The 56736-nt window shown below is 28.8% G+C and overlaps 3 protein-coding genes across 3 annotated transcripts; 1 reads left to right on the top strand and 2 right to left on the bottom strand.

Moving 5' to 3' along the window:
• Nucleotides 1-15955: 15955 nt before the first annotated feature.
• On the bottom strand, nucleotides 15956-16381 carry LOC135931106 (U11/U12 small nuclear ribonucleoprotein 25 kDa protein-like). The gene has a single exon (XM_065467991.1). It carries the CDS (start codon nucleotides 16379-16381, stop codon nucleotides 15956-15958), a length of 426 nt encoding a protein of 141 aa, XP_065324063.1.
• A 655-nt stretch (nucleotides 16382-17036) lies between these two features.
• On the top strand, nucleotides 17037-30057 carry LOC135922893 (nuclear pore complex protein Nup98-Nup96-like). Its single transcript, XM_065457403.1, has 21 exons — nucleotides 17037-17161; nucleotides 17207-17245; nucleotides 17285-17389; nucleotides 17466-17594; nucleotides 17709-17842; nucleotides 18030-18144; nucleotides 18784-18866; nucleotides 19022-19060; nucleotides 19413-19445; nucleotides 20000-20038; nucleotides 20491-20635; nucleotides 21214-21497; nucleotides 24840-25275; nucleotides 25406-25641; nucleotides 25955-26170; nucleotides 26477-26913; nucleotides 27047-27184; nucleotides 27540-27727; nucleotides 27993-28132; nucleotides 28928-29041; nucleotides 29808-30057. Exons 1-21 carry the CDS (start codon nucleotides 17113-17115, stop codon nucleotides 29820-29822), a joined length of 3114 nt encoding a protein of 1037 aa, XP_065313475.1. The 5' UTR covers nucleotides 17037-17112; the 3' UTR covers nucleotides 29823-30057.
• Nucleotides 30058-45526: 15469 nt separating this feature from the next.
• LOC135932014 (uncharacterized) lies at nucleotides 45527-55364 on the bottom strand. The gene is made up of 4 exons (XM_065469350.1): nucleotides 55293-55364; nucleotides 49774-50050; nucleotides 46138-46646; nucleotides 45527-46026 (listed from the first exon to the last, which is right to left on the bottom strand). The coding sequence occupies exons 2-4, from the start codon at nucleotides 49989-49991 to the stop codon at nucleotides 45770-45772; spliced, it is 984 nt and encodes a 327-aa protein (XP_065325422.1). The 5' UTR covers nucleotides 49992-50050; nucleotides 55293-55364; the 3' UTR covers nucleotides 45527-45769.
• Nucleotides 55365-56736: the final 1372 nt, after the last annotated feature.

The raw sequence follows: 56736 nt of genomic DNA, 5'->3' as shown, positions 1-56736 counted from the left end.
GATATGGCGGGCATTGAGCAGATGTTATTGTGGGATACGATATCTAAATACTAAGAATAAAAAAATTATAGGAATTTTTCCACAATCATCAACTAAGGCCTGATTTAATATTTGAGAATCTTAAAAAATTCGAAATAATGATTAATCTCGTGAAAAAAATATGTTTTTTAAAAAATATATATTGTATATATATAATATAGCTAAATATAAATTTAATACGTGAATGTGATGAAGCACAACAAGATAAATCTTCGCCATTAAGCAGCACAGTTTTTACCCAGTTAGAAGAGTATTATAAATGCGCTTCCTGAAATAGCATAATAGCCTAGAAGAAAGATTTCGAAATCTAAAATTGTTTAATAAAGTATTTTATGCGATCGATCATCTATATCTCAACACCCCCCCCCCCTCTTCAGCAAATTCCTTGCATTGCGCCTGAATAAAAACTGTTTAAATTGATCATGAGTCTGAGAATTTTAATCAATTTTCGAATCATGTTTAGAAAAAGGTGTGAGCCTATTGGAAAATAAAAAGATAAAATATGCATATACTAAAAATTATCATTTATTAGAAAAAGATACAAAAAAAATAAATTTACGAACTGAAAAACAGGAAAACACGAGAAAATTTTCATTATTATTGATTAATTTTTTTTTAAATATATATAATAGCAAGAAATTATTTTTTTAAAAATTTTAGAAGAATTAATTTGATATAGGCAAAAAATAGAAAATCTCGGAAAATGCAGATTATTGCCCGATATCTCCACTCTACTTGGGCAAGGTGCAGGGGTTAACAAAAAATTGAAGACTTTTTTCTTTCGCACAAAATTTTAATCCTTGACGATTTTTGATTTTGAACAGTTTGTGAAACACTGGCAAAGTACATATCTGAAAATTGTAAGATATTTTATTATGAATAAAGATGATATTATAAATAAGTTGCTCACGTGATTAATAAAAACGATACATTATAAAATTTAGAAAAACATTAAATACACCATCTAGCGGATATTTATAAGAGTATTGATGATAAAAATTCTTTAAATTTAAAGATTTATCTAAATCGGCACGTTAACCAGTTGTCTTATCTATCATTATAGTATTGTTTAATAAATTATGATAAAATAGTAATTATTTTTAGAGGGATTTTTTTAGTTCTATTAGACCAGAATTAAATATATTTGGTAGGGATTTTAACTCAGATATAAGGAATTTAGCTCTGGTGGTAATAAAACAATCGATTTATCTCAGAATCAGAAGTATCTTTATTAAATCAAACAAAGGTAAAGTTTCCATAATATAATTTGAAAGTAAAAAAAATATATATCTAATTTTTTTATGAATAATTTTTTTGATCTTTATAAAAGAATAGATATTCTATTAGGCGATATATAAAGGTATATTTGTTTTCTTGTTAATATGTGTTTAATGAAAATAAATTATATAATTAACATAAACTATTACTATTATAAAATAAACCATAATACTACAATTTTTTTTAAAACGTCTACCATTTATATGTTTCTACATAATTATCTTAACTCCAAATTACTCGGTATATTTATGATATAATTTACTGGTGAAAATCACTAGTTTAATTTTTCAATAACTATTTATTTCTAATTTTATAATCGAACATAAATAGCATTACTTTTTTTGATTAATTTGAAGTGGACGCTTTCCTTTTTTGACGAACGCGTTCATTAGACGAAACCGTATAATGTTTCCGGAGTAATAAATAGGTGGCAATGAGCCTCCAATAAATTTTCTCGCATGTAGACTCTGCCTACATAATATTTTATTATTGTCAACATATTCCTACTGGTTTATTATTTAACATATCCTTCAATCAATAAAAAAAAATTAATTAATGATTAATTGGTAAAAGGACACTGAAGAACCTGATGGGAAAAAAAATATCCCAATTTATTATTTCTTTCATTGTAAATTACAATATTCTACCTCTTTTTTATTTAAACATTTAAAATATTTTGTTAAAATTAAACTAATACTTGCCTGCTTGTGTTGTTAAGTCGGCTTAATCCTAACGGTTGAAAAAATTCATTAAACCTTGAGGCAAGAGTATATTTTTATATCAAGATTGACCTATCCTTTAAGTTTGAACCCTAAGATGATAGTTTTTGCTTAAATATTTGGTTTAACCTTTTTAGATTTGGCTCAAAACATGCTAAATGGAGGGAGCCATTTATCACCACAACTTGCTTTTAGTGAACCTCACTCTATACTTTAAATAAAGTGGAAGCCTAGGGGATTTATATATTTTTTCATGTAGGTTATAATTTTGGGGATCAATAAGATCTATTTTATAGAATATTACAATGGGTTAAAAGTCTGACCACCACCGTGTAGTCTATAATATGATTGATATCTTCAAATTATATTAATTTTTTTATCTTTTATTATTCTGAATTTTTTTTTAATATACATAAAAATTCAATAAAATGAAAGAAATCAAAACTTATATTTAATTGGTAATGAAATATAAAAATTGGAAAAATCAGAGACCTACAAGCCCGGCCTAAAACCCGATCGGGATACCCGGGCCGAGCCGTATTTAATTTTTTAAAATTTACTCGGTCATATATTTTAAAACCAAATATTTGAAATAGCCATTTTTAGTTGTAAAATAATTTGTAAAAAATCCGGGCCGGGCCATACAAATGGTACCTCTGCAGGTCTCTGATGTAAATTATGGGGGAAAAAGGGTTTGACAAAACTGCAAATGCCTAGATAAACTGCAAATGCTTAGGTATGAGGTTTTTTATGTACTATAAAATTTCGTAATCATCCATCCATTTATCTCATTTTATTTCAGATTATCGCGTATTTATCCAATTTTTTTTTAAATATTAAACTTGCCACAATTTTCCATTCCTTCCCGAAATATATAATCTACAGAACATTACCCCTCTTCAAAGTTTCCTTTCAAGGTTCATATAATTTCTCAATACATTAAATTAGATGTTATTTCGTTTATCCATAATAGTTCAATAATTATCGCTCGTTACTATTAAATTTATATATTTTCTTAAACTTGACAATATCGAGTTAACTATTAACTACACATTAAACAAGCTGTTATTCCGTTTACATATCAGAATTCCTATCTAGCTATTTAATTTTCTCATATTCCTTCTAATCAATTTTAAAAAAACATACCTGGAAAGAATTAAATATCCCGACCCATGCAATAGAATATATAAATGCAAAGGAGGTCTTAGCGGTAGGAGTTGGTGCAATAATGGCAATCCACAAGGATAACCAAGCACCGATAATTTTCACCGATTCCACGGTGGCCTATTACACATGTAAGAAGGGAGGATCTAGGTCCTCAGTAATCGAAACAGTCATCACTCAAGTACTGCACAAGCTGGGACTAGCCAACTTTACGGCCATATCCCAGATGTGGATTCCAACGGACGAAAATCCCGCGGACGAACCATCAAGAGTATGGATGGCAGCAAGGGAACACCGAGACTTGTTTACCGGTAAAACGTTGCAAGGGCCGCTATTAATACAAGAACAAGAGACCTCTCTATTCGACGAGGAAACAGTGCCTTCGCTACGCCAAATACAATCATCACAAGGTCCCCTTCGCTAATCTCAAGTTTATCACTACTACAATCAAGCCACGAAAGCAACAACAACATCGATAAATAGTTCAACAATAATACACAATATGGAGGACATTTCGATCGACTCCGAGGACTTACAAGGCTAAAAGAAACAAAATCGATCAATAACACAGCAAAACAATTGATAAGAACGATTCATCACATAATATTTATTTGTATAAATACTCGCATATAACCAATTGTAAATTGTTATTGTCTTTTTCGAGCAAACTTGCTGTATTTATTTTTATATCACCATATACTATTGAATTCGATTTTGTAGTTAAAATAGAAATGTCAAAGCCATAAAGGCCGAGACATTCAGCTATATCCACATCCTCGTAAGGAGAATGTTTCGCAATTATATCCTTGTTAACAAAAAGAGACTAGACGACAGAAAGAAAGAGAATGTCAAAATAAAGAGATGTTTGGTATAATTAAAGTGCAAGAGGGAGTGCCAAAATTGATGAATAATTATAAGGAGATATTTGATAAAAATTTTGGGTGACTCAAAGATTACGAAGTAGATATCAAATTGAAGGAGGGACATGTGCCAAAATTTTGTGCGTTGCGACAAATACCGTTTGAATAGCGAAATGAAGTGGATAGGAAATTATATCAATGGGTGTAGAAGGGCATTGTGTGTCCCGTAGAATATAGTGAGTTAGCGCCAGACACCGTTAGTACCGGTAAAGAAGACCAATGGAAAGCTCCGTTTATGAGCAGATTTCCTGGTCAAGCTAAACCCGTGGGTAGTGGATGTCAAATATCCATTGCCGCGAATTGAAGAAATATTAGCTAATTTGAAGGGTAATGTATATTTTCGAAGGTAGATTTTTCAAATGCCTATTTGCAATTACGAGTGAAGACTGAGGTACGAAAGCGATTAACTATCACTACTCCGAAGGTATACGCATTTTGTAGATTACCGTTGACAGTGTGTCGGCTCCAATTTTTCAATGGATGATGACAGCTGTTTTTCAGGGTCTGGAAGGAGTGTTTTATTACATGGATGAAGTCCTAGTGATGGGCGAAACTCCTGAGCAACATGAGCGAATATTAGAGGGGGTATTTAAAAAAATCAGAAATAAAGGGTTACGGGCAAGCGCTGAGAAAGTGTGTTAGGAATGTTGGAAGTTGTATATTTGGGTCATAATATCACTGGAAAGTAGGTGAGGCCGGTGGACAAAAACATGATTGGGATTACGAATATGCTGAGACCGAATAATTAAGGGAAGGTGTAGGGCTTTCTTGGAATGGTAAACTATTATCACCGATTTATGTAGGGTTTTGCGCAGATAGCATCGCCATTATATAAATTATTAAAGAAAGGAGAAAAATTCATGTCGCAAGATGAACAGGAGTATGCCTTTGAAGAGCTGAAATGTTGAATCTGAAGAGAAGCAGTTTTAGTGTGTTTTAATAACGATTTGGAAGTGATATTGGCTCTGGATTCTTCGAATAGGGGTGTGGGATTGCATAGAGGAGGAAAGGCCCATTTTGTTTTTTCAAAATTTTTAGAGCAGCGAAGACAAGATATTCAGTGATCGAACAAGAAGCATTGGCAGTTATTTTTGGATTTAGTAAGTGCCTAGAGTACTTAATTTGACGTAGATTTATAATCTATACAGATCACAAACCCTTAGTCCATCTTTTCATGAAAGATAATAAAGAATTATATTATCTCCTCGGTTATAAAGGTGGTTGTTACTGGTTGACAGTTTTGATGTGGTGAAATATAGGCGAGGAAGAGAAAACTATATAACTGATATTCTATCCCGATGTAGAGCCGGAGAAGATGGGGAAGAGATAGGATCTGTAGAGTGAAGAAGAGGTTGGAAAAAGGAATAATTCGAACGTTAGCAGATATCTAGAGGTGGGTCAGTGACATGGAGGTACTAAAGAAGGCCAATTTAAAAGATCGCCAACTGACGTGGATTAAAAGGAGTGTGATAGGCCGAAGACCCTGGAGAGAGAGGGGATTAATATTTTAAGTGTATAGAGAAATAGCTAGTTATAGTGGACGAATGCTTGGGGCGAGGAAATCGAGGAATACCGATGAGATTGAGAGGCGCAGTGTTATCTATGATCCATGCGGGGCATCAGGGTGTTGAAAAAATTAAACAATGGGGGTGTGAATATATATGGTGGCATGGGATGAATAAAGAGGTTGAAGATAGGAGTCGGAGTTGTTTGATGTGTAATTCATGGGCAAATATGCCGCCTAAGGACAAGAAAGGTGTATGGCCTTAGGCTACACGGCCTAGGGAGCGCATACACCTAGATTTCTTTGATTTTGAAAACAAAATATATACTAGTGGTAGACGCCTATTACAAATGTTAGAGTACGAAGAAGTGAGAGGATTGACAACTCAGGTTGTAGTAAAGATGTTAAAAACTCTTTGGTCTCGGTTCGAAGTAGCTAAAATAATAGTATCGGATGGAGTCCAGTCTTCATAAGTGAACAGTTTAAGTTATTTTGTGCTAAAACCGGGGCGAGACAAATTTTGGCGCCTCTGTACCACTCGAGCTTGAACGGTCAGGCGGAAAGAATGGTGGTGGTTGTGTTGGTTGAGAAAGTCAAAATATGGTGGTGGAGAGATTTGGATAGCGGTTGAATACTATAATAATAGCCGAAAGGGAGAAGAATTTTCCCAGCTGAAAAGTATTTGGGCCGTAGAACTCGTATTTAATTAAATTTGTTAAGACAAGAGCCAGTTCAAGGGGTTGATTCGTTGGATAATCAGTGCGAATATGAAGTTAGCCAGACCGTCTGGGCAAGAATTTTTGTGGGTACCCGAAAGGGGGAATCTGGAGTGTTAATTGAAAACATTGGACACAAATTGGTGCGAGTAAAATTTGTCGAAGAAATAGAAGGAGTTAGACACCTGAAGAAAATACGAAAAGAGGTAAAGTCCGGGAGATTACGATCGGGAGTATGAATAGGCAGATATAATTGATAGAAAATTTATGGTGGAAAGATATTTATTTTAATATTACGCTCAATATATACAAGGAAATGTGCCAATGACAAATTGAGCCAAGTCGAACCAACAACCAAGGCGTGATTACTACAAGGGATTAACAATACCAAGGATACTCAAGGAGCTAACTATCTTACAAATTTGGAAACACCATTGAATGGCAATAATTATGCCGGGGGTGAGGTTGGCGTGCGACGTTTGGTTTTCGATTAGTGGGGGGCGTGTTATATTATATAATTTTTTTGTTATTTGGTAGAGTCATTTTTATCCAAATTAATATTGTTATTTTAGTGATTCAGTATTATAGTAAAAAAAATATATATTTATTTTTTGGAGAAGATTATTATTGACAAGCGGGGAAACTCATGTATTAAGAATGGAATTGCTAGTAGTGGGGAAACTCTTGTCCTAAGAATGGACTCGTTAGTAGTCTGTCTTGTCGTCGGTAGTATGATAATAATATTTTAGAAAGTGAATAAAATATTTTATTAAAGAACAAATTTTTATTATGTAAAATTAACTGATTAATTTTTATAACATAAGATCTCTTTTATATCCAAAGTAAATCAATTATGTAAATATATGTCATATAAAATAATGTTTTCTATATCCAATTACATAATTAAAAGTTTAATATAATATATCACACGATCGCCTTAAACCTTCATTATATAAAATGAAAAAGTATATTGACACAATAAACAATAAATCGTTACGAATATGTAACAATTATTAACAAATTTATATTTATTTTCAAAAAGTGCATAATATAAAAACCTTAAAAAAGGTAAAATGATAATTATTATGATTTTTTTAATATTAATAATCATTTTTACTTTTAAAAATTCAATTTTATTAAATTTAAAATAGGATATATATAAACTCAATAAATTAAAAAATAATATTAAAAAACAAAGAAAATTATGTATGGTAAAGAAAAAATTAGCAATTTCCTGTAACAGTAAGAAGAAAATTTTATTAAAATAAATTATACTAATTTATATATTTTCTTTTTGATCATTTACTAGAATTTACCTTGATTGAATATATATACGTAAATTGTATTTTTTTTACCCCAGTCTGATTTCTAGAGAAAGGGAAGCGTGTTATATCTGTTGATATGCAATTGACATATATAGACGTTTTTAAAATGATTTCGAATAAGTGATAGATAAAAAATTTTAATCTTTGTTCTTTTAGAAATAATCATATGAATTTTTATATAGTCATGTTGGGAAACAAAAGAATTTGGGAAATTAACATTACATTTAGAAAAGTATTAGCAATATAGAATCATATGTTTATTTTTATGTTGATACTTTTTATTTATTTAAAAAAATGATAAAACATTAAAATATTAAAACAAGTATAAAAATATGTAAAATTACTAAATAAAAAAAATATATTATAAATATCGAAGGCTCTAAAGAGCTTAGTTTAATAATGAATATGTACCTAAAAAACAAGTATAATTGTGTTTAATTTCTAGTTGAAATTTTTGTTTAAGGAATAAAGATTCGCGATTTTTGTTTGTTATGTTAAAAATTTTTCGTGATAATGTTTTTTTAAAAAAATATGTAGACTGTGAAAAATTGCCGTTAGTTGATATGAATTGGCTAAAATATAAAGTTATTTAATTTTAAATATTTATTAATTTTTTTATTTTCCCCACAAGTAAGGGTTTGAATTAATTGATGAAGGAAAGGAGGAGACGCAGGTTGCGTCCCAAATAAGGGACTTCCCATTGGACCAAGGGGTGCAGGTTAAATCGTCGGGTCTGAGGCCGTCCTGTAATGAGAGGTTGATAGGTTCGAGGACGTTGGGTATTTTAGCCTTATTAAAAGCGTTATGGATGATTTTATTAATTGTTTTATGCCGGAGATGGCGACCTTGGCTGCGGGTGCACTTTAGGCCATGTCTGGCGTTAGGCAGAACGGGTAAGCTGCATTGGTGGCAAGTGTGTGACTGTGTAAGCGAACATCCAGGTCTAAATCCTATAGTAACTCTCAGTTGGTCATTGATTAAGAGATTATCAGTAGTCGATGAGTCAAGAAAAATGTCTTGTTCTGACGTACATGGATTAATGCCTTCAAAAATATTTTAAATAAATTTATAGCAAATATTGAAACCAATTACGAAGATAAAATTAAAAAATTGATCAAAGAGTGCGAATCTAAATTGACTAACGGACCAATTAACAAAGCAAGTGTCAAATTATATTTAGGAAGTGATGCCCAACCTAAAATTATACCACCTAGACGTATACCTTATTCAAAGATTGATCTTGTGGGCAAAGAACTTGATGAATGGATTGATGATAAAATTATTGAGCCGGTGAATGATGTTCGATGGGCAAGTCCTATTACAGCCGTATACAAAGATGATGGGAGCATTAGGCTTTGCGCTGATTTTAAGGACACTGTAAACCCAGCTCTAGAAGATTCCAGATATCCACTTCCATGAATAAATGATCTAATAGCTAAATTTTCAGAAGGAAAGAAATTTACTAAGATTGATTTTAAAAATATTTTCTTACAGGTCCTGATTGATAAAAGTTGCAGAAATATTTTGACTATATATACGCATAAGAGATATTACCGATTTACTAGACTTCCTTTTGGGCTAAAGACTTCATGTGCAATCTTCCAACAGATCATGGACCAGATCTTCGGTGACATGAAAGGTGTCATATTTTACATTGATCATTTACTTATAACCGGAAAAAACGATAAAGCTTAACTAAACAACATAAAAAAAGTGTTTGAAAGAATATCATCGTTTGGGTTAATACTTAACTTCATCAAAAGTGTGTTCTTTAAAAATAAAGTGGGGTTCCTGGGTTATGATATTGACGCCAAAGGGATTCATGCTAATCACAACAAAATTGAAACAATAGTGAATATGCCAGAACCAAAATCAGCTGCTGAATTATCAACATTTCTGGGAATGGCTGGCTACTACAGAAAATTTTGAACAATTTCTTGAAATAGCCGATCCTCTGTATAAAATCGTCAACAAAGAAAAATGAGGTTAGAACTTAGAACACTGAAGTTTTAGTGTTTTAAAGAGGTTGATTAGTCTTCCTCCTGTCTTGAATTATTTTAATCCTGAATTACCTATAGGAATTGCTACTGATGCATCTAAATGTGGTTTAGAAGCTGTTTAATTTCATACTGAAAAAGACGGCAAAGAAAAACCAATAGCTTTTGCGTCAAGAACTTTATTAAAATCCAAAATGAACTATACCAATATTGAGCGTGAGGCTCTCGCTATTATGTTCCCTATAAAGAGGTTTCAGGAATACTTAATCGGCACCAAATTTACAAATATTACTGATCATAAACCTCTAGTCCACATCTCCATCAAGGGTCTTAAGGACAATAGTACCATGTCCTTAAGATTGCAGAAGTGGAATATAACATTAGCAGGTTATGATTTCAATATAAAGTATAAAGCCGGTAAATATAATGTTGTTTCTGATTGTCTTTCGAGATTACCAGAAGAATGTCACGATGAAGTTGTTGAAAATATCACAATTATAAATGACTTTGGGGATTTATCTATCAATTTTAATAAAATACGTGATGAAACTTTCAAAGATATTGAATTAAAACAAGTCATCAATGATATAAGGACAACGTGCCTATAAAGAACAATATCTATAACATTGAATTGGAATTGAATGTAATTAAGGATTGTCTTTACAAAAGCAACAAAATAATTATTCAGTCTTCTATAAGAAAAATTGTACTACAGTCATTACATGAAGGTTATTGGGAGCAGGAAAAATCAAATCCTTAGCCAAAGATTATATGTGGGGTCTAGTATAAATAATGACATAGACATGGGAGTGAAAAGTCGTGACGATTGTAACATATATCATGACAATCCTAAAAAGATACAAAAACTATGGGTTTCGACATCCAAACCATATGAAAGGATACACATAGATTATGCGGGTTCGTTTTTCACAAAAAATTGGTCAATAATAGTCGATGCTTATAGCAAATTTCCAATTATTGTTCCTGTTAAAAATATTACGACTGATATCACTTTAAAAGAAATTTTCAAAACTATTTCGCTATATGGAATACCTGAAACTATAGTTAGTGATAATGGCACTAACTTCAAGAATAATGATTTTAAAAAAATTTTGCAATGATTATGGTATTAAACATGTACTCACGTCCGCGTATCAGCAGCAATCTAATGGCCAGGTAGAACGCATGGTGAGAACATCACATATGAAAAGGAATAGCAAAATTGACTTAGATACTGCCAGGGTCTACATGACAGGATTTTCACTGTATGCAAACCCCCTTTAAAAACCTTTGCCTACCCCCCTAAAAAATTATTTTCACTGTATGCAAACCCCCTTTAAAAGCCTTTGCCTACCCCCCTAAAAAATTACCACCACCTGGCGGCGGTGTCTCTTTATTATTATTTTTACCTATTTAATTTATTGATACTCTTTTCAAAGAATTTATAAAGGATAACTTAAATTAATCTATCTCTTCTACCAACTATCGATATTTTGTGAATATAAAGAATTTATTTTTTAGATAATAAATTCAATTAAAATCACCATTATTTACAATGAATTAATTATTATGGCATTATGAGCTTGCTGAAATATCTAAACCTTAAATTACATTTAAAAGGATAGTTTATTTGGAAAACAATGTGTATGATTGTTTGCAATATATAGATTTGGTCGATGAATTGTATTATAATAATTCCATAATAAAAGTATTAATTTTTACAGCAATAAATTTTGTCCTATTTCATTTCAAGATTTAATAGATAACCCCCAAAAAAATTTCTCCTACCCCCATTAAAGCAGCCTACCTCCTCAAAAAATAGGATGCAAACTATTCCTACCCCTCCCGCTCATGTAGACGCTGAATAACTTGATCAATTTTTATTCAATTATAGAAACATGCGTAATGATATTACAGGGGTCACACCCTCCAAGAGAAGGTTCAATCGCGATTTTAGGGTTAAATGGGGCTTATTAAAACCATTGGTAGAAAAGGAGAATAAAATCAACGTTATAGAACCTTTAATGTAGGAGATTTTGTTTGGTACAAAGTACAAGGTGATGACAAATGGTGGAAAGGTATTGTCACACACAAAGAAAGTGACATGATGTTCCAAATTAAGATAGATAAAGATATTTTGAGGAGACACTTAGATCAATTAAGAATAAGAAATTGTTTTAACACACTTATTAATCATGATTCTTATTCTATGGATTCTTTTAGGGAGGGAAGTGTGGATAAAAATATTGTAACACCGATTTCTTGACCAATGCGAATTAAACAAAAACCTGCTTATTTAAAAGAATATAGGACATAAAATATAAAAATAAATTAAACACTAAAACGCAAAAAAATGAAAGCGCTAAAGATATTATATAACAAACTTTCTGATTTATCATTCTTCACTTATTCTTACATCCAACTTGATCAATTTTCTAATTATTCATGAATGGCTGATGATAATAACAATTTTGAAAATTGATAATAATAACGAATGAGTACTACAAGCAAGCTACGAAGACAACTTACGATAAGGATCAAGCTTACGATTTAAACAAACCAACGAGCAAACTCGATTTAAACAATCGGACGATTGGGACAAGCCAACGATCACAATGATTTATGCAACCAACCTAACAACTATAACGATAAACCATTTTAACAACAAACTTTCTATGACAGCTTAGAAGATTTTATGGGAAGGCTTTTTAGAAGGAGAATGTTATATAATAAATATTCAAATTTGTACTTTTATTTTATTTTTGTCTTTCGACTTACAATTCAACCTTTTACAATAATACTTTTTCTAACTTTTGTTTTTCGTTTTGATTTTATGTATTCTGATTTAAATTTTTTAGATAATATATATAGTGTGTAGAACACATCTACATGGTGCCCCGGTCTTTAAATATGTTACGGTAAAAAAAACTCACCGTATTTTTTTTATATTTTTGAATACCTAAATTTAACATATAAAAAAATTAAATAAAAAAATTTTTTCTTGGTAATATTCCTATATAAAGGTAAAAATGTTTTACATGTCATTACAAAAAATAAATTTATTTGAAAACATGTACATATTCAAAATAGTAAACTTTCTCTGTCTTTCCTATATGCTGGTATTTAATTTAATGTTGCAATTATATATATATATGTGTATCTAGATATATTCAATAATAAAGTAATATAAATTTTTAATTATTTCTTTTAATCTTTTAATCCATGTATAAGAAATAAAATTAAAATATAAATTTAAATAATCTAGATCAAATAAAAATAAAGTAATATCTGCACATAAAAAAGGAAAGGAAATAAAGTAAATTCGGAATTTACAAAATACAGTATAACATTTAATTACGATTTATATTATAATTTCATCCTGATATATCTAAAAGTATTATCATAAATTCTTTATACAAATTCATAAAATATGGAATTCTTTAGAATCATATTTATATAAATAGTTCGAAAACAGTTCATTTATCTTACCTTTTTTTAACGTTAAACGTTGTTAATTTATTTATCTGTAAATTTTAGTAATGATTAGCAAAATATACTAAAATTATATAATATCAATTTGTTTTAGTTTAGGCCTTAGTATTTTAAATATATTTAAGCATTAAAAATTATAAGATTTACAATTTATTAAATCTAGCACGTTTCAATATATTTTTTAGATGGATAATAAATGGATTAAAGTTTATTTTTAACTAATTTTAATATGATTTGTAAAAATATATAAACAATTTTAAATTATTTTAAATAATATGCCAGCTTGCGGATTGATTATTAGAGTCTTTTAACATATTAATTATTTTAAATATAATAATATCAAAAGATTTAAACATTGTGTAGGAATTTAACTCGTAGAACCAGAATATTCGATAGAGATACTATTTTAAGATAGTACAAAGAATATAATGATGTCGCAAATAAGATTATAATAAGGATACAATTCCAATTTTCAAGTAAATAACATTTCTTAAAATATAAAAGTGTTATATATTGTTGCGTTATAATCTAATTTTTTATCTTACTTTTTGTTTTAAAAAGTTATATTTTTAATCTAATTTTTGTAACCTTACCTATTATTAATTTTTGTTTTTCGTTTTGATTATATGTATTCTAATTTATATTTTTAGATAATATATATATATATAGTGTTTGTACGAAGATAAAAAAGAATAATAATAAAATATATTTTTACTTACTCTCACCATACTCCTTATTCTTTTCAAAAAGTAAAAGTTAACGTAAAAGTAATGTGTATATAAATAACATAAAACATCTTTTGTTAAATAAAAATTTATTTTTACAATTTACAATGTTTACAAAATACTTTCACATTGACTTATTGAATTTCATATTTTTGAGAAATGTTATTTAACTCTAAAATTGGAATTTTATCGTTATTATAATCATATTTGCGACATCATTATATTCTTTGTACTATATTAAAATAAAATCACTATCGAATATTCTGGTTCTACAAGCTAATTAGTAGTGGAGGATAAAGTGCTCTTAAAAACTTTGGAGGTTATGTTAGCTGAAAATATTGTGGATTAGGCCACCAAAAAATATAAACTTTTCGAAACGATTGATAGATTTGGCGGTGAGTATTATGGATATTCTATCTTATCAGCAAATGAAAGATTTATTTCAAAAAAAAACAATTGGTTTGTCTCATGATAAAAAAAATAGGAGGCTGACAGACATATTTGATATAAGTAGACAATTTTCTCCTTTAACCATACCAAATAAAACAAAACTAGATTTAAAGACAACAAAATTTTAATATTATTTTAACTATTTCTTTGTAAAAATGGGTTAGAAATGCTATTTATATTAAATTTTTTCCTCACCCTCATATTTATTTTTAATAATAACTTTCTTATTTTAATATTTACAAACAGCTTCTAACTTTGTCTTTTTTATAGCATGGCTTGCATACATATACATAAATAATTATTATTAATATAAAATAATAATAAAAAATTAGGCGACAAAAAAAACAAATTCAAAATAAAAAATATTACGAAAGAATGATGAAAAATGAATCAGATTTTAAAAAAGAATTTAATCGTATATTGTAAAAAAATATTCTACAAATAAAAACGCCTTGTTTCTTGCAAGAATTTTAGAATATATCAGTTTAATGATATTACATTTAAACATTTATGCATAGCCCAAATAAAAAAATATTAGGCTTAACCCAGCCCAAACGGAAATGACTTTTATACAAGGGTTTCAACATCTCTTAGTAATCTTGTGGTTTAGGTAATATTTTCTGGCTAAAATATTAAGTTAGCACTTTTTAAAATTGAGCCATTTAACACCAGGTAGAGTAAAGTTTTTAAATATATTTACTTGAGTTATCAATAAACATGTGAGCCTCAAAGTTCTGAAACAACTTCTGCTAGCTCATTCATGTTGCCCATCGAGCTAGCTTTTCTAAATCCATTTTTTCACTAAAAACTTGGTAGTAGAACACTAATTCTACATAATGTCTCAATCACATATAAATAAATTTTGGCTCAAAATTAAACTTAAGCTAACTCCTGAGCCAGCTTGAGCAAACTCCTCAGGGTATAAGATAAATAGTTAAGATTTTAATTTTTATATAATTTAAAAAAAATTATAGACATGAAAAAATCCTTGAAGATGACATGAAAGATGAATTGCATTATCATTTAATGAGGTATATGAAAATGAAAACAGAGATCCACAATCTTAATTAAAGGCAAGGATTGATGCAAATTTAATTATTATAATAATTAAAAAAATTAGGATCACCAGAAATTGGCCACTTTGATCCTTTAGTGTGCATCACAAATAATAGGTAAACTTAAATAATCAAACATTGTTGATAATTTTCAAATTTTTTTTTATTTGTTCACTCTCAGGCAACTTAAATTTTGTGAGGGTAATAATTTATAACCCATAAATAGATTAAAGAACTTAGATTGATGTATAATACTCCATAGTTTGGCGGCTCTCAAATTAAACAATTATTTGCAATGCATTTATTAAGGGCTTAAAAGATTTGTTAATAAACACTATACAATCCATAACATTCCCATTTTTATTAACTAAACTTAAAATGCACTGATGTTAATTCCAAATCCCTGAAAAATTTCAAAATTTTAAACCAGAATTAAATATATAATATAATAAAATATTTTATTGATAACTTATGAGACATTTATAATTCAGCCAATTTGATCAATAAACAAATTTATTATCATATCATGTTTATAAAAATATTTATATGCTGATATTAAATTTTAATAAAATCATTTTTTACGTAGTCTTTTGATAAAAGTTATTTTGCTATTTTCATGTATACCGTATACCTCAATTTCATTCTTTTCATCACTTAATTTTTGTCCTTTATAATATAACCAATAAGTTTTCCAAATATATTTCCAACAAATATTTTGTCTATTACTATCCACCATTAATTTTCTATTAATACGTTTTTTAATAAGATTTTTTAAGGAATTGACAGTGCAATGATGAGGCACATGTATAGATATCTCTTCGTCATCCATCTTCTTGAGAATGATATTGTAGAATTCTCCTTTTTCTTTTGCTATTAAAGCGTTAAGTTCATCTATTGAAATTTTTGGATAAATATCTTTTAATAATAGATCCTTTTTGGATAATTTGGAAATTTTACTGTTTATTTTCTTGATATATAGCTTGTGTTCATCTGACATAATAAATATCAGCTGTTTTTATGAGTGAATTATGTTAGTGGTGAATGACACCAATGAAATTAGGTATATATCATATAAGTTTTTATTAATAACCAATCAAATATGATAGTTCATGTGATTATAAATAAATCAGTTGTTTTAACGGCAATTACATGAATTTGGACCATAATCCTATAGTTAGGACATTATTCATTTATTACAGAAAAAATAAGAAATACAATATAATGTAAAAATTAAGATATACACGTAGAGAGGAATAATAATAATAATAAAAATATATTTATATATATAAAAGGAAAAATACCATGTATGTTGAACTAAGAGGGAAAAGGGAATATTTTGAAGAAATACTTGTAATTCCCTTTTAAGATTTTAAATTGAATTTTTTGTTTGAGAATTTAAAAAAGATCATATAAATATCTAAATAAATTATTATTTTTGTATTATCATTTTTTTAAGGATAATATATTCGTATTGGCATAAAATTTTTGTAATATCAATATTATATATTTATAATTGAATCTGAAATGCTACCATCAATAATATGCTCAAAATCTAAAGAGACAAAAGGATAGAAAATTTTAAATATCTTTTAGTTGAACACTCATATTTTTCGGCATATATCACTCTACTTTGTATTCTAATAAAGCCAATTACCGACCGTATAAAATAGATTTTTAACAAATTTGCATACATTCATTTGTAAATTCCTTCATTTTACGGTTTTGTTAATGTTCGGCCAGAAACCACTTTTCGGTTCTAATTCTTTATTCGGACAAAGTAATAGCCTTTTTATGGTAAAAAATAATATATTCATTAATTTAGCTCAGCAAACGGGAACAGCTAATATATTTGGAGCTCCAGGTAATATTAAACTTTTTTTTGACATTATTTTTAAATCAGCTACAACCCCTCAACAAAATGTATCTGCATTTGGCCAAGGAAATCAATTTTTTGGTGCTAATCGTCCACAATCAAATTTGTTTGCAACTCCTTCATCTAGTTTTGGTAATTGTACTTATATTTTTTAAAATAAATTTGGGATAATTATTTATAAAATATACTAATGTTATGAAATGATAAGGATTTGGAAATCAGCTGAGTAACAATGCTAATCTCACTAGCAATGCAACTAGTAACCCTACTAATGTTTTTGGCTTTGGTGCGTCAAATCCACAATCCTCAAATTTATTTGCCAATCCAGCATCCACAAGTTATCTTTTATATTTAACTCTATATATTACATGAGTCCATATATAAGTAAATAAACCTAGTTTTTATGCTAATATTTAATTAAAACTAAATATTTTTTTAAATCAATTATAAGTTGTTGGAACTCAAGTCAAATTTAAGGTGCCCACCACTCAAGACACAATGAATAAAAATGGTGCAATGCATAATATTACAGCTGCCATTGAATGCATATCAGCTATGAAAGAATATGAAAATAAAAGTCTTGAAGTATATATCTTTTTTCCCATAAAATTAAATATCATTTAGTATAAGGTCAGAATTAAATAAGGAATTTATAATTTTTCTTATCATGTTATCAAAATTTTAATTGTTCATAATAACTTTTATCCAAGTCACCAAGGGGTTAAACCAACAGAATTTGAAATTTTGATTTATTTATGATACTCAACTTTAGGAACTCAGGGCAGAAGATTATAGTAGCAACAGAAAATTTCCCCAAATTGCCCCAACTGCACAAACCCCTAGCTTATTCAACGCCTTTCAACCTCAACAACCAGCCAGTAACATCCGTAAAGATCAATTTATTTTTATACAAAGTTTTAATTAGAGGCGGTTGTACCACACCAATACTGCTTTTTAGGGGCTGATATTATTTGGCCAATCACTAATATAAGCATATATTATTTTAAATAATAAATATATGGGAAAAATGCCTATAGAGAATTGAATAAATGAAATATATACCAATAAATTTAATATACTTATAAAGCAAAGGGGCTAAAAAAATTTATAACCAAGCTTTGGGCCAAAATAATTTAAAACATAAAACTGTGATAGGTTTTATCAAACAATGTTGCATTCAAAAGGTCAATATTGATGTCAATATGTCGATCCTGTACCCCTCTTATCTCATTTTTACAAAAATCTCCTATGCCCTCTACACAGGGGTTATGCAATTACTTAAATTATAGCTGATGCTATCTTAGCCAACATATATAGTATCCATTTTATATTGGATTTTTTTTCTATTTTACACATGATGTCCCAGCATCATTGACTTGTGGGGATGGGGGAATTGTGAGCTCCCTTTACCCTTATTTTGAAATGATGTATTGTTATATATATAATTAATAAGTGAAAACCTGTTTAATCTAGGATTATAGTATATAAAAAGTTAATTTTTTTCTCACTTCTGTTATCCCTAAAAGCTGGAACCTCGGGACTTTTTGGTCAAACATTTTTTGGAGCTACCACAACCGTTTCTACTGGAATGTTTGGACAACCTGCAGCTGTAATTAGTTTTTTACTATTTTTTTAAAAAAAGAGGATAGTTGAAAGAAATAAATAAATCTAAGAAAAAGGAATATTTATTTAGAATTATAAATAAATTGAATGGAAAGATGAATTTAATTTGTTTTAAATATATAAAATATAATATTATAAAAGGTTGCAACTACCCCATCGTTGTTTGGCATGCAACCTCAAGTAAGATATTAAAAATATATATATTCTCATTTTAGCATTTCTTAAAGTATTTACTTAAGATATTGGTGGCTATATTTTTTGCTCGCATTTAGCAGGATGATTAGATAACATGATCCTTAATAAAATAAATGCTCGCCCTGTATTTGTTATATTTTGTTTCAATGAAAATATTAAGGCATTAGAAATAAATTTTATTTCCTTTTTTTAAACGTTCTTTCCTTTTTTTAACTTTCTTTTATTTATTTTCTTTTGCCTAATGCCAATCTATAATAATTGTCACTTAGATTTTTATTTTGCGCTTTAAATTCTTTACTAGATAACATATAAATCGAAAATATATATTTTTTAAAAGGCCTCCAATCTCTCGATATTTGGACAACCACAAGTATATTACTTTTATTTATACATATAATTTTAGTAATACTTTGTAATATTTATTATTAGCAGTATGGAAAGACGAAAGTGTGCTTAATGCATTTAAATTTGATTTAAACACACCCAATCTTTTTCTACTCTAGCACCTAAATTGACTCAAATCTCTGATCGAGCTTATATAATTTTGCAGTGTACGAACACAAATTTTTTCTTTATTATATCGATTTTACCCCTAAACACGTTAAGTCTTAATTCATGGTAAAATCTCCATTTAGCCAAATGTTAATTTCGTACAAAATTAATATAGTTATAAGATTGTATAAACTGGATCATTTGTTAAATTGCTTCATCTTGCTTTGATAATAGCTAAGCATAGTTATAAAATTATATAAACTGGATCATCTATTAAATTACTTTGCCTGGCTTTAATAATAGCTAAGCCACCTCCATATGCTTTAAAAAAATTTCCCTAAATTAACAACGTAAATCAATCTGCAAAAATGAATGAATGATTATAATATTTATAATGTTTTTTCAATAAAATCTATTTTACATAATTGAAAGGCCACCACAAGTGTATCCCTATTTGGACAGCCAGCTCAAGTAACTTTTTTTTCTTACGAAATTATATAGTATAATTTTAAAAATAAATTTGATTTGATATATAATCACGTGAGTATTATGGATTTTTTTCTAAGGTTACGTCCAATTAAATTTGCGTAATTCATTTTCTTTGCGAGCGAAAATGGGTTTATCACGAAATAAATAGCATAATTATTTATTTACTAGCTTACTACAATGTTATATGTTTTTTTTCTAAATTTTCCCTAATCAAATCGCATAATACTAATTTCTTGATAAACGTAGGCTAAAAATTTGGTCTATTTAGCTAGAGTCAAAAAGGTTCCCCTCCTTTTCTTGCATTAGCCCTTCCCCAAAATCAGTTTTAAATCGTGATGACACAATAGCATGATAAATTGATCGTAAATTAAATGCAGCAAAGAAAGGGTAATAAATATTGTTTCACGTTAAATTATTATTTTTTGGCAATGCAGGTGACTTCCGCTAATACTGGTTCTCTATTTGGCACGGGTATTGGTGGTGCCAGCGGCATGTTTGGTAACGCTAATAAGTTTGCCCTAGGCTCGGCTTCCAATATAGTGGCACCGTCCACTGGTTCGGCATTTTCGTTCAATTTCGGTTAGTTTTTAAAATAAAAAATTAAATAATTGTTTATGTTTTAATAAATGAATTGCATATTTTTTTCAGTGGCCTATATGAAAGATGAGCCATAGTATCTTAATTATAATTTTAACTGGTTGCCCACCTCTTCCAAAATGTTTATAAATTATAACCCTGTAAGTTGGTCAGAAGCTATATCAGAACTGGATATGGCCTGGCTTGGGCCTAAAAATTTGTATAAGGAATCCGACTGTTTTGTGCTAGATATAAATTTTCTAGCCAAGCTGTTTCCTAAAAAAATTTGGAAAAGACCAACTTCTTGGACTCTAATTACAGCACCTTTAAGCTAGTTTTTTTCTGTGCTGAGATGGATGAGACCCGAAATAATGGCTTTTAGATGACAGTAAACCCCATTTTTAATTTACAGTTACAATATTCACCCGAGAAACAATTTCTATTGATTATCATATTAAATTAAGTATTCACTCTATTGGTAATTTTGATATATAGCTCCACTAGGAAATAAGAAGTATAAATTTCATAGCACCTTAATATTATTTTTCTAATTTGTTTTTTTAAAAAAAAATATATAAAAGGTCAACCATCGACAACCACTGCTCCATCTTTATTCGGTCAAACTCCACAAACAGCCTCTGGGTTAACTGGCTTCAGCCTTTTTTCTTCACCCGCAGTAGCAAAACCTTCATTCCCAGTATTTGGTGCCATAACTACGTCTGCACCAGCGCCCTCATTTTTTGGGGCAGCTGGATCATCTGCTTTTCCACCCTTCCCGGGCCTTGCCCAACAGTCGTCTGCCCCTTCAAATTCCTTGTTCTCCTTTACAAGCCCCCTCAATGCTGCATCATCTGCACCAACTGCAGTATAATTTATTTCAATATTTTTGGGAAAGATAGACTAAATCTATTTGTGTATTTTAGAGACATAAAAAAAATATTTTATTATTTAGAATTATTTTGTTAGGAAATAAAATCTGATCTCCAAGACATATCGAACTTAATTTTTAATCTCAAAATATCTCGCTGGGTGGCATGCATAATATTCCCGTTAACATTAATATTCAAAAGGGGGTGTTCACAATATCAAAAAATAATTTATTTTTCAAAATTTTGAAACTGTCGAAAAAGAAGAATAAGCCTGTTTTTATAATGTAAAAATTAAAACATGGGCAAAATTAAATTTTAAAATTTAACATACGGTTTCATTAAAATCTTAAAACCTCAGAAAGATTTTAACATTGATTTAAAAAAGATTTTATGTATATTTTGCATTAATTTCTCAATCTTAAATTTTTTTTACTGTTTTGAGTAAAATAAAAATAATTGAAAAGATTTATGAATTGCGCTTTTTTTAAAAAAATTGAAATTAAAATTTCAGAATCTAAAAATCTATTAAAGATTTATCAAATATCAATGCTAGATGAAAAAAATGTAAGTTGATTTAATTTCAAAAATTCCTAAATGTGTTCTGGCGATTTTACATTGTTTATTTATATTAGTTTACAACTAAGTAATTTTAAAATTTTGGTAATTTATTGAATTTAGAGAAAATTATTTTTATTTATATTTTTTTTAAATATTTTTTTTTTAAACAAATATGCCATCGGCAATTGGTGTATTTTATTAGGCCATTATTTGTTTGGGATTTTATAATTAATAAATATTAATTTAAGGTATAGTATTTTTTCCCCCTTTTTATGGATTATATATATTTTACCGAGATCGTAATTTCATATACAATAACTATGGCATTTTAAACATCATGACTTTCTTATTAATCACACATGTTGCCATAATAGCATGTAATTGGAGAAAAATGCAGCATCTTTATAGAGTAACATGTTCATCATGTTTATTGAAGGTTTATTATATTAATTTTTAAATTAGACACTATATTTGAAAATATAAATCTTCCTGTCAAGAAATTTATCCTTCTATTATATCATTTTGTGTCTAGGACTTCAATAAGTAATAGTCTTAGTTTAATAGGGTTCGCACAAGGTGCTATTGGAAAATAGTAAAATATATCTATAAAATATGTCATAAGTTTTTTAGGTGTGCATTTGCTGCCATACATAGGCCATCTCTTTTTAAAAAATAGGGGACACTGGACATGTGATCGAAATAAATATCCCATATTTTTTTAAAAGGAAAAATAACACAGGGAGGATTTTAAAATCGAATTCCATTTGGGTTGTAGGTGTGATTCAAGGAGTGATGGAAATTTTTTTATTGCTGAAACTGAGGGATACAGCCTTCTGGATATAATCAGTAATCACGCCCATATGGAAGGGGTAAATTAAATATTGATAAATCTTAAAATTTAGTATTTTATCAAGTTATAACAATCTTAATGAAAATGGATATGACTCCGTTAATCACAGTAAAAACTTTACTCAAATGATATCTTGACCCATACTCAAAGTATTGAGCCTTTATGGAAGGTTCATAACGCGAGTATTACTTGAACAGGAAGGAAATCTTATTGTCACATATATACATATATATGTGAATATTCTTATTTTTGTAATATTAAACATAGTGATTGACCGAGTAATGATCATATCCATTTTAGATTGTTATAACTTAAAAAAATATTAAATCTTAAGATTTATAAATATTTAATTAACCCCTTTCTTGTCCATCATTATAGTTGAATCAATATGGACGTGATTACTGATTATATCCAGAAGGGTATCTTTATCTCTTTTTTTCAGTTTCAATAATAAAAAATTTTTCAACATCCCTTGATATCCCACTTACAACCCAAATGACATTTGATTTTAAAATCCGCCCTGTGTTATATTTCCTTTTAAAAATATGGGATTCATCTATTTAGATCACATGTCCAGGGTTCCCCTATTTTTAAAATTGAGATGGCCTATGTATGGCAGCAACTCTTTTTAAATATTGCAGACCTAGAATAAGAGGTATAGATATATTTTATCATTTTTCAATAGTACTTTGTGCCAACCCTATTAAACTAAGACTGTCATTTATATAAGTTCTGGACGCAAAAAGATTAGAAAAATAAATTTGTTCACAGGAAGATCTATATTTTCAAATATGGTGCCTAATTTATTAATTTAATATTAAACCCTCCATATAGAATAGCTCCATAAACAGTTGAGCATCTTACTCTATAAGATGCTACATTTTTCTCCAATTTAATGCTGCTATTAGGGCAACATGTAAGGTTTCTCCGAGATTCGACAACCAAAATTTTATTTAACATCATCTACTTTTGGGAGTAAAATAAATTTGGTATAACTATTTAAATAATTTTTTTGCAAATTTTTCGATATCGAAAGGGAAAGAAATGAATGGGTTATTTCTCTGTTTATCTCAATAATATTTATTATGAAAAATTCATAAAATTATAATCATTATACCTAGATGGCTTAGCCAAACTTTTAGCCTAAAAAATTGACTTAAACACCTTTTTATATTCCTTTTATCAAACAAAGTCATAATGTGTTTTTTTAAATTTCTATCTAATCACTTAATCCTTTCAAACAATTGGAAACACCATTAGATTTTATTCCTTTATAATTTATATATTAGTACGCTGTAAGATTCTTTTCATTTTGCTGACTTTCTTTGTTGTAGACCTACTTAATAACAGGCAAATCTTTATTCTTTATCAGAAAAAAATAATGGGTGCTAACATCAGTGTCTAAAAATATCCCCAAAGCAATAAATATAGATAAATCAGTATTATCCAGAGAACACTTTCATACAAGTATTATACATCTGGGGAATTTATCTTATCCGCTAATATTATCATACAGAATCTACAGCAAGATGAAAATCGTTGCTTCATATGTCTTTATTTGTTTTTATTACAAGAGAAAAATTCTGTCTACATTTCTAATTGGTATTAGTTATGTTATAAAAGATGGTATATATGGATCTATCGATTATAAAGTTTATAAGAATAAAATAAAGATTTTCTTACAGAAAAAATTATTAAGTGGTTAAAATAGCAACTCACTGCGCATGTTCTAGAGACGGTTAACCGGAATTTCGTGTAAATTGGGAATTCCGCAAAGGTTTCCAAAGCGAACGGAATGGGCACGCAAAAATGCTATTTATGAGTTTCGGATTATAGGGGACCTTTTATTTTATAGATTTATATATCCAAAATTTATTTGTTACCTTTTTTAAAGTCCTTTCTTTTCTCAATGATATCTAATACATAATAGTTTCCTCAATCTCTATTTGGTGCCCAACCACAAGCGACTTCCCTTCCTACGGGAAGTGTCGGGGGATTTTCTTTTGGCGCCAATCCTTTATTCAAACCTCTCCAGACTCAGCCGGGACCCTTAGCAGCTGTTCAACCATTTAATATGGGTGCACCCAGTGCTATTGGAGGCGGATTTTCCTCAATGTTTCCCTCGGCAGCTTCCGCTGCTGTATCATCCGCCCCCTCCATTGGGTTTGGCGGCTTCAACCTGTTCAATCAACCCCAATCTCAGCCGCAGGCGACAAATAGCTTGCTTTTTGGGTCGTCGTTATTTCCAGCCCCCGCTGCGACTACCGGCATATCCGCTTTCGGGACAGGAACCGGTCTTTTTGGCGGGACCGCAGCCAATAGTAGTTTATTCCCCACTGGACAACAGAATATGTTCGGCACTGGCGGTGAGATTTATTTGCTCATTTTTAAAAATATTTTTTTCCCCAATTTCTATATCAATTTGAAGTATCAAGAACCCCCCCCCCCCTTCAACTCTAATTTGAAAAATAGTTATGTTTAAACATTTGAATTCAGGCACATCTTTCCAGCCCTCCCAACAGCCTTCCTTATTTCAGCAAGGTCAGCAGCAACTCCAAATGAATCAACAACCACAATTATTCCCCCAAAATGCTCCTCTCGGGAGCACTAATGTCTTAGACCCTAACAACATCGCCCTTTCGGCCTTACGCAAGCAGATACTGGACATGGTTACGCTTATGCCTTACGGGGACGTTCCTATGGTCGGCCAAAGTCATATTAAAGATATTAAGGTTATTATAGAATCCATTTCTAAAAAAAAAATTATATTGGCTCACCTCTGATTTTATAGGAGTGTGAAAAAAATAATTGTTATTTATCTTGAAGAATTTTTCAAGAATGAAAATAACAGAATATTTACTTATAAAAGTTTTGCAAAAAAAATATTTAACATTTTATTTGATCGAAAATCTTTCATCTTTAAAAAGTAATCTTCAAAATTTACTCAGGACTTTATATAATAACTCGAGAAAAACGAAATTTTTTAAATATAGGTATACTTGATATATTTATTTTTAACCCTTTTTTTAAAAAAATCTAATATAGAAAACTATGCCAGACCAGAGTCAAGTAGACTCTTCGCTCAAGAACGCTTCCTCAATTTCTGCTCCATACCATCCTTCCCCACTGGCTCAGCTATCTGCCAGATACTCTTCCAACAGGAGCAGAGATCTATCCCCATTTTCCTTGTATAACAACGGCTCATTTATCTTCCCTTCCAATTGGAGTGGGGGTACAAAACAGTCGGAGAGTGCTAAATTGGTAGATGCAAATGAATGATATAAACATATTTATTTAATTTTTTGGATTTCCGTTGATTTAGTTTATCTGAAAGTTTATAAAATTATATTTTTTTTATTTAATGTAGCTTAGTTTATGTATTATTTGCTCCTTTAACCTATATTTCTTCGATGTAAATTTTATAAATGGTTATCCCTTCACCACACGTGACTATATACAGTCATAAAAACATTGTTTTAATATTTCTTCTTTCAACCTGGGGACGAATGGTAAAATTCTGAATCATATTTCTACATGATTTAACAAAAAAAATAAAACATTATTTAGAAGCAATTATTTGCTCGGTTACCAGAAGATTCGCCTGATGCCGACGCTCATAGTTTAGCTGACGAATTTGTTCCTAGGCGCCGTCATGACAGTTTGCGTAACAATATTTCCTTGCTTTCCCCCAGAAACATAGGATCTCCTTCTCTACTTAGAAGCCCAAAACTGGATTCTACTAAAAGAAATGTGTCAAACATAAAAAAATTGAACTTGACTCCGAAATTATCCACGAGATCGCCTGATTCTAATGTAAATACTACAAATTTTGACTCCAATGCTAGTATATTGAACTCAAACATTTCGGCCCAAAACGATATCTTCGCACCCGATAACCTTTCCTCTTCCTTATTGCTCTCGTCAGATGTTTATAATGGAAGGCCGGTCGAAAGATTTACAGCTGATAATAAATTACGAGATAGAATTGACGGCCCTTCAGAAAGGTATAATATTTGTTTTTAAGTATATAAAGAAATACAGCAATTAGGAAGGGAAGAAAGAGAAAGAAAATGGAAGGTGAAATAAGGAATGTGAGAAAAAAAAGTATATATGATTCTCTTTTATTTACCCATATAGGGAAGTATCAAATATTCCCGTCGTAAATTTTCAAAACGAAATAACGGAAGATGATAACCGAATCATTTACGAAAACCGTTTTATATCCCCTCCGAAGATTGTGGTAGATAGACCCCTGTTCAAATGCAATAAACCGGGGTAAGTTTGTGTTAATCCTTATAAAAAAAATAGAGATACCCTAATGTGGAAGTAATGGAAATATAGATAGAAAGAAAATGTTTCATTAATTCTTATAAGTTAAGGAGGAAAAAAAGCTGGTCCATTAATCGGTCTCGTTCCGGTCTAAGACCGATAGGACAGGACCATTGACCGTCAATAGTTCTATACACTTATCATCAATAAAGACAGCTAATATATTCTCATATTCGATATGACTTACAATTTCGCTGTCATGCCATTTAAAAAAAATTACCAACCTAATATAGGTCATTCTTTGACTTTTACTCTATAAAAAAATTTCAATATTTTTTTTAACTCTTATGATCTTTTTTAGATATTACACGGAACCCGACGAGGAAGAGTGTTACAGAAGACTCAGGGCCCAGATTAAAGGTTCTCCAGAAAATAATTCCAAAAAGAAATGCTTGCTGGTCTCTGACTTTGTCATAGGCCGTAAGGGCTATGGATCCATAACTTTCCCTGGCCCCATTAACGTTATCGGGTTGAATATCGATAAAGATGGTAGTAGATCATTACTTATTCCTAAGTTTCAAATGCGAAGATCCTTTCTTTCTTTATAATTTGTATTTTTGAAATATGAAGAATATTTTTTGATAATAATATCTCATCCTTCTTTATAATTATCATTTATCATTTCAAACTTAATTTTAAGTATCCTTCAAGTCCTTCATTTCAAATCTTATATAGTATTCTTTATTATTTTTAAAAAATTAAATCTTCGCGCTCCTAATTTTTTTTTAAAAAACTTTTCGTATTTATTATTCAGTTTACATCGAAATTAAAAACGTGGAAATATACCCCGAAGAAAGCGAAAAGCCAGTTTTGGGTGAAGGAATGAATACAAGGGCCATCGTTTCGCTCCACAATACCTGGCCCAAAGATAAAACCACGTTGAGCCCTGTCAGAGTAATTTTTTAAAATAAATATCGAGTCCTTTAGATCTTGGATAGAGCCGTAAAATAGTAAATAGAATAAACCTGGACGAACCAGGGCTTTGAACCAGAATATGGGTTCAGAAATTTTAAACTCTATTTGGCAGGAATTTTGTTAACAGGAACTTAATCGAAACCGATTTTCTGAAAGAGGCCTCGCTCCAGGTCCATGTTACTCAGGGTTCAGTGGATTTCCCATACGGTGTCTGTGTGATCTGTGGTCTCAAAATGCCCTACCAAACAAATAAAATATCTGAACCCTAATTTGGGTTCACAATCCTGCTTAATATTTACCTAACGCGCATATTTTTTAATGTACCTTTGAAACATTATTCAAAATATGACTTGAAGAAAATTTTCAAAACAAAGATTTTTTTAAAAAAATCAATCTTTGAAAAAAAAATTTTAAAATAAATCTTATTGATTTTATCTTAAAATATTTTGTCATTTTTAGATAAAAAATTTGCTCAAAAATATTTGAATATTTTTCTTTAAAAACTCTATATAAAATAACGAGATTCGATAAATTCCGGGCCGTAATGGCTATAAATAATCGGAATTTTGACCTCTGCTGGTTTCCGAAAAATATATTTATTCAATCATCACAGTTAACACAAACTAATGAAAATTATAAACGAATTAAGATTAAAACTAAATGTGCGAACGAAATTAATAATTTAAAATATTTAATTTTTTAATAAATAATTTGTATATTTTTATTAGTTAAAATGATATTATTTTTTAAAAAAAATAATATAAAATAATTAAGGACATAGATCGAATAGAAGAAATAAACTACGAGAAGCGACTTAGAATAGCTTGCAAAAAGATGGGAGTAATATTCTTGGATTACATACCAACTACTGGAACTTGGATATTCGAAGTATTTAAAAATCCTTAAATTGAAAAACATATATATATTTTTTTTATACTTAACGGATGTTCCGTCTTTGAAATGTCTTTAATTGCTTATGACAATTATATCTTATCCTCTTTATAATTTTTATTGGTCAGTTTTAATTTAAAATGATTATATTCTATTTGTTTAAACGCAGCCAATTTTTTTTTGTGGAGTAAAATAAAGGGATTACATGACTCGTTATTTTATAGATCTGGTGGGTAGCCAAGGCGAGCTAAGCAAAAAAATACCCCGATTGGGCAACCTGTGATAATCTTTTTACTGGCTGAGACAATATTTTATCAGTTTAGAATAGGGCAAATTTACGTCCCTTCCTTTTCATAAAAATAATTACAAGCAGGAATGAAAATATAATTAAAATTTTCCATGGTCGAGGCTACCAACCTTTGATAGGGGTTGAGATGATTAAACATCTAATAGGTCTGATATGGGCTATGGATATATTATTATACCAGTCGTCATTTTCATAATGAAAAATGGTTAGACACATTCTTTTTTGAATTATAATATAAAAGATCAGATGAAGAGAATGAGATCTTAAGATTGTAAAATGATTATTAAACTCAATTTTACCCCAAATTGGAGAATATAAATCAAATCAATTTATTTATTTGTATGTGAGGATCTTTCACTGATGTCCTTTTTAGATATTTTTATTTTTCTTCATATTTTGAGAGAATTGGGAATCTAATTAACTTTTTAAATATTTTTTTTTATTTTAAAATATTAGGTATCACACTTTTGATTACTAGCCATACGTTATCTTCCCAACATTGGAATTCGAATTGTTGGAAACGTTGATCCACGAGGAAAAACACATAAATTTTTTTTTATATAAATAAACTTGTCCCATAAAAATTGTCATTTTTTTAGAAATATAATTAATATTTTAAAAAAATGTATAATGCGCTCAAAATTTCTAGTTATTTATATAACTTATGTACACCTTTTCCCTCTTATATTTTTGGCTTTGAATGATATATATCTAAATTATATTGTATATATAGTTTTTTTACTAAAGTTCATATGATTTAACTTTTAAAAAAATAAATTAATGTTGTGCATCATTTTAAATTAGATTTTGTTAGAACTGTCGACATATTTCAAAAAAGCAACGTCACATTTACCGTAACCATTACTATATAAAAATAAATATATTTTCCTATTTCATCAATCCATATAATATTTATTACACAAAACCTAAAATTTATATAAATTATTGGACAGAATTTTTATAGGAATTCATTTTTAAATTTATAAAGACACTTACCTCTCAGCACAGCTTATGCTGTACTGAACACCATCTAATAAGTTGAGGATGTCAGAGTGTAATATATTTTATAAACAGGGTTTTAATGTTTGGTAATAATTGCAAAGATTTTTTCAAAGATGTATCATTTCTCTATTGATAGTTTGTCGTCTATTTTTATCAAAATTCTTAAATTGAGCCTCCGTGTAGATGTCTTATTTTCATCAATATCTTTCCTCAAAAAAGAAACCAAATATTTTTAATTCATTTGGCCGGCCTTTAAGGTAATTTATGTTATATTATCCCCACTGACAGCCTTACTCTAATATAAGTAAAAACATCTAAATAGACCAATAAAAATAATAGCTGAAAAAAGAAAGAAAGTTACTCTTTTTATATTAGTAACGTTATATTACCCGTTTTTGAGAGAAAAGGTAGTAACGCATCACTATAGAGCAGAGTTGTTAAACTCTACTTTTAAAAGTAGTGCGCTACCTCTATTTGTTAAAAAAAGTAACGCGCTACCGCTATTTGTCAAAAAAGTAACTCGCTATTAGCTACTATTTTTTTAAAAGTAGCTTTAAAAAAAATTTACAAAATTTTTTATTTTTTGCTTATAATGTTATTGTATATATAGTAAATATATAAAAATCAACATTTATAAATATTAAAATATAGGTAGAAAAATAAATATTTATGGTAATTTGTTGCATTTTTATAATAAAATCATTTCAATATTATCATCCCAAGTCTAGAGCGACCATTAGATTGTAAAAGTTTTGCCTTACTAAATAATCTCTCGACATTAGCACTTGAGGGTAATGACGTATTTAATCTTATATACATATTTTTAATATAAAATATATTATCAATAATTTTATTTGCAAGTATATCGTATGTCTGACATCCTATTATAATTTTGAGGGTTAATGCCACAGATCTTATTAAAGTCCTAGGGTATAGCTAATAGCCTGTGATTCCCAAATAAGCTCAAAAATATTTAATCAAATCAATTTATAAATAAGTATTTACCTTCTGTTATGTGTCCAACTATCTCCCGTGGTACATATATATATGATATTTCTGATAACTCTGCTATTAGAGCATCTTTTATCATTTTAAAGTTATCTGCTATTTTATTCATTAGTGTCTGGCGGCATAAAATTGTTGTACCATGGGATAGAATATTAATTATCATGGTAAATGATGGATTATCAACTAAGGACATTGGCTGAACTGTAGAATTATAAAATCAACAATAACTTTATCAGTCAATTTCTGAGAAAGTCATTTGCATTATTAATTAATTTGGTTTGAATTTAATTAGTCTTTTTGGATGTAGAGTCGCCTATACCAAATTTATTTAGATGTTCCTCCATTTCCTTAAAACTCATGAACAGTCTTATGAAATAAATATTATTAAAATGTAAAAATGACAATTTACCTTTCTGTGTTACTTGTGGTTATAGCTACTGGATTGATTTGAGGGAATATTTTTTTTTACATTTTAAACACCTAATTTAAAGCCAGTTTTGGATTATATATTTATTTTAAAAAATTTCCAAATCTATGGAATGGGAAATTTGTATTATAGCTATTAAGAACATTTACTTCCCTGGTATCGTCCATTTCATCAATATCATTGTCTGAATCACTTTCAACGATTTGGATATCCATAGGCGATGACATTTTAAATTATTAACACATGATTTAGGTTTATAATACAAATAAAAATATAAATTGAAAATATATTTCAATTTCAAAATTAAATTAAATAATAAATCATAAAAATTATAATTAATTGTATTATTATATTTAAATTTTCATGTATGTACTTACCTTCATTATATTTTTTAAATACTTTCAAAAAAAGTAGCGCGCTAAGAAATTAAATAATTATAAAAAAGTAGCCGCTATTAGCTATAGCTACCAAAAAAGTTAGCGCGCTACTTTAACAACTCTGCTATAGAGCGCTAGATTCTTATTGATGTAAGAGACCTTCATGTCTACCCCTCCTGGATTTTCGAAATTTTTTTTAATAACAAACGTAAACGATTACTCTCTAGAAACACAGTAAGCTAGACAAACGATAAGATGATAAACAGCTTGCGAAACTAAAAAAAAAGGAGTGAAATGTTAATAAGTCAAGTTTTAATTGTAATATTCAAAAAACAATTGTACAAGTTTTTATGTTTCAATTTACTTTTAAAGGTCATAATTAAATTTTTTTTTATTTTACCTTCGAAAACAATCTAAATCAATATTTTATTCTAATTATATTATTTTTATTTTGTAATAAGCAACGATTTTTTTGTATTTATTTTATCATTTTTGATCTTTGCGATTTAATTTTGTTTTACCAAACTTATCGTGTTTAAGAATATTCTTCATTGTGTGTCTTAGTTGTTTTCATGGTTATTAATATAGTGTTTCACCAAAAAAATTATCATGTAACAAATCGCTTCTAAACATTCTTCACGTCCCAACCACGACCATATAAAATGAATATCATTAAAAAATAAACAAAGGGATTTTAAAAAAAATTAAATAATTTTTAAGATCATGTCTGGCAGACATTGAACCATAATTGGAGACTAGATTTGATTTTGCATACTGCCATTGAAATTATATTAAAAATAAATTCATAGAAAATATAATATCCAACGGCCAATTGCTATTTTTTTCATTATATAAATATATTTTCTTTTTATAATTTTTTTCCTTCATTTTGTAATTTATATATCAATCTATATTCTTTCAAAATCAAAAAACTTTTACATGAATTTTAAAATTATATTGGAAAATATATATTCATGTTTTTGTTGTAAATTAAACCTCTATTTTCATTATATAAAGAATATATATATATAAAAATTTTTAAAAATGCTCCATCTTGCGGAATTTATTTAATACTTTTTTTATCCTATTATTGATTAATAAATTTTTTTAAAAATATATATTGTTATAATAAAATAAATGATATAAATTTTAAAAAAAGGATTTAATTAAAATGCCAAAATAAGGGATTTAAAAAAGTGAATATTTAAAAAAGAGAATATTTAAAAAAGTAAATAGTATAAAATTAAGTTATATAATGAATGAAAAGGTATAAGGTTTAAATATTTTAAAACTGCTAAACGTTAGAAAATTCATTAAACTTAATATTGTAAAAAATATTACAATACAATTTTTTATATATTATTCCATCTACCAATCTCAAACTCCAATTGGACAACCATGAGCTCAGTTATGCTTTATGTATCAGGCTCAACGTTCTCTTTTCATTACCATATTGCAGCAAATGTTATATTTGATGACAGAATGACATCCTTTACATTGCAATCGTAATCCCGGCCCGTAAACTCGACATTTGAAATGCAATCAAATTATATCTCTTGCACTTAGGTCAGCAGGTTTTCCTACCTCAATGGAGCCTTCTGGCTTATTTTCCGATAGTAGGCGTCCTGAGGTCACACGTATTCCATGGTCTCAAGGAAAGTTTTTAATATGGGATTTCTCTTGTCTGGACACTAACTCCCCCTCTAATTTTAACAAGGACGCTCTGAACAGAGCTCAAAATTTTAAGATCAGCAAATACAGCGCTGATTCCTAAGATTACATATTCATACCCATCATTTGCTCCACCTTAACTACATATGGTGATTTGGCTAAAAACTTTAATAAGACGTTGGCCGCCTAATCAGAAAAAATTCTGGGGAGCCTCGCGAAGGTTTTTACTCAAGGCAGAGGATCGCAATAGCTATTCTTAAGGCTAATTAAGTTAGTTTTATTAATTCGATCTCTCCTGATGATTAGATGAAGGAGGTTTTGAATAATTTTTGCTGCTTTCGCTTTTATTTGTTTATTTAGTATTATGCCTCAATAATGTCCTTTTGTTATGATTTTTTTTTGGTAATTGTTTACTAATTATATATTTTTCAATGATGATTTATAATAAAGTAAGTTATTTATGAAAAAAAAAATATACATCAAATACTATTATAATAAATTTTTTATAAATTTTTAATAAAGAATAAATGTTAAATTCTAAAAGAAATATTAAAACACAGAATTATGTGGAGAGTGTTCCACAGAGAAATAATTGTATTATAGTTGTAGTAGTGGTATGTTTATGGAATATTGGTATTGTGTTACATCGGAGAAAAATGAAAAGAAGAGTTATAGAAAGAGATAGAATAAAAATCACATAAGAAATTGAAATTAAAAATAATGAAATTGAAAAAGGAAAAAATGGAAGGGAATTAAAAAACGTTAATGAAAATGAAAGAATGACGGAAGATATGTTAAATTTAAAAAATGAAATATGGAAAATTTTAAATGAAAATATGATAGAAGGAATGAGGAAGAGTTAAATATTATAAGGTCGGGAGATGAACGAAAAGGTATTAACAATAAAAGAGAAGTAGAAATTAAAGATAAAATGGAATGAGAGGTGATAAACGAAATAATGATAGTCATGAAGAAAATTGTGGAAGGTATGAAAAGGATTTCAGAAGAAAGGATCGAATGAATGATAGGGAATTCGATCATTTTAAAGAGTATAATACGCCAATGAGCTTGCAAAGAAATGAAAAGGAAAATTAGGAAAGAGAAAATTTTTTTCGAAATAGATTTAATCGTCCAAAAATAAATATGTAAGATGTTATTCATTTGGGGAATTGGGGCATATAAGTAGAAATTTGTTCCGAACTATGCAATGTTTAACAAGCAACCGATTAAATGTAATAGATTGTGGAGGAGTAGGACATAGCAGTGAAAAATGTTATGTTCAGACGTATCGTATTAATGGAAATAATCAAAAAACATTTCAATGTGAAAGATGTACAAAAATGGGTCATGCTAAAGAGAATTGATATGTAAGAGAACCGATAAATGGGGAAGCATTTCCGGCAGTGAAATATTTAGCGCCAGCATCTAACGTAAGAATGGTACAAAATAATAATTGTGTGAAGGGGAGAGGTAAAAATGAAAGTATGATTATGTGTTTTAAATGCAGGAATGAAAAACATCGGGCTATAGAATGTCTGGAGAGGTGACTAAATGATAGTGAAAATAGTAAAATTGGAGTTATTACATCAAAGACTAGCATGAGATTTCTAAGGGATGGAGATGAAGGAGTAAAAGGGAATTTAGTAGATAAGAAAGGTATAAATGTGGTAAATGATGATTATATGAAAGATTATAGAATTACTATTTTAAAATGAGAGGGCAAAAGACAAAGATAAATGTCCTCATGTAGAAATAGTTGTAGGAAGTGGAGAAATATCTATGCTGTTGGATACAGGGGCTGCGATATCGATTGTAAGTTATGAATATTATTGTGAATATTGGCCAGAAAAGAATATAATTGAAAAGGAGATGATAGTTAAACAGTTTGATGGATCGGAAATAAAGGTTTTAGGAAAAATTGAAATACAGTTTGTGATAAATGGTATAGTTGAATATTTAATTTGTGGATTGTTGATAAAAAAGTGGAGACGATTATGGGATAGGAAATTGTTAAGATTGGTCCATTAAATAATTTTTAGGCTATTTTTTCAAATGAAATTAAACGGGGTGAAATGGTTGAAGTACAAAATATTGACAGGGAAAATCAAGAGTTGTGATATAAAAAATGAAATCACTTAACTGGCACTATCCGCGTTTGAGAAATAAGTTGTTGAAAAGTGTTAATATTATGGAAAAGGACAAACCTAGAGATGTAAAAAAGGAAATACCTTATAGAAAGTGTGTTAATGCGGGGAAATAAGGATGAAATAAAAATAGTAACTAAAGCAAGAGAAATAGAGGAGAAAATTATTAGTCAAGAAATGTGTAGGGAACTGGTGAAAGGAAGGGTATACCAGTGTTACAAAATTTCCCGGCGAAATTCGTAAGGGAAAAAAAGGAAAAAGAGAGTAATGGAGGGGAAGGAAAGGAACAATTTTCGAGTTTGGAAAATTGGCGAATTGCCGTGGTAGTTTTAATGAATAGTCATAGTGAAATTTTTGAGGAGAAATTAGAGCTTAGTGGATTGTGAAGTTGATCTCCATTTAAAGGAAGGTTTTGTACAGCAATATTGTCCATTTGAATGAAGGGCGGAAATGGAAAAAGAGTTGGATAACTGGGTGAAAAATGGAATTATTTGTCCTATTGGTTACAGTGAATTGACAACTCCATTGGTCCTATGAGAAAAGCCAATGGAAAGTTGAGGTTATGCACAGATTTTAGGGTGACATTGAATACTTGGGTTGTATAGATGAAATGCCCGTTACCGCCAATAGAAGAAATTTGGCCAGTTTGAAAGGGGGAAAATATTTTTCCAAGATTGATTTTTCGTGTGCATATTTGCAATTATCGATGGCAAAAACGACTAAGAAGTTGTTGACGATTACGACTTTCAAGGGATTGTTTACTTTTTGTAGGTTACCGTTTGGGTTAAGTGTATCAGCCCCTATTTTTCAGCGTACAATGGCTGCTGTTAAGGTTTAGAGGGTGTTTTTTATTATATGGATGTTTTGGTTGTGGGAATAACGATGAAACAACATGATGATAGGCTAGAAGAAATATTTATTAGAATTCGAAATAAAGTATTAAAGGCGAGTCGTTAAAAGAGTGTGTTGGGAGTAAAGGAAGTGACATATTTTGGTCATCAAATTAATGGAATCGAGGTGTTGGATAAGAATTTGTTGAGTATTGCGAATTTGAATAGGCCGACAAGTAAAATAGAGGTTCAGTCGTTTATGGCAAATTATTACCATCGGTTTATATCGAATTTTGCGGAAGTAGCTACTCCATATGAATTATTAAGGAAAGGGGTATATTTTGAATGGGAAGAGGAACAAGAGATTGCGTTCAGACGTTAAAAGAGAGAATTGGGAGAGAGCCCATTTGGTGCGTTTTAATAGTGATTTGGAAGTAATTTTGGCTGTAGACGCATTTAATAGAGTAGGTTGGGCGATGTTGCATCTAATAGATGGAATAGAAAGACCTGTTTTATTTTTCTCGAGGGTGTTTCGAAAGGTAGAAAAGCGATATTCAGTGATAGTACAGGAAGCTTTGGCTGTGATTTTTGGATTAACAAAATGTCGCGAATACTTTATAGGTAGGAAGTTTGTTGTTTTTACAGATCATAAGCCATTGATACATTTATTTAAAAAAGATAACAAAGAATTGATGTTATCGCCTTGACTTCAGCGATGGTTGTTGTTAGTGGGAAGTTTTGATTTGGATTTAAAATATCGAAGGGGAAAAGAAAATTAATTACCTGTTATTTTGTCGTGATAAGGAGGGGGCGAAAGCATGGATGAATCTGTTGTTTTGAAAAGTGATAATCGGGGAGAATGTCTGGTACGTACGGTAATGCGAGGTATAAAGGGTAGCCCAACGACACGGGAAGATATACAAAAGTTTAGCGGTAGTTAAATTATCCAATGAGAAAAAGATCATGGAAAGATGATGATAAAGTTTACAAAAATATTGAAAAAGAATTAACAGTAATAGACGATTGTGTCATGAGGGGACACCGAGCCGTTATACCCTGACAATTGAGGGAAAAAATTTTCAATATTATACATGCGGGTCATCAAGAATGTACTCGTATAAAACAATGGGGAAAAGAATACGTATGGTGGCCGAGAATGAACGAGGATATTGACAAATTGCAAAAGAAATGTGAGATTTGCAATGCATGGTTTGACATGCCCCGTAAGGATAAAATGGTATATGGCCAAAAGTCGTAGAACCAGGAGAGAGAGTTCATGTTGATTTTTTCGAATATGAAGGAAAAAAGTATAGATTAAGTGTAGATGCGTTCTCTAAATGGATAGAATTTGAAGAAATTCATGGGTTAACGGCGAATATTGTGATTGAACATTTTAAGAAAGAATGGTCGAAGTTTGGTATTCCGAAAACTGTGGTATCGGATGGTGGACCCTTTTATTGGTGAAGAATTCAAGAGGTTCAGAAAACTGGTGTATATCATGTGTTAGCGCCACCTTATCATCCCAGCCAATGGACAAACAGAACCGATGGTACCGATAGTTAAAGGATGGTAAGAAGATAAAAAGTGGAAAAGGAGAAATATGGGTGAAGCATTAGTATAATAATGCGAGGAAAAGATGGTTTGTCCCCGGCAGAAAAATTGATAGGCCGAAAAGTTAGGATGTTTTTGGATATACCTAATAAAACGGCTGTAATTATAGAGGATATCGATAGAAGGGAATTAGAATATACGGTTGGATAATTAGTATGGATTAGATTATATGGAAGTTCAAAAAAGTGAGAGAAAGATATAGTAATAGAAAATTTGGGGGGTAAAATTTGATGATAACAGTGAAGGTGTCAGGCACAGGGATAAATTACAGAAAAGAGTTGCATAGAAATGGTTGAAAGAGGAAATCGTAAAAAAGGAAAATATTCAAGGAAAGTTCCAGGTTAATAAAGACGTGGATTTCAATGGTGTAAATAATCGTGTGATCAAGAAGCAACTACTGCCCACGAACACCGTATGTCCAAAGCAAAAGAGGAATGACATAATGTTATGATGACGGCTACTAGAAAATCCTCTAAAAGAAAGGAGGATAGCAACGTTAAAATCGACTCTCTAATTCAATTAAAACAATACTGAGATGGCTATCACTGAAGATCTTAGCGAGTGTATGAAGCGATAAAGAAGAAATACAAACATAAAAATAGTGTTTAAAAAATATGTGAATCATTTATTGAAGGCTTATATGCTGATTGATTTTTTTTTGCATAGTGATGAAAAAATATATAATTTTGTACAGGATTTTTGTTCTAATAAAAGGTGCATGTTTATTATTTCTATGTTAATTGATTATTATTGCAATGCTGTTAAGTATATATTGTATTTTTATATGAAAAAGAGAAAATGTCAGGGATGTAATTTATTTTTATATGAAAAAGAGGAAAACTAGATCATTTATTTTGAATATATTTAGACATGTGCACCGACAGCATTTTCGACGGCGGCGTTTCTTTTTTTAAAATGATCGGCTGGCGGCGGCGAATCGATTTAGACGCCGCCACAAAAATAAATATTTTTCTAACTTAAATTTTTTTAAGTAAATTTATAAATTCATTGGAAACACTTTTAAAATAAAATTTATACTTTATTATGTTTATAACTATAATTTAATGATTTTATTAAGTTATAATTATCATGAATAAATATTATTTTATTAAGATTTAAAGGACATAATAATGATCTTTTAGAGTTCAGAGTGAGCCCAGCTATAGAAAATACACGCTCGCTGGGTGTGCTTGTAGCTGGAACGCACAGGACCTTTCTAGCTAATATTGAAAGTTTAGGAAGATCCAATGCTCTTATCTTCCAAAAATCTAAGACATCTTTTATCTCCAAATTATAAGGCGAAAATAATGAATAACACTCTTTTTCTAAACTAGTTAAATAGTGTTGTTGTTCCAGGTTATTGTTTTGAATAGATGAATGCTTCGTAGCCAATGACTTAAGATAATCGAGTTTTGAAGCAATTTCCATCGTTTTACATTCGTTTAATTCGTCCGTGTAAGACCGTAGAGAGGTAGTGTGTTGACATAAAAATTCAACCGGAGTAATATTTTTTTCCTTTAAATATTCATTTACTATGTTTATTGATTGAAAACGAGGATCCAAAAGTGCTCCTAACACCTAAGTAAAAAAAATAAAAGAAAGAATAATGTATAAAAAATAATTTATGAATTTAAAAAACTACCTGAAGATCGGTTATTGGAAATCTATGATTAAATTTAGTAAGCATATTTTGTTTAAGGGATGCTATGGGTGGACTATCATTTTCTTTTACAATTAAATGATTTTTAATTTCACTACGAAATAATAAGGCTAAATTTATAGTATCTCCTTTTTGGACAGATAAAAATTCAACAGTTTGTTTGAAGGTTTTAAGAAAATTTAAAAGTTCATACACCAAGTCCCAATCGGAGTTAAATAATTTGAGATCCGGTTTCTCCATTCTATTTAATAGAATATTTATAGAATTTTTTTTATTGCCAGTCACACTTTCCAGCATTATTAAAATACTATGCCAACGTGTAGGCATATTTAATTTTAAGGTTTTATGTTTTTTCTCATATGATTTTTGATTTTCACTATCATCATCATACCCCAAACGATCTTCATAAAAAGGATCATTATCATCCAAATCTAAAATATCCGATGTATATGATATCGATTCAAAACATTTTCTATTTTCTATGTTTATATTTTCAAAATCCGCTGTTTTGAATCTTAAGGCAACTATAACTTCTCTAATTTTTTTAATGAGATTTTCAATTTTATTAACTTTTTTTATTCCATCGACTGTCACTAGATTATGTAATCCATGCCCCAAACATAAATGATGGTCATATTCTCCTAGACGAACACTTTTCTTTACATTGGGTCCTGCATCCGTAACCATTTGAATTTTCTTGGACCCTAAATCAAATTCATTTTCAACTTTTTCTATTTCGGAAAGAATAGTTTCAGCGGTATGTTTTTGGGTGACATGATGTGACGCCAATGTATAATACAATATTAAAATTATTATCTAATTCATGAAAAGTAAAGGTGATATAATTTCGCCGTCTATATTTGTCTGTCCACATATCAAAAGTTATAGCACAAAATTTAGGACCTACATTAATTTGTTGGCATATGTATGCTTTCATTGATAAATAAACATCATCTAATCCACTCCGGCCTACATTAATTTGTTGGCATATGTATGCTTTCATTGATAAATAAACATCATCTAATCCACTCCGGCTAAGTGTAGTTCTGTCAGGTAATTCTTTGGCATCTGAAATAATGCCATATTTCTACATAATAAAAAGTTAATAATAAAATATTTTGCCATAAAAAATTCTAAATGTGGGATGTTATAAAATAATTAAATATCTTAACAAATAAAAATTAAGATTGCCCTATAAAAAATTATAATGATTTTACAAATAACCTTTAGAAAATCTTGCATTCCAGTATTATTTATAGAAGAGAATGGCATTAAATCCTTGCAACACATGAGAACATAATTCCTTACCAGAATCCATTTTTTATCTTTTATAGGGTCAGTTGTATCTTTTACAATGGGTTTGAAAAATAACTTTAAATTTTGTTTAGATATTTCTTCTTTACATGATAAATCATGTTTGTCAAGTAAATGTTTTATTATATTTGATGTGCTGATATTTTTTGAAAAAGATTTGATTGGATAACTAATTAAAAAATTTACTAATATTTATAAAATAATCAAAAAATTTACTCTGAAAATGAAGAATTATTTTCATCCTCACCATCTTTATCAAGTGCTATTTGCAAGCATATATTACAAAAGACTTTATCTGTAGCAACACTGGTTCTCTTATTATTTGTATCAGTTTTTAATATTATGGATCCAAAATTTTTCCATGCAAAAGAAGGTTTTGCTTGCAAGGATATACTATATATTGTTACAGGGTATTGCAATGCTGCATCCATTATAATTGTTTTAGTCCTGGTATTTTTATATATGTTGTAATAGCAACAAAATAAAAATCATTAAATAAAATTTCTATTATGATAAAAAATAAATTTTATATAACGAGTTGTAAATTATTTGAATCAAAATAAAAGAATAAAATATAGATTTACCTTTTCAAATTTAATGTCCTAATCTTATTTTATCTAGCACGTTGGTCACAAACCTGCCCAAAGTGAGCGAATAAGGATTGTCACAAATCAAATTTATAGCAAATAATATTTATTAATTTTAAAAAATAAAATCGCATTTTTTAATAATTCAAAAAATATTTAATATTTTTCTTATATTCATAAATAATATATAAAATAAATAATAAAAAATATGTATCACGCCGCCACGCCGCCGAATTTTTACATCGGCGGCGGCGTGTTGAGCGCAGACAATTTTTTGGCGCGCGGCGTCGGCGTGGTCAAAATCATCGGCGGCCGCGCATTTGACCGGCGGCGCACATGTCTAAATATATTGATTTTTATTTTCTCGCATAATGTAAATTTTTATATGTAAAGGAGAAAAAACTTAATAAAGATTTTAGTTTGGAATATATATTTTTTTAAGGGTTCTACAAAAGTTAAAAGACATTTTTGTTTTTGTAAATTTATATAAAATCATAAATATTTTCACATGAATATAAATTTTTAAAAAATCCGAATGAAAATAAAATATTTATTGCAACTTGTGTTTTAACTAATTATTTGTCTAAATTTTTGATTCTATGAAAGAGAAATATCCCCATACGTTTGATGCGGAGGACTCAATCGATAGCAATGGTAAAAATTACTCAATTATTTGTTAATAAATTAGACTTAACCATTATTGATCATATTCCTGGCAATTCTCTGCTCCTTACCGACAAGGATTTATTCTACATGAAATGTTAAAGAGTCAGATTGCAACGGAAAAAATTATACACTGTATTTTATAAAAAAAATGACATTAGATTTAACAATTATTGTGCATTTTCTTGCTCTTTTGTCTCAAGTTGAAGGACATAAGGAAAGAGGTAAGATATATATAAATGATATTTGTCATATAATTATTAGATATTAAAATATTGTATTCTAATACATTATAATAGTCCTGTATAGGGCTTAATACTTTTTATTTACCAATAAATTCCTTTTAAACTATTCACAAAAATCCAAAGTATGTTATAAAATAATAAAAATTAATAAATTTATACTAGGTCAGGCTGGAAAAATATTAACTTCCTGCATAGGTCTGTGAAGTGAATTTAAAATATTAATACTTTTTATATACGAAAAAATTCCTTTTAAACTTTTCACAAAAATCCAAAGTATGCCATAGAATAATAAAACCTAACAAATTTATACTGGGTCAGGCTGGAAAAATATTCCATTTTAAAAGTAAGGTTTTCTAAAAATTAGGCTGAGTCGAGGGCGATCTATTTTTATATAAAAAATCATTAAAAGCTAAATTTTAATATAATTAAATATCGATAGCGATTTTCCTTAATATTAAGGAGTAGATTATATATTTAACGATTAGGGAAAGAAGGGTAAAATATTTATTTATACGTTCACAGATAAGTAATTGTTTTCCAATGAGAAAAATTATCATTGCTACTAAAATCGCAAAGGTTTCAAACAAAGATTCGCACTTTCAAATTGTTCATAATATTACAAATAGTCCTCGTTTAAAAAATGTTGGCCATAAAATTACACGGAAAAATAGTTGTTACCAATAATATTGGGAATAGTATTTCTAATATTTTAAAAAGGGCCTCTTCCTTTATTTCACATTTAAATGATCGTCGTGGGCGACGAAACATAATTTATTCTCAAATAATTGGACAAAATAACTTTATCTTAGGTGATCACGTGTTTTTATCTATCCATAGGACAGATAGATGGGAAAGTATTAAAAATTGAACAAAATAAAATATGTAGGAACTGTCGAACACGTGTATTGAAATTAATTATAAATTTAAAGAAATTTGAATATAAATTGTGTAAAGATAAAATGTTTAAAATGTTAAGTTAATCGAAAGGTTAAATTTAAGAAAATTAAGGGACAAATAAAATAATATCGATGGTATGTAAATTTTAGTAGTATAAATATAGAGATAAAAAATGTAATATTAAGAAGAAAAAGAAAGGGAAACCTTTTTTATATAAATATTAGTTTGACTTTGATTTTATATTTTTTAGTATGATTTTATATTTTTACTTTATTTATGTTTTATTTTAGATTTTGATTATATTTAATAAATTGGCATCTTCAATTCATGTTCATATATTAAATTTTCAACTTCTAACAGGAACGTGTGCTGGAAGAATTTCAACACCATTCATTGTCTATAGTCTGTAAAACTATGGAATTAAATGATTTTGAAGTTCCCAACAAAGATATTAAAAAAAATTATATTTATCAAAATGGCGATTATTTTATCGTTGAGAAGTCGAATCTAGGTTAATATAATTCTTTCACTCCCACAAGGAAGTAAAAAAATAGGCAACAATAATATTCTCACTAGCATGCTAGCTCTCTTTAAACATATCTCTTTTTTAATAGAATATATTCCTTTATTAAAAAAATAAAATACGGGTATCATCTATCTAGCACCACCACTAATGATGCAAACATTCATGATTTAATTGTTGACAAGTTAACCGCTGTTTTCTTATGAAATTATATATTTTATTTCAAAGTATGTAGATTTATTTTGGTGTAAACAAAATGAAGGCCTCTTTAACGTTTTATTTTTTTTAAAAAAAAATCATGGTCCTTTCTATGGTATAAAATTCGGTATTAGGAGTAAATAGAATAATTAAATTCTATACGAATAATTTATTCAAATAATCAAGTTAGATATTCGGGAATATATGTCTTATTGAATTACTCTTAATCAGGGATGTGCCGATGTTAGATATAAGATCCGATATTTTCATCTCTATTTTTTTTATCAAATTCATAATTTCATAATAAAAATAAATGAATAAAGGCAAACCAATATTCAATTTATTTGAAATATTTTAAAATAGATAGAATTATTTCAAAAGATAGAGTTAACTAAAAATTAGATTTTTTTTTGTCATATTGTCTGTAACAAGAAAAATAATTATATTAACGAGCTATATTCAGCTAGTGTTGCCAAAAAGCTTGATTTAGCCGTACTCAAGATTTTAGTCAAGTAAATTGACCAAGCTTGGAGATTTTGCCCAGATGGCAAAGAGGTTTGATCATCTTATTGGTGAAATTTCGAAGGAAATAATAATATATTGACTAAAATCTCTATTTTACCGTTTATAAAAATCATGTAAATCGAGCCGTTTATTACAATACTACATTTAGCCATAAACATTGCCCATATTTTATTTGAGATGATTAGCTTTTGGGGAATAAAAAGTAATTGATGATAAATATAAATAAATATTTGATAGGTATAGTTATAGGATTGGTATTAAAATTTGTGGATAGACAAGGTCACTACCCTTAATTTAGTAGCAACTACTAAATAGATGCAAGAGGTTTAAAACAAACAAATAAATCTTTGAGCAATTTATTAGTCAATCAAACAAACTATATTCGCCGAAACTATTGTTATTTCTTGTGGTATTATAATGATATACATAGAATTAATTCTTAAACAATGTACTAAATGGCGCGACAATATAAAAATTTCTTTTATCACTGGGAAAGGGATGGGGTTATTATAAATATAATATTTTATAAATATCACTGGTGGAATTAAATGAAGCTAAAATATATCTCAAAAATTGTATGTGAAGATTAACCCGTTTTTATAAATATGAATTTGTTTCTAATTCAATCAATTTAATTTAGGGTTAAATATAATAAAAACATTTTTTTTTACATAAAAAAAAGTAATTTTGTTTTAATAAAATAAGAAAATTAATATATTTTAAAAAATCTCTTTTTTTACACTATACGTATGCGTTTGTTATGAACGCTTAAACTGTTGAATGCCTCCCCGCCACTCGGTATCTCAAACCGGTTCCAATTTCGCGTTTCGGGGGTCAGGATGGCATCGCGTCGCAAATTTAAAATGGCGTTAAATTCGTCTTTGAACTCCTTTATCAGCGATTTTCTGAGTATTTTGCATTCCTCGATGTCCTTCTGAATGGTTTCGAGCATTTGCACGCATTCCACATTTATACAAGATTTCTCCACTACACCTAATTTATTAATTGATAATAAGAAAAATGAAGAGGTTATTATGATTTACCCATATGAACCTAAACAAAAGCCATTAACCCAACTACCGTCATATCATTTCAAGAATTTACCGCTAGAAATGGCAGGAGGATTTATTTGGTAGACGACATCGCTTACTTCTTTGCCCTTAATTGACGAGAGGTAAATGCCGGCCAAATTGGATAAATTGTCAAAAACGTGAACCGAGAACAGAATTTGCCTAGCCCAACGTTCCAGAGAAAGTAATCTTACTCCCGTGAGGGAATATATGGACTGCTTATCCAACTGGTCAACCTGAATTCCTCCTTCAACCCCGTCGTCCTTCAAACTATTCTTAATATCTGTGGCGCCAGTATCTTCTTGGAGTTGATCTCGATCCTTTTCTCCAAGCTCGCTTTCGTGAGATTCCGGAGGGGTAGGGGGTAGCTTAATATGGCTCGCGATTACTTCTTCACTAGAGTTATCTCTTTCATCTCTAGAGATCAGGTCACCATGATCGCTCGGGATATTTTCTACTACACTAGCTTTAGCTGTCTCATTTTTAGGGATCTGGTCACTATCGTCATCGTTATTTTCCAGCTTGCGCTTGCCACTCGTAGTGCTAATAAATCGCGTTTTAATTTGATTATTACGTATAAAACACAATTTTTGTCGCTTTATCACATTATAGGGTTACACCTACACTTGGATCAATTTTAAACAAAAACCATGCTATTTAATTTTGACAAAATTATTATTGAGCTATATGTTTCCCTTGTTAGGGAGATATTAATATGATATATACAAAACATACTTGACAAGGCTTCAAAATTAGTTATTCACATGTCAGACAGTTTAACTAAAAGTTATCATTTATTTTAGATGTGAATGGTTGAAGGATATAGACATCTAGCTGTTATAATTTAGATGGTTAAATTAAGTAAGACTAAAGATATAAAGAAAAGGCACAAAATTAACGGGGTAAGAAAAAAACACCTTGGGTAAAATGCTTTCCCTTTAATTTTAGAATATATTTGGATATAATTGAGCTTGAAGTGTCATTTAAATTTCTTTATGTAGCATAATGGTAGGCCTTCAAAGTTATATAATGGTGAATATTGTTTACAAAAATTTAAATATAAAAAACCCGGAAATGATTATAAAATCAAATCAGCAGCTTTTTAAAATATATAACTATAAATGTGCAAAATTTCAAGTTGAGCCGATACAAGGTTTAGTATGGCATTTTAATCATTAATTAATTGCAAAAATTCGTAATAAATAATTAATTATAATATATTCAAAGCTAAACTCTTTTAAATATTTTCTTATTTTATGTATTTAAAAAAAAGATTAAATAATGAGGGAAGAGAGGCTATTTAATTTATGTCAGAGACCTGCAGGCCCCGGTAATATATTTTAAAACCAAATATTTGAAACCGTCATTATTGGATATAAAAATTAAAAATAAATATAATATATTTTAAAAAGATCCAGACTGGGCATGAAAATTTTTTTTTATAAAAAAACCGGGCCGGGTCTGAAAATATAAAACCCAGGATGGGCCGAAAAAATTTTTGAAAACCAGGCCCTGCAAATGGTACCTCTGCAGGTCTCTGATTTATATAATATATTTACTTCATTTCTAAAATTTAGTAATTTTTGTTTTAAAATAGTCATTCTTTCAATTTAAATAAATATATACGTTGTGAAGGCCTAAGAAATTTAATTCCTTGGATGACGAGCCAAAATAAATCGCTAACGATAAAATTTTCATTATCTGAACTTAATTATAAAGACAGTGAAGGTCGAAGTAAAAAAAACATTTATAAAATTTTACCTATTCACTAAAATTAATTGCAATATATAAAAGATGACAAATCTGTAAAAAATATCCTGATCAAAAGGTCACCCATGCTCAGAATTCAAAAGTTCCATTCTTCTATGCCATTAAGGTTAAAATTATTTTCATATTGTGGAAAAATAGATTTGTATTCTTTTATTAATTTTTATGAGGAGAGAAATTCAATTAAACAAAATAAAATAAATTAACCAAAGCCCCCCCCCCTTCCTTCAAAAAAAATACAACAAACTTTTTCAGATCTTAAATAACTATTCTCTCAAATATTACATAAAATATTTGATAGATTTTGACTTTTATTAACATTATTGATTAAAATCAAATATTAAGAATATTTGCAAACTTGAACTAGGCCAAATTGACGATTTGAATTATTAATTAATCCTATATCCATGCATAAAATAAAATACTGATTTGATTTTACGATCATTTCCGGTTCTTGATCTATAAATTCTTTTAAAACAATATTTAACATTATATAACTTTAAAGGCCTACCATTAGGGTATTTAAAGAAATTTAAATGGCACATCGCTCAATTATATCTAAAGATATTTAAAATTAAATGGAGTGCATTTTTCCCAAAATACTCCATTTTTCGACATTTAGAGGCACATATTTCAGTGGCCGCTTGGAGTTGGGGGATAAAAGTGTAATAGAATCAATTAAACCTTGAAAATTAAAGCAATTTGTAATAGATTAATTTTTATTCAAATATATTTGTTATAATTGTGTATTATGATTAATTGATGTATTTATATTGATTTGTAAAAGATATATAACGGACGAAATTAATTACAAAGATATAATAAAATTATTCCTTGCTTTCACGAAGTTCAATGGCGCAGTTTCGTATAGAAAAATTCAATATAAAGGAGTGCGAGATAGAAGTGTATTTTTCAAAGATGGGATTCATTTTTACAATCGCTACTATAGAGAGGACAAAAACTTGTTTATATTAACAAATATTGGAATAGAAGTTTGTTCAAAATTATCTATTTTGTGTTTACCGAAGATATTAGCTAAACATCATACGATGATATAGTTAAACTTTTAAAAAATTATTACTCGAAGAAAACTAATTTTATGGTGGGGAGATATTATTTTTCCAAAACGGAACAAGGAAAGGGAGAAACTATTACAGAATATATAAAATAAATTAAAGATAAAAGCAAACTCGTGTGATTTTAAAGAGATGATATAATACAATGTTACGTGATAAATTAGTGTCGGGAATTACGAATGAAAGTTAATCAACACTCCATACTTGACAAGGGAAAAAGCTGTTAAAATCGTTAAATCATTGGAGACAACGGAAATGATAACGTATACAAAATTATCTGCAGGAAATGAGATAAATAAATTTTCGAAAACAGTGACAAGGGAGAAGTATGACAATTATTTGTTATTGTTGTGGATTAGAAAACCACATAAAACCAAATTACCCAAATTTAAATGCAATTTGTCATAATTGGTGGCATAAAAGGACATTTACAGAAAATATGCAAGGAATCGTGGTAAGAAAGAATATATTCAACGATAGATGTCCCAAAGGGGCGAGAAAGTTTTAAGGATTGAGATTCTCCATCGCCGAAAAAATTTGAAATGAAATTATAAAATTATTTCTTGTTTTCACGATAATTCAAAATATTTTATTTTTTTCTTAGTTATAATTATATACAAACTCTTGTAACAATTTTAGAAAAATCTGAGGGGGTTGGGTTGAAAATCGTAAAAACCCTCAAATTATTCATTTTGGAATCAGTATCGCTTCAGTAGGGGAAAAAAGCATTCAAAATTAACGTGATTTTTCTTTGAAATTAAAACGAACACTTAAATTTTCCAATATATTCTTAATTTCTAAATGTAAATACAAAGATAAGGTCATACCAACTAATTATGGTGGAAGAATCCGGGTTCGTATACGGAATAGGGTAACCACCGGTTTCGAAAAAAAACCTTCGAATTTCTTCCCTCAAAGAAACTTTCGACGTTAGAGCCTCGAGGTCCGAACGAATGATGGACAGGATTCGACTAATTTCTGCTTTTTTGGACGAGACTTCGCGTTGCAATTGAATGACTGTGATTTCGAATTCCGTTTTCGGCATTGTTTTTGATGTTTTAATTTCAAAGTGGCAAGGAAGGGGGGGGGGAATATAGGGAAAAGCTAAATATTCGTTTTTTTAAAAAAAAATATATATAAATAAATAAATGGGTAATATATGGTATAAATTGTGGTATTTTCTTTTGATTTAAGGAGAAAAAAAATAAGCAGTATGTATCAGAAACACCGATTCACAAATGATATCATTTTTACAATAACAAATATCATTCTAAACTAATGTTGTTAAACGGCCCGATTTTAGCCAAAATAATATTATGTGAGCCTCGGGATTTGGAGGTCCAAACCTATCTGCCACCTATGTGCAAAATCTCCAAATTGACATTATATGTATTTTGGCCAAAATCTTAATCGGGCCGTTTTAAATAAATCGACCCAACTCTGGCCTAACCACATTATTCTACATCTTAAATGCATCATTTAGTATTTTTAAATTGCCCCCCCCCCAATGAAGTCCATAGATCCGACCCGAAGCTAATATTGTTTATATGCAGATAAAAAAAAATTAATAATAAAGGTTTTTTATAGTTTGGGTTGGATGGAAATAATCAATATTTTCTTATTAGAAATGAATGTTCGGAGGGAGAAGCACATTTTTTTTTAAAAAAAATTTATCATCTAAACTAGTGATGTTAAACGGCTCGTTTTGAGCCGAAACGGCTAACTCAATATTTTAGCCAGATAAATATTGCCTAAGTCTCGAGATTTCGCTAATAGATGTCCAAACCTTTGTTCCTTCTGCAGAGAAAATCTCCAAGCTCGCATACTATTCTGGATGAAATAATGAGTTAGCCGTTTTTAAAAATCGGCTCAAAACGAGCCGTTTAACAACACTACCAAACTCCATTTACAAATTATTTTACTTGCAAGTAAAATTTAATAATTCTTCATTTAAGTTTTTATTTTTAAATTGTTAGATTTTTGATGAGTTTTTAAAAAAAATATACATATCGTTATAACTTTCTTTTTAAGCGAAACCTAAAGTGTATTCTAACACCTGTACAAATTATTAGATTTTATGATTGATTTTCTAACAAGTTTTGTATTTTTTTATATTATAATTTTTCGAAGATGATTCCCCCCCCCCGTAAAATCTTTATTTAAAATGTATATACCTATATCAGAGATGAAGATACATTTATTATTCTATTTTGCATTGAGTCATTATAATACAACGAAAAAAAATATCTATTATATAATCGTTTAGAGTAATTATAGATTAATTTAGTCATTCAAAAGGAACCAGATCTATTTCCCTCTTCGATATATTAAATTGTATGTGAGTGAAAGGTTGTAAAAATCATAATTAAAACAAATTAAGCGGCGCGTAATTGTATCAATTACTTGGCTCAGGATAATTGGATCGATATTGATTTTTCAAAAGGTCAAAGAAAATTTTCAACAAGGTGGAGTTGAGGGCAATACGGTGGGATGTTAATAATATTTCTATTATTTAAGGTAAATAAGACGACGGCAAGTCTTCAATTTTATGACTGTAGGTGCTCCACCGATAACTGATTTTTTGCCCATGAATCAATAAAACACATCAAATCTCATCAACGAAACTATACCTATATTAATTATTCACGAGAATTCTTCTCTTTCCGCTTTAACCGGCATAATAAAATAGATTTTTTGAATTCCACAACCAATCAACAAAAATAACTCACCCTTAAATTATGATATATTTATACTCAATTACTAAAAAAAATGACAATTGGAGTCAGGAGGAAATAGCCATAGCCAATAAATGGCTTGTAAACCTGTATATTAATATGCTATATAAAAAACAATGGAGCGTGATTTCAATTTATCCATTAGATCAGTATACATATATAAGCACCGAATATATGATGATCCCTTAACTTGACGATTCTGAAATTAAAATATAAAGTTAATGAATTACTATAATTCAACAATGGATTTCCGACAATAAAAAAAAATAGCCGGCAAAATTTGCCGCATCATCAAAAAAGTGGAAGGGGGGGGAGTATATCTGTTTTGTGCATAGGAATTAGTGATCTCAATAAAATAAGCAATTGTCAATGGAGCGTTAACAGCCATAATATTATTAAAGAGTTATCTGGGCGAATTTATCCATATTGCCACTTAAATCTACTCATAATAAATGGACAATGCTCCTATCCATCATGCCAGATTAATTACTCAAAATTATCGAAATATAAATTACCCCCCCCCTCTTTTCACCATATTCCCCACAGTTCATGAGTGTTTAAAAAAATATATATAATTCCAATTTATATTTATTCATCACATTCACATCTTAAAAAAATACGCTACCAATTAATTTATGAAATAATATCGATTTCAAATTTTCCTTGGAGAAATAATTTTATCTAAACTTCTCACCAAATAATTTGAAACTTTTTCACTGAAAATTAAAGTTAACTATTCTCAAAAAAATGGACACTACGAGAATAGCTAAAAGCATTTTATCGAAACTTAAGGAAATTAGGGCAAATATATAGATGACAAATTTCATAAATTATATGTAATTGTTGAGTCAAAGGCAGAGCTCTATGAATTTAATATTTGTCTACCTCGAGTCACAACAAAGCTATAAAACAAATTTCTTTATCCCCTTTCGATATTTTTATAACTCAAATGAATGAACGATTCTTGCTTAATCAGGCAGCACTCACAACTGCAAATTTTATTACCGCAGAATCCTGCCGAATCTAGTTCAAATCTTAATAGAGAAAAAAAATAAAATAATGACAGATTTTTATTGGCCTGGTCCTATCGGTCTTAGAAAGACCGCACCGATCTTTTTCTTGAGGTCCACCCGGACCAGGGACCAGTCTTTTATTAATACTTAAGTTTGCTTTTTTTGTTTATCCGGCCTGGTGTTTTATGTTTAAATTATTTTTTTTAACTATCCCAGGAAAATATTACTATATTTTGCAAATTGTTTTAAAAGGGAAATTGAAAATATGAACAGTAAATTAATATTAGCGTTCATTATATGATTTTCGAAATGATTAAATTGATCTAACCTAATAAAAATTTTGAGGAGTGGTATTCTGCTAATACAAATCCATCAAAGACATTTACACATTTACAAAAATGATATAAAAATTTACAGACAAATATAAAAGATGTATGATGACACGATTCAATTATATTAAATTTGCATATTACTGGTCCCACTGACTGTCTAACTTACCCAATTTTCAAACATTTTTTTGCATTGGTCTATTAACAATCATGTCTTAAAGCTCGAAAGATAAACTCCAATAAAAATGCCTTATCTTCTTATCATTACTTAAAATTTCCATTATTTCCTTATTCTATACAAAAATATTTTATATGATGACACAATCATTTTATAATTTTTGTTTAATAGAAGCTTATTGTTATTATAACCAGGGTAGCCAAACCTCCTAATTTTTTTATGCTTGTTTATACCAAACCAGTCATCTATTAATTTAAACTTTCTCCCAATTTTTTATAAAATATAATAATAATATATAGGGTTTCTCAAATTTTTAATATAAAAATTGGTTTAACCAAAAACTAGCAATTCTACGTATTTGAATATTATTTTAAAAAATTTTCATTTTCATCTTTTCTATTTTATTTCAACAATTTAAATTATAAATAAATTACAGATTTAAAGAAATGTACAAGATCAAATAACTTTAAATGCAATATCTAAACACCTAAAATTCCATTATTAATGGATTAAAGAAGATAAACAAAATAGCTGAAATACAATTAGCATAATATACTATATAAGATTTAATATCAGACATGGAGTCCATGATATGGCAAAGATTTAATGAGACAAAAATATATATCTCCAATTTAAAAAATATCAAACAATAATTTATGTAGTGATTTACTGATCCAAAGTCTCATTCATATCAAACAATAAATGGATTTATTATTTTTCTATGCATTGCATTGCACAGTTATTGTCTATTCTCCATAAAATTCAGGAAATCTTCAAAAATAGTTTTGAATATTATGGCCCCTGCTATTAAGAGACATATTTTAGAGGATTTGAAGGAAAATAATCCATTTTCTTTATTAAAGGATGACTTGAATGATGGAAATACCAAAATCTTCATAATAATTATGTGCTATTTTAAGAGGTAGTAGTTTCAAGTAAACTTCTAAAAAAAAATTATTGAACTTGGAGAAATCGAAAAAAATATTAAATTCTTGCTTGGTAGAATCTTTATTTTAAAACAAAAATTAAAGATTTAATTAATAATATAAAATCTAAAATATGGAGTTTTAGTTAAATTCTTCCATTTTTTGTTTGAAAAAATCTGGCAACCCGGTTATAACTGTTAATTTTTTAAAATTAAATAGTTTATACCTCATTGAATTTGAATTTATCATTAATATTTTAATAAATTTTTTGTCTCTTCTATAAAATTTTAAAAATATTAGAAAGTTTTGCAGTGAGAGTGATATGTAATGCATGGTAAAATATTATCTGATTTTTTTTAAATTGCTAGGCATAAATTAAGATTTAAGTTAACTAATTTTATATAATATATGTCATAAGTGAAATAACCTAATTTAATTATGTTAAATTGTAAATAAAATTAATTTCAATAAATTATATTAATAAATTGTATATTAAAATATGTAAAATTATCTTAATATTTATATCAAGATATTGAAAAAAGTGAAATTTCTTAATCAATTATATTAAGAAATTATATATCAAATTTGCTAAATTATTTTTACCAATAAATAAATGATCAACATTATTTGATCAAGGAAGGTAAGGTTCTGCCAGAAAATAGTTTACTTTACCCTTACCCCTAGCTAATGATGATATACCTACCCACAGAAAAAAAATAAGGAAATAAATCAAAATTAACAACAAAGTAAATATAATAAAATGCCCCCTTCCACCCCATTAATACTCTTGACAATCTCATCTACTAAACTCCATATTCCCTTCAATTTCTATGCCAATCTTGTCTTATAACCCCCCTCCTGTAACAGTATCATGTAAATCATTTTATTTGAATGAACTTCTCAATTTAAAAAAATATATTAATTTTCTTAGGTTTGTTCACATTCCTTAATAAATTAATATTGCCTATAGATTACTATCTCGATGAAATATTTCATTGTTAAATTAGTTAATGATCCTGTTTATTATAATATATTTACATAAATAAAAATTAGAATGGCATAAAAACTTCCTCATATATTGTATTTACATTAAGATTTCTGCATTTATTTAAAAAAATATTAATATTCTATTTGCTATTAAAAATAAATTTAAATAATGTTTTACTCTAAACGAATTTTTGTTTCAAATGTTCCATAAACATTATAATTTTTAAAATTTTAAATGTTTCGATTCGAATTTACAAAGCAGCAAAATTTTAAGATAATAAAAATTATTTCTAATTCTTAATTTAAGTAAATTATAGCAATCTTGCATTAAAAGTTTTTTAAAAAAGAGTTATAAATATTTTAATTTTGAGTCATAAATTCCAATTCGATGGCATAAGTGATGTACTGGACCCGTTTCTCACAGTTCGTGCAAACCGTTTGTTAAATTTTTACAATGCAACAAAATGTTAATTAGGATTGAATGCAATTCTAAAAATATAAATATAATCTTTTAGGCTCCCAAAATTTAAATTAAAAAATATACATAAATATAATATCGGATTTTAAAAGTAATATTTTTTCCGATTTTTTGTTAATAAATAAACAATTATTAAGATTAGCAAGAAATGTCTATATTACTTGATGCCTTGCAATCAAGATAGATTGATTTATTTAAAATTGTTTTGTGGAAGATTTTTCAAGTTCTAAATTTCGAGAATGATATCTAAGCAAATAAAACATGTGTCAAATATAATGATCAACTTGTATCTACTTTTTTTAAATTTAGAAATAAGTTTTCTGTTTAACCCGAAATAAATTGCCAGAAAAGGTTATCTAGAGCATGAAAAGAAGATTGCTAAGTAACAGACACTCATAAAAGCTGCAAATACTATTTGTAATTGTCCTAGTTTTTGATCAATATTATTAATGTTTATATAAATTATAATTAGTAGATTAAAATGTTTTTATTTTTTGTAATTGATCAACATATTGTTGATTGGTTAAAAAAAAAATTATGATTTTTTTTCTTTCACATGGATAATTGATATTTGACTTATGATTTTATATTTTTTTATATAGTTTTTGTAAAGAACTGGAAATTATTTTAATTAAAAAATGGAATTTTTTGTTTGTTTACAGAATTTATTTTTATTAGATTTAAGAAATTAGTACTAATAAGATTGAGATTAATATCATTAAACTTTTTATTTTATTTAGTTATAGTTAAACAAATAAGTACGGAGGAAGTTAAGATTATTATTTGGTAATAATAATGCAGAATTCCGTTTAATGAAAATTTTTTCATGCAACTTACAAACTTAATGTAAAATAACCGATTTGTTTCTTCATAAACTATTTAGTAACTTTATCCTGATAAGTCGTAGCAAGTATTTGGATTTTGCTAGGAGGGGTAGGGACTAGAGGTCTGCATTGGGCGGAGTTTCGGCCCGTTCGTCTACGCCAGACCATCTAAGTGGGCCGTCAGATGGGCAGGTAAAAAAAATTTTCAAGAATGGGCAGGCGGACGGGTTAAAAATAATTTTGAAACTATGGGCGGGTGGGTGGGCGTGTTAAGAAATTTAAACAATGGGAAGGCGGGTTAAAGAAATTTAAAATTTTTG

This window comes from Gordionus sp. m RMFG-2023, chromosome 1 (assembly GCF_954871325.1).
Source record: "Gordionus sp. m RMFG-2023 chromosome 1, tfGorSpeb1-WG-v2, whole genome shotgun sequence".
Lineage (NCBI taxonomy): Eukaryota > Metazoa > Nematomorpha > Gordioida > Chordodea > Parachordodidae > Gordionus > Gordionus sp. m RMFG-2023.
Note: the sequence above shows the minus strand (reverse complement) of the source record. Positions and strands in the feature narration are given on the sequence as shown.

What these genes read in the sequence shown, in the direction of transcription:
- LOC135931106 (XM_065467991.1), bottom strand. Translation starts at nt 16,381, where the DNA reads ATGTCAGATGAACACAAGCTATATATCAAGAAAATAAACAGTAAAATT.
- LOC135922893 (XM_065457403.1), top strand. Translation starts at nt 17,113, where the DNA reads ATGTTCGGCCAGAAACCACTTTTCGGTTCTAATTCTTTATTCGGACAA. An exon ending in ATGAAAATAAAAGTCTTGAA is followed by an intron (nt 17,843 to 18,029) that starts GTATATATCTTT and finishes ACTCAACTTTAG; the next exon opens with GAACTCAGGGCAGAAGATTA. An exon ending in TGTTTGGCATGCAACCTCAA is followed by an intron (nt 19,061 to 19,412) that starts GTAAGATATTAA and finishes ATTTTTTAAAAG; the next exon opens with GCCTCCAATCTCTCGATATT.
- LOC135932014 (XM_065469350.1), bottom strand. Translation starts at nt 49,991, where the DNA reads ATGCCGAAAACGGAATTCGAAATCACAGTCATTCAATTGCAACGCGAA. An exon ending in TCTTCCACCATAATTAGTTG is followed by an intron (nt 46,647 to 49,773) that starts GTATGACCTTAT and finishes GCGATTTATTAG; the next exon opens with CACTACGAGTGGCAAGCGCA. An exon ending in TCCTCCTGCCATTTCTAGCG is followed by an intron (nt 46,027 to 46,137) that starts GTAAATTCTTGA and finishes TTAATAAATTAG; the next exon opens with GTGTAGTGGAGAAATCTTGT.